This window comes from Somniosus microcephalus, unplaced genomic scaffold (genome assembly GCF_052327205.1).
Source record: "Somniosus microcephalus isolate GS21.2 unplaced genomic scaffold, FLI_Smic_1.0 scaffold764, whole genome shotgun sequence".
NCBI lineage: Eukaryota > Metazoa > Chordata > Chondrichthyes > Squaliformes > Somniosidae > Somniosus > Somniosus microcephalus.
In genome coordinates, this window is record NW_028225951.1 from 26,278 (window position 1) to 95,609 (window position 69,332).

The 69,332-nt window shown below is 53.9% G+C and overlaps 5 non-coding genes across 5 annotated transcripts; all 5 read left to right on the forward strand.

The window, feature by feature from the left end:
• Window positions 1–1,819: 1,819 nt before the first annotated feature.
• Window positions 1,820–1,892, forward strand: trnat-cgu (transfer RNA threonine (anticodon CGU)). Its single transcript has one exon. It is a non-coding gene; the product is annotated as a tRNA-Thr (tRNA).
• A 4,895-nt stretch (window positions 1,893–6,787) lies between these two features.
• Window positions 6,788–6,860, forward strand: trnat-cgu (transfer RNA threonine (anticodon CGU)). The gene has a single exon. It is a non-coding gene; the product is annotated as a tRNA-Thr (tRNA).
• Window positions 6,861–24,175: 17,315 nt separating this feature from the next.
• trnat-cgu (transfer RNA threonine (anticodon CGU)) lies at window positions 24,176–24,248 on the forward strand. The gene has a single exon. It is a non-coding gene; the product is annotated as a tRNA-Thr (tRNA).
• A 15,155-nt stretch (window positions 24,249–39,403) lies between these two features.
• trnat-cgu (transfer RNA threonine (anticodon CGU)) lies at window positions 39,404–39,476 on the forward strand. Its single transcript has one exon. It is a non-coding gene; the product is annotated as a tRNA-Thr (tRNA).
• A 17,315-nt stretch (window positions 39,477–56,791) lies between these two features.
• Window positions 56,792–56,864, forward strand: trnat-cgu (transfer RNA threonine (anticodon CGU)). Its single transcript has one exon. It is a non-coding gene; the product is annotated as a tRNA-Thr (tRNA).
• The last annotated feature ends 12,468 nt before the right edge of the window (window positions 56,865–69,332 follow it).

Sequence of the window (69,332 nt, forward strand, 5' to 3'; positions counted from 1 at the left end):
CTGAGGTTTTGCCTGAAAGAGAGTGGTGGGTGTTTTGGTGCATTGCTGCTCAAAGGCACTCCCTGCTGGTGTGCAGATGCAACTGCTCAAGCAATGGAGGTGTCCTGTGCCTCAGCAGCAACATGTAAACTAGCGTCAAGTTAAGAGCACTGCCTTGAGCTAAAAGCTCCTTACCGCTCACTTACTGCACAAGAACGCCCGCTCCTTCAAGCCGGAGTCGAACCAGCGACCTAACGACGACTTTGCTTTGCTTTTTTTCCACTGCAGTCCTCCGCTCTACCACCTGAAAATCGAAGGGAAGCGGCAAAGGTGTCTCGCTTTGGTGATTGTCCGCCGTGCGCCTTTTGACGCTCGCGGCCTGGTGTACCTGCTGATGCCGCAGTGTTGTGGGACTGTGAGTTGCCCGCTGCTCTGGAGAGGCTGTGCCAGTGGCGCAATGGATAACGCGTCTCACTACGGATCAGAAGATTGTAGGTTCGACTCCTACCTGGCTTAATCTTTTTTACGCACTTTGCATTATGGCTCTAGATGCCTCGCAAGCGCACCTACTTGGTCATGCTGCCCAGCAGTTTGCACGGCCAGTGCCTTCTTAGCGCAGTAGGCAGCGCGTCAGTCTCATAATCTAAAGATCCTGAGTTCAATCCTCAGAGAAGGCATTGATACTTGCAAAGCTTTTTTATCCCTCATCTCAGCTTTCCATTTTGGCTGCACAAGACTTGCTGCTACGGCACACCAAAGGATTTGATGTCCCTTGGCCCCTCTGTCCCTCAGCGTGTGGAGACCCTTCGGAAGTACACAGGTTCACCGACAGCTGACACCACTGTTGCGTTTGAGCCATTGCCCCGAGCCAAAAGAGGAGTGGAGAATGCAGGCATCGATCCCGCTACCTCTCACATGCAAAGCGAGCGCTCTACCATTTGAGCTAATTCCCCAGCTGCGTCTTACAATTGCACCAAGTTTGCTTCTCAGTAGCTCCTTAGCACTCGCCTCTGAGTTGCTGCGCCACCAGCAGGGATCTCCTGCTTTGGGTTAGCCCGCTCCCTGATCTCTTTCAACGCTTTGCTCCAATCGGCGTTACCGAGCAACGGCAGGGCGGGAAGTCAGAGAAATGGGGAAAGAAGCCGAGAAAGAGCCCGAGCCGACGGAAGGGAAGCGAGGTGACCGGAAAGTAGCAGCCGCCACGAGCGTGAGGGAGCAGCCGAGAGCCCTGTCTGACTGATAGATGAATTCTTTTGCCTGAGGTTTTGCCTGAAAGAGAGTGGTGGGTGTTTTGGTGCATTGCTGCTCAAAGGCACTCCCTGCTGGTGTGCAGATGCAACTGCTCAAGCAATGGAGGTGTCCTGTGCCTCAGCAGCAACATGTAAACTAGCGTCAAGTTAAGAGCACTGCCTTGAGCTGAAAGCTCCTTACCGCTCACTTACTGCACAAGAACGCCCGCTCCTTCAAGCCGGAGTCGAACCAGCGACCTAACGACGACTTTGCTTTGCTTTTTTTCCACTGCAGTCCTCCGCTCTACCACCTGAAAATCGAAGGGAAGTGGCAAAGGTGTCTCGCTTTGGTGATTGTCCGCCGTGCGCCTTTTGACGCTCCCGGCCTGGTGTACCTGCTGATGCCGCAGTGTTGTGGGACTGTGAGTTGCCAGCTGCTCTGTACAGGCTGGGCCTGTGGCGCAATGGATAACGCGTCTGACTACGGATCAGAAGATTGTAGGTTCGACTCCTACCTGGCTCGAACTTTTTTACGCACTTTGCATTATGGCGCTAGATGCCTCGCAAGCGCACCTACTTGGTCATGCTGCCCAGCAGTTTGCATGGCAAGTGCCTTCTTAGCGCAGTAGGCAGCGCGTCAGTCTCGTAATCTGAAGGTCCTGAGTTCGATCCTCAGAGAAGGCATTGATACTTGCAAAGCATTTTTATCCCTCATCTCAGCTTTCCATTTTTGCTGCACAAGACTATCGACAAGACTTGCTGCTACGGCACACCAAAGGATTTGATGTCCCTTGGCCCCTCTGTACCTCAGCGTGTGGAGACCCTTCGGAAGTACACGGGTTCACCGACAGCTGACACCACTGTTGCGTTTGAGCCATTGCCCCGAGCCAAAAGAGGAGTGGAGAATGCAGGCATCGATCCCGCTACCTCTCACATGCAAAGCGAGCGCTCTACCATTTGAGCTAATTCCCAAGCTGCGTCTTACAATTGCACCAAGTTTGCTTCTCAGTAGCTCCTTAGCACTCGCCTCTGAGTTGCTGCGCCACCAGCAGGGATCTCCTGCTTTGGGTTAGCCCGCTCCCTGATCTCTTTCAACGTTTTGCTCCAATCGGCGTTACCGAGCAACGGCAGGGCGGGAAGTCAGAGAAATGGGGAAAGAAGCCGAGAAAGAGCCCGAGCCGACGGAAGGGAAGCGAGGTGACCGGAAAGTAGCAGCCGCCACGAGCGTGAGGGAGCAGCCGAGAGCCCTGTCTGACTGATAGATGAATTCTTTTGCCTGAGGTTTTGCCTGAAAGAGAGTGGTGGGTGTTTTGGTGCATTGCTGCTCAAAGGCACTCCCTGCTGGTGTGCAGATGCAACTGCTCAAGCAATGGAGGTGTCCTGTGCCTCAGCAGCAACATGTAAACTAGCGTCAAGTTAAGAGCACTGCCTTGAGCTAAAAGCTCCTTACCGCTCACTTACTGCACAAGAACGCCCGCTCCTTCAAGCCGGAGTCGAACCAGCGACCTAACGACGACTTTGCTTTGCTTTTTTTCCACTGCAGTCCTCCGCTCTACCACCTGAAAATCGAAGGGAAGCGGCAAAGGTGTCTCGCTTTGGTGATTGTCCGCCGTGCGCCTTTTGACGCTCGCGGCCTGGTGTACCTGCTGATGCCGCAGTGTTGTGGGACTGTGAGTTGCCCGCTGCTCTGGAGAGGCTGTGCCAGTGGCGCAATGGATAACGCGTCTCACTACGGATCAGAAGATTGTAGGTTCGACTCCTACCTGGCTTAATCTTTTTTACGCACTTTGCATTATGGCTCTAGATGCCTCGCAAGCGCACCTACTTGGTCATGCTGCCCAGCAGTTTGCACGGCCAGTGCCTTCTTAGCGCAGTAGGCAGCGCGTCAGTCTCATAATCTAAAGATCCTGAGTTCAATCCTCAGAGAAGGCATTGATACTTGCAAAGCTTTTTTATCCCTCATCTCAGCTTTCCATTTTGGCTGCACAAGACTTGCTGCTACGGCACACCAAAGGATTTGATGTCCCTTGGCCCCTCTGTCCCTCAGCGTGTGGAGACCCTTCGGAAGTACACAGGTTCACCGACAGCTGACACCACTGTTGCGTTTGAGCCATTGCCCCGAGCCAAAAGAGGAGTGGAGAATGCAGGCATCGATCCCGCTACCTCTCACATGCAAAGCGAGCGCTCTACCATTTGAGCTAATTCCCCAGCTGCGTCTTACAATTGCACCAAGTTTGCTTCTCAGTAGCTCCTTAGCACTCGCCTCTGAGTTGCTGCGCCACCAGCAGGGATCTCCTGCTTTGGGTTAGCCCGCTCCCTGATCTCTTTCAACGCTTTGCTCCAATCGGCGTTACCGAGCAACGGCAGGGCGGGAAGTCAGAGAAATGGGGAAAGAAGCCGAGAAAGAGCCCGAGCCGACGGAAGGGAAGCGAGGTGACCGGAAAGTAGCAGCCGCCACGAGCGTGAGGGAGCAGCCGAGAGCCCTGTCTGACTGATAGATGAATTCTTTTGCCTGAGGTTTTGCCTGAAAGAGAGTGGTGGGTGTTTTGGTGCATTGCTGCTCAAAGGCACTCCCTGCTGGTGTGCAGATGCAACTGCTCAAGCAATGGAGGTGTCCTGTGCCTCAGCAGCAACATGTAAACTAGCGTCAAGTTAAGAGCACTGCCTTGAGCTGAAAGCTCCTTACCGCTCACTTACTGCACAAGAACGCCCGCTCCTTCAAGCCGGAGTCGAACCAGCGACCTAACGACGACTTTGCTTTGCTTTTTTTCCACTGCAGTCCTCCGCTCTACCACCTGAAAATCGAAGGGAAGCGGCAAAGGTGTCTCGCTTTGGTGATTGTCCGCCGTGCGCCTTTTGACGCTCCCGGCCTGGTGTACCTGCTGATGCCGCAGTGTTGTGGGACTGTGAGTTGCCAGCTGCTCTGTACAGGCTGGGCCTGTGGCGCAATGGATAACGCGTCTGACTACGGATCAGAAGATTGTAGGTTCGACTCCTACCTGGCTCGAACTTTTTTACGCACTTTGCATTATGGCGCTAGATGCCTCGCAAGCGCACCTACTTGGTCATGCTGCCCAGCAGTTTGCATGGCAAGTGCCTTCTTAGCGCAGTAGGCAGCGCGTCAGTCTCATAATCTGAAGGTCCTGAGTTCGATCCTCAGAGAAGGCATTGATACTTGCAAAGCATTTTTATCCCTCATCTCAGCTTTCCATTTTTGCTGCACAAGACTATCGACAAGACTTGCTGCTACGGCACACCAAAGGATTTGATGTCCCTTGGCCCCTCTGTACCTCAGCGTGTGGAGACCCTTCGGAAGTACACGGGTTCACCGACAGCTGACACCACTGTTGCGTTTGAGCCATTGCCCCGAGCCAAAAGAGGAGTGGAGAATGCAGGCATCGATCCCGCTACCTCTCACATGCAAAGCGAGCGCTCTACCATTTGAGCTAATTCCCAAGCTGCGTCTTACAATTGCACCAAGTTTGCTTCTCAGTAGCTCCTTAGCACTCGCCTCTGAGTTGCTGCGCCACCAGCAGGGATCTCCTGCTTTGGGTTAGCCCGCTCCCTGATCTCTTTCAACGCTTTGCTCCAATCGGCGTTACCGAGCAACGGCAGGGCGGGAAGTCAGAGAAATGGGGAAAGAAGCCGAGAAAGAGCCCGAGCCGACGGAAGGGAAGCGAGGTGACCGGAAAGTAGCAGCCGCCACGAGCGTGAGGGAGCAGCCGAGAGCCCTGTCTGACTGATAGATGAATTCTTTTGCCTGAGGTTTTGCCTGAAAGAGAGTGGTGGGTGTTTTGGTGCATTGCTGCTCAAAGGCACTCCCTGCTGGTGTGCAGATGCAACTGCTCAAGCAATGGAGGTGTCCTGTGCCTCAGCAGCAACATGTAAACTAGCGTCAAGTTAAGAGCACTGCCTTGAGCTAAAAGCTCCTTACCGCTCACTTACTGCACAAGAACGCCCGCTCCTTCAAGCCGGAGTCGAACCAGCGACCTAACGACGACTTTGCTTTGCTTTTTTTCCACTGCAGTCCTCCGCTCTACCACCTGAAAATCGAAGGGAAGCGGCAAAGGTGTCTCGCTTTGGTGATTGTCCGCCGTGCGCCTTTTGACGCTCGCGGCCTGGTGTACCTGCTGATGCCGCAGTGTTGTGGGACTGTGAGTTGCCCGCTGCTCTGGAGAGGCTGTGCCAGTGGCGCAATGGATAACGCGTCTCACTACGGATCAGAAGATTGTAGGTTCGACTCCTACCTGGCTTAATCTTTTTTACGCACTTTGCATTATGGCTCTAGATGCCTCGCAAGCGCACCTACTTGGTCATGCTGCCCAGCAGTTTGCACGGCCAGTGCCTTCTTAGCGCAGTAGGCAGCGCGTCAGTCTCATAATCTAAAGATCCTGAGTTCAATCCTCAGAGAAGGCATTGATACTTGCAAAGCTTTTTTATCCCTCATCTCAGCTTTCCATTTTGGCTGCACAAGACTTGCTGCTACGGCACACCAAAGGATTTGATGTCCCTTGGCCCCTCTGTCCCTCAGCGTGTGGAGACCCTTCGGAAGTACACAGGTTCACCGACAGCTGACACCACTGTTGCGTTTGAGCCATTGCCCCGAGCCAAAAGAGGAGTGGAGAATGCAGGCATCGATCCCGCTACCTCTCACATGCAAAGCGAGCGCTCTACCATTTGAGCTAATTCCCCAGCTGCGTCTTACAATTGCACCAAGTTTGCTTCTCAGTAGCTCCTTAGCACTCGCCTCTGAGTTGCTGCGCCACCAGCAGGGATCTCCTGCTTTGGGTTAGCCCGCTCCCTGATCTCTTTCAACGCTTTGCTCCAATCGGCGTTACCGAGCAACGGCAGGGCGGGAAGTCAGAGAAATGGGGAAAGAAGCCGAGAAAGAGCCCGAGCCGACGGAAGGGAAGCGAGGTGACCGGAAAGTAGCAGCCGCCACGAGCGTGAGGGAGCAGCCGAGAGCCCTGTCTGACTGATAGATGAATTCTTTTGCCTGAGGTTTTGCCTGAAAGAGAGTGGTGGGTGTTTTGGTGCATTGCTGCTCAAAGGCACTCCCTGCTGGTGTGCAGATGCAACTGCTCAAGCAATGGAGGTGTCCTGTGCCTCAGCAGCAACATGTAAACTAGCGTCAAGTTAAGAGCACTGCCTTGAGCTGAAAGCTCCTTACCGCTCACTTACTGCACAAGAACGCCCGCTCCTTCAAGCCGGAGTCGAACCAGCGACCTAACGACGACTTTGCTTTGCTTTTTTTCCACTGCAGTCCTCCGCTCTACCACCTGAAAATCGAAGGGAAGTGGCAAAGGTGTCTCGCTTTGGTGATTGTCCGCCGTGCGCCTTTTGACGCTCCCGGCCTGGTGTACCTGCTGATGCCGCAGTGTTGTGGGACTGTGAGTTGCCAGCTGCTCTGTACAGGCTGGGCCTGTGGCGCAATGGATAACGCGTCTGACTACGGATCAGAAGATTGTAGGTTCGACTCCTACCTGGCTCGAACTTTTTTACGCACTTTGCATTATGGCGCTAGATGCCTCGCAAGCGCACCTACTTGGTCATGCTGCCCAGCAGTTTGCATGGCAAGTGCCTTCTTAGCGCAGTAGGCAGCGCGTCAGTCTCGTAATCTGAAGGTCCTGAGTTCGATCCTCAGAGAAGGCATTGATACTTGCAAAGCATTTTTATCCCTCATCTCAGCTTTCCATTTTTGCTGCACAAGACTATCGACAAGACTTGCTGCTACGGCACACCAAAGGATTTGATGTCCCTTGGCCCCTCTGTACCTCAGCGTGTGGAGACCCTTCGGAAGTACACGGGTTCACCGACAGCTGACACCACTGTTGCGTTTGAGCCATTGCCCCGAGCCAAAAGAGGAGTGGAGAATGCAGGCATCGATCCCGCTACCTCTCACATGCAAAGCGAGCGCTCTACCATTTGAGCTAATTCCCAAGCTGCGTCTTACAATTGCACCAAGTTTGCTTCTCAGTAGCTCCTTAGCACTCGCCTCTGAGTTGCTGCGCCACCAGCAGGGATCTCCTGCTTTGGGTTAGCCCGCTCCCTGATCTCTTTCAACGTTTTGCTCCAATCGGCGTTACCGAGCAACGGCAGGGCGGGAAGTCAGAGAAATGGGGAAAGAAGCCGAGAAAGAGCCCGAGCCGACGGAAGGGAAGCGAGGTGACCGGAAAGTAGCAGCCGCCACGAGCGTGAGGGAGCAGCCGAGAGCCCTGTCTGACTGATAGATGAATTCTTTTGCCTGAGGTTTTGCCTGAAAGAGAGTGGTGGGTGTTTTGGTGCATTGCTGCTCAAAGGCACTCCCTGCTGGTGTGCAGATGCAACTGCTCAAGCAATGGAGGTGTCCTGTGCCTCAGCAGCAACATGTAAACTAGCGTCAAGTTAAGAGCACTGCCTTGAGCTAAAAGCTCCTTACCGCTCACTTACTGCACAAGAACGCCCGCTCCTTCAAGCCGGAGTCGAACCAGCGACCTAACGACGACTTTGCTTTGCTTTTTTTCCACTGCAGTCCTCCGCTCTACCACCTGAAAATCGAAGGGAAGCGGCAAAGGTGTCTCGCTTTGGTGATTGTCCGCCGTGCGCCTTTTGACGCTCGCGGCCTGGTGTACCTGCTGATGCCGCAGTGTTGTGGGACTGTGAGTTGCCCGCTGCTCTGGAGAGGCTGTGCCAGTGGCGCAATGGATAACGCGTCTCACTACGGATCAGAAGATTGTAGGTTCGACTCCTACCTGGCTTAATCTTTTTTACGCACTTTGCATTATGGCTCTAGATGCCTCGCAAGCGCACCTACTTGGTCATGCTGCCCAGCAGTTTGCACGGCCAGTGCCTTCTTAGCGCAGTAGGCAGCGCGTCAGTCTCATAATCTAAAGATCCTGAGTTCAATCCTCAGAGAAGGCATTGATACTTGCAAAGCTTTTTTATCCCTCATCTCAGCTTTCCATTTTGGCTGCACAAGACTTGCTGCTACGGCACACCAAAGGATTTGATGTCCCTTGGCCCCTCTGTCCCTCAGCGTGTGGAGACCCTTCGGAAGTACACAGGTTCACCGACAGCTGACACCACTGTTGCGTTTGAGCCATTGCCCCGAGCCAAAAGAGGAGTGGAGAATGCAGGCATCGATCCCGCTACCTCTCACATGCAAAGCGAGCGCTCTACCATTTGAGCTAATTCCCCAGCTGCGTCTTACAATTGCACCAAGTTTGCTTCTCAGTAGCTCCTTAGCACTCGCCTCTGAGTTGCTGCGCCACCAGCAGGGATCTCCTGCTTTGGGTTAGCCCGCTCCCTGATCTCTTTCAACGCTTTGCTCCAATCGGCGTTACCGAGCAACGGCAGGGCGGGAAGTCAGAGAAATGGGGAAAGAAGCCGAGAAAGAGCCCGAGCCGACGGAAGGGAAGCGAGGTGACCGGAAAGTAGCAGCCGCCACGAGCGTGAGGGAGCAGCCGAGAGCCCTGTCTGACTGATAGATGAATTCTTTTGCCTGAGGTTTTGCCTGAAAGAGAGTGGTGGGTGTTTTGGTGCATTGCTGCTCAAAGGCACTCCCTGCTGGTGTGCAGATGCAACTGCTCAAGCAATGGAGGTGTCCTGTGCCTCAGCAGCAACATGTAAACTAGCGTCAAGTTAAGAGCACTGCCTTGAGCTGAAAGCTCCTTACCGCTCACTTACTGCACAAGAACGCCCGCTCCTTCAAGCCGGAGTCGAACCAGCGACCTAACGACGACTTTGCTTTGCTTTTTTTCCACTGCAGTCCTCCGCTCTACCACCTGAAAATCGAAGGGAAGTGGCAAAGGTGTCTCGCTTTGGTGATTGTCCGCCGTGCGCCTTTTGACGCTCCCGGCCTGGTGTACCTGCTGATGCCGCAGTGTTGTGGGACTGTGAGTTGCCAGCTGCTCTGTACAGGCTGGGCCTGTGGCGCAATGGATAACGCGTCTGACTACGGATCAGAAGATTGTAGGTTCGACTCCTACCTGGCTCGAACTTTTTTACGCACTTTGCATTATGGCGCTAGATGCCTCGCAAGCGCACCTACTTGGTCATGCTGCCCAGCAGTTTGCATGGCAAGTGCCTTCTTAGCGCAGTAGGCAGCGCGTCAGTCTCATAATCTGAAGGTCCTGAGTTCGATCCTCAGAGAAGGCATTGATACTTGCAAAGCATTTTTATCCCTCATCTCAGCTTTCCATTTTTGCTGCACAAGACTATCGACAAGACTTGCTGCTACGGCACACCAAAGGATTTGATGTCCCTTGGCCCCTCTGTACCTCAGCGTGTGGAGACCCTTCGGAAGTACACGGGTTCACCGACAGCTGACACCACTGTTGCGTTTGAGCCATTGCCCCGAGCCAAAAGAGGAGTGGAGAATGCAGGCATCTATCCCGCTACCTCTCACATGCAAAGCGAGCGCTCTACCATTTGAGCTAATTCCCAAGCTGCGTCTTACAATTGCACCAAGTTTGCTTCTCAGTAGCTCCTTAGCACTCGCCTCTGAGTTGCTGCGCCACCAGCAGGGATCTCCTGCTTTGGGTTAGCCCGCTCCCTGATCTCTTTCAACGCTTTGCTCCAATCGGCGTTACCGAGCAACGGCAGGGCGGGAAGTCAGAGAAATGGGGAAAGAAGCCGAGAAAGAGCCCGAGCCGACGGAAGGGAAGCGAGGTGACCGGAAAGTAGCAGCCGCCACGAGCGTGAGGGAGCAGCCGAGAGCCCTGTCTGACTGATAGATGAATTCTTTTGCCTGAGGTTTTGCCTGAAAGAGAGTGGTGGGTGTTTTGGTGCATTGCTGCTCAAAGGCACTCCCTGCTGGTGTGCAGATGCAACTGCTCAAGCAATGGAGGTGTCCTGTGCCTCAGCAGCAACATGTAAACTAGCGTCAAGTTAAGAGCACTGCCTTGAGCTAAAAGCTCCTTACCGCTCACTTACTGCACAAGAACGCCCGCTCCTTCAAGCCGGAGTCGAACCAGCGACCTAACGACGACTTTGCTTTGCTTTTTTTCCACTGCAGTCCTCCGCTCTACCACCTGAAAATCGAAGGGAAGCGGCAAAGGTGTCTCGCTTTGGTGATTGTCCGCCGTGCGCCTTTTGACGCTCGCGGCCTGGTGTACCTGCTGATGCCGCAGTGTTGTGGGACTGTGAGTTGCCCGCTGCTCTGGAGAGGCTGTGCCAGTGGCGCAATGGATAACGCGTCTCACTACGGATCAGAAGATTGTAGGTTCGACTCCTACCTGGCTTAATCTTTTTTACGCACTTTGCATTATGGCTCTAGATGCCTCGCAAGCGCACCTACTTGGTCATGCTGCCCAGCAGTTTGCACGGCCAGTGCCTTCTTAGCGCAGTAGGCAGCGCGTCAGTCTCATAATCTAAAGATCCTGAGTTCAATCCTCAGAGAAGGCATTGATACTTGCAAAGCTTTTTTATCCCTCATCTCAGCTTTCCATTTTGGCTGCACAAGACTTGCTGCTACGGCACACCAAAGGATTTGATGTCCCTTGGCCCCTCTGTCCCTCAGCGTGTGGAGACCCTTCGGAAGTACACAGGTTCACCGACAGCTGACACCACTGTTGCGTTTGAGCCATTGCCCCGAGCCAAAAGAGGAGTGGAGAATGCAGGCATCGATCCCGCTACCTCTCACATGCAAAGCGAGCGCTCTACCATTTGAGCTAATTCCCCAGCTGCGTCTTACAATTGCACCAAGTTTGCTTCTCAGTAGCTCCTTAGCACTCGCCTCTGAGTTGCTGCGCCACCAGCAGGGATCTCCTGCTTTGGGTTAGCCCGCTCCCTGATCTCTTTCAACGCTTTGCTCCAATCGGCGTTACCGAGCAACGGCAGGGCGGGAAGTCAGAGAAATGGGGAAAGAAGCCGAGAAAGAGCCCGAGCCGACGGAAGGGAAGCGAGGTGACCGGAAAGTAGCAGCCGCCACGAGCGTGAGGGAGCAGCCGAGAGCCCTGTCTGACTGATAGATGAATTCTTTTGCCTGAGGTTTTGCCTGAAAGAGAGTGGTGGGTGTTTTGGTGCATTGCTGCTCAAAGGCACTCCCTGCTGGTGTGCAGATGCAACTGCTCAAGCAATGGAGGTGTCCTGTGCCTCAGCAGCAACATGTAAACTAGCGTCAAGTTAAGAGCACTGCCTTGAGCTGAAAGCTCCTTACCGCTCACTTACTGCACAAGAACGCCCGCTCCTTCAAGCCGGAGTCGAACCAGCGACCTAACGACGACTTTGCTTTGCTTTTTTTCCACTGCAGTCCTCCGCTCTACCACCTGAAAATCGAAGGGAAGTGGCAAAGGTGTCTCGCTTTGGTGATTGTCCGCCGTGCGCCTTTTGACGCTCCCGGCCTGGTGTACCTGCTGATGCCGCAGTGTTGTGGGACTGTGAGTTGCCAGCTGCTCTGTACAGGCTGGGCCTGTGGCGCAATGGATAACGCGTCTGACTACGGATCAGAAGATTGTAGGTTCGACTCCTACCTGGCTCGAACTTTTTTACGCACTTTGCATTATGGCGCTAGATGCCTCGCAAGCGCACCTACTTGGTCATGCTGCCCAGCAGTTTGCATGGCAAGTGCCTTCTTAGCGCAGTAGGCAGCGCGTCAGTCTCATAATCTGAAGGTCCTGAGTTCGATCCTCAGAGAAGGCATTGATACTTGCAAAGCATTTTTATCCCTCATCTCAGCTTTCCATTTTTGCTGCACAAGACTATCGACAAGACTTGCTGCTACGGCACACCAAAGGATTTGATGTCCCTTGGCCCCTCTGTACCTCAGCGTGTGGAGACCCTTCGGAAGTACACGGGTTCACCGACAGCTGACACCACTGTTGCGTTTGAGCCATTGCCCCGAGCCAAAAGAGGAGTGGAGAATGCAGGCATCGATCCCGCTACCTCTCACATGCAAAGCGAGCGCTCTACCATTTGAGCTAATTCCCAAGCTGCGTCTTACAATTGCACCAAGTTTGCTTCTCAGTAGCTCCTTAGCACTCGCCTCTGAGTTGCTGCGCCACCAGCAGGGATCTCCTGCTTTGGGTTAGCCCGCTCCCTGATCTCTTTCAACGCTTTGCTCCAATCGGCGTTACCGAGCAACGGCAGGGCGGGAAGTCAGAGAAATGGGGAAAGAAGCCGAGAAAGAGCCCGAGCCGACGGAAGGGAAGCGAGGTGACCGGAAAGTAGCAGCCGCCACGAGCGTGAGGGAGCAGCCGAGAGCCCTGTCTGACTGATAGATGAATTCTTTTGCCTGAGGTTTTGCCTGAAAGAGAGTGGTGGGTGTTTTGGTGCATTGCTGCTCAAAGGCACTCCCTGCTGGTGTGCAGATGCAACTGCTCAAGCAATGGAGGTGTCCTGTGCCTCAGCAGCAACATGTAAACTAGCGTCAAGTTAAGAGCACTGCCTTGAGCTAAAAGCTCCTTACCGCTCACTTACTGCACAAGAACGCCCGCTCCTTCAAGCCGGAGTCGAACCAGCGACCTAACGACGACTTTGCTTTGCTTTTTTTCCACTGCAGTCCTCCGCTCTACCACCTGAAAATCGAAGGGAAGCGGCAAAGGTGTCTCGCTTTGGTGATTGTCCGCCGTGCGCCTTTTGACGCTCGCGGCCTGGTGTACCTGCTGATGCCGCAGTGTTGTGGGACTGTGAGTTGCCCGCTGCTCTGGAGAGGCTGTGCCAGTGGCGCAATGGATAACGCGTCTCACTACGGATCAGAAGATTGTAGGTTCGACTCCTACCTGGCTTAATCTTTTTTACGCACTTTGCATTATGGCTCTAGATGCCTCGCAAGCGCACCTACTTGGTCATGCTGCCCAGCAGTTTGCACGGCCAGTGCCTTCTTAGCGCAGTAGGCAGCGCGTCAGTCTCATAATCTAAAGATCCTGAGTTCAATCCTCAGAGAAGGCATTGATACTTGCAAAGCTTTTTTATCCCTCATCTCAGCTTTCCATTTTGGCTGCACAAGACTTGCTGCTACGGCACACCAAAGGATTTGATGTCCCTTGGCCCCTCTGTCCCTCAGCGTGTGGAGACCCTTCGGAAGTACACAGGTTCACCGACAGCTGACACCACTGTTGCGTTTGAGCCATTGCCCCGAGCCAAAAGAGGAGTGGAGAATGCAGGCATCGATCCCGCTACCTCTCACATGCAAAGCGAGCGCTCTACCATTTGAGCTAATTCCCCAGCTGCGTCTTACAATTGCACCAAGTTTGCTTCTCAGTAGCTCCTTAGCACTCGCCTCTGAGTTGCTGCGCCACCAGCAGGGATCTCCTGCTTTGGGTTAGCCCGCTCCCTGATCTCTTTCAACGCTTTGCTCCAATCGGCGTTACCGAGCAACGGCAGGGCGGGAAGTCAGAGAAATGGGGAAAGAAGCCGAGAAAGAGCCCGAGCCGACGGAAGGGAAGCGAGGTGACCGGAAAGTAGCAGCCGCCACGAGCGTGAGGGAGCAGCCGAGAGCCCTGTCTGACTGATAGATGAATTCTTTTGCCTGAGGTTTTGCCTGAAAGAGAGTGGTGGGTGTTTTGGTGCATTGCTGCTCAAAGGCACTCCCTGCTGGTGTGCAGATGCAACTGCTCAAGCAATGGAGGTGTCCTGTGCCTCAGCAGCAACATGTAAACTAGCGTCAAGTTAAGAGCACTGCCTTGAGCTGAAAGCTCCTTACCGCTCACTTACTGCACAAGAACGCCCGCTCCTTCAAGCCGGAGTCGAACCAGCGACCTAACGACGACTTTGCTTTGCTTTTTTTCCACTGCAGTCCTCCGCTCTACCACCTGAAAATCGAAGGGAAGTGGCAAAGGTGTCTCGCTTTGGTGATTGTCCGCCGTGCGCCTTTTGACGCTCCCGGCCTGGTGTACCTGCTGATGCCGCAGTGTTGTGGGACTGTGAGTTGCCAGCTGCTCTGTACAGGCTGGGCCTGTGGCGCAATGGATAACGCGTCTGACTACGGATCAGAAGATTGTAGGTTCGACTCCTACCTGGCTCGAACTTTTTTACGCACTTTGCATTATGGCGCTAGATGCCTCGCAAGCGCACCTACTTGGTCATGCTGCCCAGCAGTTTGCATGGCAAGTGCCTTCTTAGCGCAGTAGGCAGCGCGTCAGTCTCATAATCTGAAGGTCCTGAGTTCGATCCTCAGAGAAGGCATTGATACTTGCAAAGCATTTTTATCCCTCATCTCAGCTTTCCATTTTTGCTGCACAAGACTATCGACAAGACTTGCTGCTACGGCACACCAAAGGATTTGATGTCCCTTGGCCCCTCTGTACCTCAGCGTGTGGAGACCCTTCGGAAGTACACGGGTTCACCGACAGCTGACACCACTGTTGCGTTTGAGCCATTGCCCCGAGCCAAAAGAGGAGTGGAGAATGCAGGCATCTATCCCGCTACCTCTCACATGCAAAGCGAGCGCTCTACCATTTGAGCTAATTCCCAAGCTGCGTCTTACAATTGCACCAAGTTTGCTTCTCAGTAGCTCCTTAGCACTCGCCTCTGAGTTGCTGCGCCACCAGCAGGGATCTCCTGCTTTGGGTTAGCCCGCTCCCTGATCTCTTTCAACGCTTTGCTCCAATCGGCGTTACCGAGCAACGGCAGGGCGGGAAGTCAGAGAAATGGGGAAAGAAGCCGAGAAAGAGCCCGAGCCGACGGAAGGGAAGCGAGGTGACCGGAAAGTAGCAGCCGCCACGAGCGTGAGGGAGCAGCCGAGAGCCCTGTCTGACTGATAGATGAATTCTTTTGCCTGAGGTTTTGCCTGAAAGAGAGTGGTGGGTGTTTTGGTGCATTGCTGCTCAAAGGCACTCCCTGCTGGTGTGCAGATGCAACTGCTCAAGCAATGGAGGTGTCCTGTGCCTCAGCAGCAACATGTAAACTAGCGTCAAGTTAAGAGCACTGCCTTGAGCTAAAAGCTCCTTACCGCTCACTTACTGCACAAGAACGCCCGCTCCTTCAAGCCGGAGTCGAACCAGCGACCTAACGACGACTTTGCTTTGCTTTTTTTCCACTGCAGTCCTCCGCTCTACCACCTGAAAATCGAAGGGAAGCGGCAAAGGTGTCTCGCTTTGGTGATTGTCCGCCGTGCGCCTTTTGACGCTCGCGGCCTGGTGTACCTGCTGATGCCGCAGTGTTGTGGGACTGTGAGTTGCCCGCTGCTCTGGAGAGGCTGTGCCAGTGGCGCAATGGATAACGCGTCTCACTACGGATCAGAAGATTGTAGGTTCGACTCCTACCTGGCTTAATCTTTTTTACGCACTTTGCATTATGGCTCTAGATGCCTCGCAAGCGCACCTACTTGGTCATGCTGCCCAGCAGTTTGCACGGCCAGTGCCTTCTTAGCGCAGTAGGCAGCGCGTCAGTCTCATAATCTAAAGATCCTGAGTTCAATCCTCAGAGAAGGCATTGATACTTGCAAAGCTTTTTTATCCCTCATCTCAGCTTTCCATTTTGGCTGCACAAGACTTGCTGCTACGGCACACCAAAGGATTTGATGTCCCTTGGCCCCTCTGTCCCTCAGCGTGTGGAGACCCTTCGGAAGTACACAGGTTCACCGACAGCTGACACCACTGTTGCGTTTGAGCCATTGCCCCGAGCCAAAAGAGGAGTGGAGAATGCAGGCATCGATCCCGCTACCTCTCACATGCAAAGCGAGCGCTCTACCATTTGAGCTAATTCCCCAGCTGCGTCTTACAATTGCACCAAGTTTGCTTCTCAGTAGCTCCTTAGCACTCGCCTCTGAGTTGCTGCGCCACCAGCAGGGATCTCCTGCTTTGGGTTAGCCCGCTCCCTGATCTCTTTCAACGCTTTGCTCCAATCGGCGTTACCGAGCAACGGCAGGGCGGGAAGTCAGAGAAATGGGGAAAGAAGCCGAGAAAGAGCCCGAGCCGACGGAAGGGAAGCGAGGTGACCGGAAAGTAGCAGCCGCCACGAGCGTGAGGGAGCAGCCGAGAGCCCTGTCTGACTGATAGATGAATTCTTTTGCCTGAGGTTTTGCCTGAAAGAGAGTGGTGGGTGTTTTGGTGCATTGCTGCTCAAAGGCACTCCCTGCTGGTGTGCAGATGCAACTGCTCAAGCAATGGAGGTGTCCTGTGCCTCAGCAGCAACATGTAAACTAGCGTCAAGTTAAGAGCACTGCCTTGAGCTGAAAGCTCCTTACCGCTCACTTACTGCACAAGAACGCCCGCTCCTTCAAGCCGGAGTCGAACCAGCGACCTAACGACGACTTTGCTTTGCTTTTTTTCCACTGCAGTCCTCCGCTCTACCACCTGAAAATCGAAGGGAAGTGGCAAAGGTGTCTCGCTTTGGTGATTGTCCGCCGTGCGCCTTTTGACGCTCCCGGCCTGGTGTACCTGCTGATGCCGCAGTGTTGTGGGACTGTGAGTTGCCAGCTGCTCTGTACAGGCTGGGCCTGTGGCGCAATGGATAACGCGTCTGACTACGGATCAGAAGATTGTAGGTTCGACTCCTACCTGGCTCGAACTTTTTTACGCACTTTGCATTATGGCGCTAGATGCCTCGCAAGCGCACCTACTTGGTCATGCTGCCCAGCAGTTTGCATGGCAAGTGCCTTCTTAGCGCAGTAGGCAGCGCGTCAGTCTCATAATCTGAAGGTCCTGAGTTCGATCCTCAGAGAAGGCATTGATACTTGCAAAGCATTTTTATCCCTCATCTCAGCTTTCCATTTTTGCTGCACAAGACTATCGACAAGACTTGCTGCTACGGCACACCAAAGGATTTGATGTCCCTTGGCCCCTCTGTACCTCAGCGTGTGGAGACCCTTCGGAAGTACACGGGTTCACCGACAGCTGACACCACTGTTGCGTTTGAGCCATTGCCCCGAGCCAAAAGAGGAGTGGAGAATGCAGGCATCGATCCCGCTACCTCTCACATGCAAAGCGAGCGCTCTACCATTTGAGCTAATTCCCAAGCTGCGTCTTACAATTGCACCAAGTTTGCTTCTCAGTAGCTCCTTAGCACTCGCCTCTGAGTTGCTGCGCCACCAGCAGGGATCTCCTGCTTTGGGTTAGCCCGCTCCCTGATCTCTTTCAACGCTTTGCTCCAATCGGCGTTACCGAGCAACGGCAGGGCGGGAAGTCAGAGAAATGGGGAAAGAAGCCGAGAAAGAGCCCGAGCCGACGGAAGGGAAGCGAGGTGACCGGAAAGTAGCAGCCGCCACGAGCGTGAGGGAGCAGCCGAGAGCCCTGTCTGACTGATAGATGAATTCTTTTGCCTGAGGTTTTGCCTGAAAGAGAGTGGTGGGTGTTTTGGTGCATTGCTGCTCAAAGGCACTCCCTGCTGGTGTGCAGATGCAACTGCTCAAGCAATGGAGGTGTCCTGTGCCTCAGCAGCAACATGTAAACTAGCGTCAAGTTAAGAGCACTGCCTTGAGCTAAAAGCTCCTTACCGCTCACTTACTGCACAAGAACGCCCGCTCCTTCAAGCCGGAGTCGAACCAGCGACCTAACGACGACTTTGCTTTGCTTTTTTTCCACTGCAGTCCTCCGCTCTACCACCTGAAAATCGAAGGGAAGCGGCAAAGGTGTCTCGCTTTGGTGATTGTCCGCCGTGCGCCTTTTGACGCTCGCGGCCTGGTGTACCTGCTGATGCCGCAGTGTTGTGGGACTGTGAGTTGCCCGCTGCTCTGGAGAGGCTGTGCCAGTGGCGCAATGGATAACGCGTCTCACTACGGATCAGAAGATTGTAGGTTCGACTCCTACCTGGCTTAATCTTTTTTACGCACTTTGCATTATGGCTCTAGATGCCTCGCAAGCGCACCTACTTGGTCATGCTGCCCAGCAGTTTGCACGGCCAGTGCCTTCTTAGCGCAGTAGGCAGCGCGTCAGTCTCATAATCTAAAGATCCTGAGTTCAATCCTCAGAGAAGGCATTGATACTTGCAAAGCTTTTTTATCCCTCATCTCAGCTTTCCATTTTGGCTGCACAAGACTTGCTGCTACGGCACACCAAAGGATTTGATGTCCCTTGGCCCCTCTGTCCCTCAGCGTGTGGAGACCCTTCGGAAGTACACAGGTTCACCGACAGCTGACACCACTGTTGCGTTTGAGCCATTGCCCCGAGCCAAAAGAGGAGTGGAGAATGCAGGCATCGATCCCGCTACCTCTCACATGCAAAGCGAGCGCTCTACCATTTGAGCTAATTCCCCAGCTGCGTCTTACAATTGCACCAAGTTTGCTTCTCAGTAGCTCCTTAGCACTCGCCTCTGAGTTGCTGCGCCACCAGCAGGGATCTCCTGCTTTGGGTTAGCCCGCTCCCTGATCTCTTTCAACGCTTTGCTCCAATCGGCGTTACCGAGCAACGGCAGGGCGGGAAGTCAGAGAAATGGGGAAAGAAGCCGAGAAAGAGCCCGAGCCGACGGAAGGGAAGCGAGGTGACCGGAAAGTAGCAGCCGCCACGAGCGTGAGGGAGCAGCCGAGAGCCCTGTCTGACTGATAGATGAATTCTTTTGCCTGAGGTTTTGCCTGAAAGAGAGTGGTGGGTGTTTTGGTGCATTGCTGCTCAAAGGCACTCCCTGCTGGTGTGCAGATGCAACTGCTCAAGCAATGGAGGTGTCCTGTGCCTCAGCAGCAACATGTAAACTAGCGTCAAGTTAAGAGCACTGCCTTGAGCTGAAAGCTCCTTACCGCTCACTTACTGCACAAGAACGCCCGCTCCTTCAAGCCGGAGTCGAACCAGCGACCTAACGACGACTTTGCTTTGCTTTTTTTCCACTGCAGTCCTCCGCTCTACCACCTGAAAATCGAAGGGAAGTGGCAAAGGTGTCTCGCTTTGGTGATTGTCCGCCGTGCGCCTTTTGACGCTCCCGGCCTGGTGTACCTGCTGATGCCGCAGTGTTGTGGGACTGTGAGTTGCCAGCTGCTCTGTACAGGCTGGGCCTGTGGCGCAATGGATAACGCGTCTGACTACGGATCAGAAGATTGTAGGTTCGACTCCTACCTGGCTCGAACTTTTTTACGCACTTTGCATTATGGCGCTAGATGCCTCGCAAGCGCACCTACTTGGTCATGCTGCCCAGCAGTTTGCATGGCAAGTGCCTTCTTAGCGCAGTAGGCAGCGCGTCAGTCTCATAATCTGAAGGTCCTGAGTTCGATCCTCAGAGAAGGCATTGATACTTGCAAAGCATTTTTATCCCTCATCTCAGCTTTCCATTTTTGCTGCACAAGACTATCGACAAGACTTGCTGCTACGGCACACCAAAGGATTTGATGTCCCTTGGCCCCTCTGTACCTCAGCGTGTGGAGACCCTTCGGAAGTACACGGGTTCACCGACAGCTGACACCACTGTTGCGTTTGAGCCATTGCCCCGAGCCAAAAGAGGAGTGGAGAATGCAGGCATCGATCCCGCTACCTCTCACATGCAAAGCGAGCGCTCTACCATTTGAGCTAATTCCCAAGCTGCGTCTTACAATTGCACCAAGTTTGCTTCTCAGTAGCTCCTTAGCACTCGCCTCTGAGTTGCTGCGCCACCAGCAGGGATCTCCTGCTTTGGGTTAGCCCGCTCCCTGATCTCTTTCAACGCTTTGCTCCAATCGGCGTTACCGAGCAACGGCAGGGCGGGAAGTCAGAGAAATGGGGAAAGAAGCCGAGAAAGAGCCCGAGCCGACGGAAGGGAAGCGAGGTGACCGGAAAGTAGCAGCCGCCACGAGCGTGAGGGAGCAGCCGAGAGCCCTGTCTGACTGATAGATGAATTCTTTTGCCTGAGGTTTTGCCTGAAAGAGAGTGGTGGGTGTTTTGGTGCATTGCTGCTCAAAGGCACTCCCTGCTGGTGTGCAGATGCAACTGCTCAAGCAATGGAGGTGTCCTGTGCCTCAGCAGCAACATGTAAACTAGCGTCAAGTTAAGAGCACTGCCTTGAGCTAAAAGCTCCTTACCGCTCACTTACTGCACAAGAACGCCCGCTCCTTCAAGCCGGAGTCGAACCAGCGACCTAACGACGACTTTGCTTTGCTTTTTTTCCACTGCAGTCCTCCGCTCTACCACCTGAAAATCGAAGGGAAGCGGCAAAGGTGTCTCGCTTTGGTGATTGTCCGCCGTGCGCCTTTTGACGCTCGCGGCCTGGTGTACCTGCTGATGCCGCAGTGTTGTGGGACTGTGAGTTGCCCGCTGCTCTGGAGAGGCTGTGCCAGTGGCGCAATGGATAACGCGTCTCACTACGGATCAGAAGATTGTAGGTTCGACTCCTACCTGGCTTAATCTTTTTTACGCACTTTGCATTATGGCTCTAGATGCCTCGCAAGCGCACCTACTTGGTCATGCTGCCCAGCAGTTTGCACGGCCAGTGCCTTCTTAGCGCAGTAGGCAGCGCGTCAGTCTCATAATCTAAAGATCCTGAGTTCAATCCTCAGAGAAGGCATTGATACTTGCAAAGCTTTTTTATCCCTCATCTCAGCTTTCCATTTTGGCTGCACAAGACTTGCTGCTACGGCACACCAAAGGATTTGATGTCCCTTGGCCCCTCTGTCCCTCAGCGTGTGGAGACCCTTCGGAAGTACACAGGTTCACCGACAGCTGACACCACTGTTGCGTTTGAGCCATTGCCCCGAGCCAAAAGAGGAGTGGAGAATGCAGGCATCGATCCCGCTACCTCTCACATGCAAAGCGAGCGCTCTACCATTTGAGCTAATTCCCCAGCTGCGTCTTACAATTGCACCAAGTTTGCTTCTCAGTAGCTCCTTAGCACTCGCCTCTGAGTTGCTGCGCCACCAGCAGGGATCTCCTGCTTTGGGTTAGCCCGCTCCCTGATCTCTTTCAACGCTTTGCTCCAATCGGCGTTACCGAGCAACGGCAGGGCGGGAAGTCAGAGAAATGGGGAAAGAAGCCGAGAAAGAGCCCGAGCCGACGGAAGGGAAGCGAGGTGACCGGAAAGTAGCAGCCGCCACGAGCGTGAGGGAGCAGCCGAGAGCCCTGTCTGACTGATAGATGAATTCTTTTGCCTGAGGTTTTGCCTGAAAGAGAGTGGTGGGTGTTTTGGTGCATTGCTGCTCAAAGGCACTCCCTGCTGGTGTGCAGATGCAACTGCTCAAGCAATGGAGGTGTCCTGTGCCTCAGCAGCAACATGTAAACTAGCGTCAAGTTAAGAGCACTGCCTTGAGCTGAAAGCTCCTTACCGCTCACTTACTGCACAAGAACGCCCGCTCCTTCAAGCCGGAGTCGAACCAGCGACCTAACGACGACTTTGCTTTGCTTTTTTTCCACTGCAGTCCTCCGCTCTACCACCTGAAAATCGAAGGGAAGTGGCAAAGGTGTCTCGCTTTGGTGATTGTCCGCCGTGCGCCTTTTGACGCTCCCAGCCTGGTGTACCTGCTGATGCCGCAGTGTTGTGGGACTGTGAGTTGCCAGCTGCTCTGTACAGGCTGGGCCTGTGGCGCAATGGATAACGCGTCTGACTACGGATCAGAAGATTGTAGGTTCGACTCCTACCTGGCTCGAACTTTTTTACGCACTTTGCATTATGGCGCTAGATGCCTCGCAAGCGCACCTACTTGGTCATGCTGCCCAGCAGTTTGCATGGCAAGTGCCTTCTTAGCGCAGTAGGCAGCGCGTCAGTCTCATAATCTGAAGGTCCTGAGTTCGATCCTCAGAGAAGGCATTGATACTTGCAAAGCATTTTTATCCCTCATCTCAGCTTTCCATTTTTGCTGCACAAGACTATCGACAAGACTTGCTGCTACGGCACACCAAAGGATTTGATGTCCCTTGGCCCCTCTGTACCTCAGCGTGTGGAGACCCTTCGGAAGTACACGGGTTCACCGACAGCTGACACCACTGTTGCGTTTGAGCCATTGCCCCGAGCCAAAAGAGGAGTGGAGAATGCAGGCATCGATCCCGCTACCTCTCACATGCAAAGCGAGCGCTCTACCATTTGAGCTAATTCCCAAGCTGCGTCTTACAATTGCACCAAGTTTGCTTCTCAGTAGCTCCTTAGCACTCGCCTCTGAGTTGCTGCGCCACCAGCAGGGATCTCCTGCTTTGGGTTAGCCCGCTCCCTGATCTCTTTCAACGCTTTGCTCCAATCGGCGTTACCGAGCAACGGCAGGGCGGGAAGTCAGAGAAATGGGGAAAGAAGCCGAGAAAGAGCCCGAGCCGACGGAAGGGAAGCGAGGTGACCGGAAAGTAGCAGCCGCCACGAGCGTGAGGGAGCAGCCGAGAGCCCTGTCTGACTGATAGATGAATTCTTTTGCCTGAGGTTTTGCCTGAAAGAGAGTGGTGGGTGTTTTGGTGCATTGCTGCTCAAAGGCACTCCCTGCTGGTGTGCAGATGCAACTGCTCAAGCAATGGAGGTGTCCTGTGCCTCAGCAGCAACATGTAAACTAGCGTCAAGTTAAGAGCACTGCCTTGAGCTAAAAGCTCCTTACCGCTCACTTACTGCACAAGAACGCCCGCTCCTTCAAGCCGGAGTCGAACCAGCGACCTAACGACGACTTTGCTTTGCTTTTTTTCCACTGCAGTCCTCCGCTCTACCACCTGAAAATCGAAGGGAAGCGGCAAAGGTGTCTCGCTTTGGTGATTGTCCGCCGTGCGCCTTTTGACGCTCGCGGCCTGGTGTACCTGCTGATGCCGCAGTGTTGTGGGACTGTGAGTTGCCCGCTGCTCTGGAGAGGCTGTGCCAGTGGCGCAATGGATAACGCGTCTCACTACGGATCAGAAGATTGTAGGTTCGACTCCTACCTGGCTTAATCTTTTTTACGCACTTTGCATTATGGCTCTAGATGCCTCGCAAGCGCACCTACTTGGTCATGCTGCCCAGCAGTTTGCACGGCCAGTGCCTTCTTAGCGCAGTAGGCAGCGCGTCAGTCTCATAATCTAAAGATCCTGAGTTCAATCCTCAGAGAAGGCATTGATACTTGCAAAGCTTTTTTATCCCTCATCTCAGCTTTCCATTTTGGCTGCACAAGACTTGCTGCTACGGCACACCAAAGGATTTGATGTCCCTTGGCCCCTCTGTCCCTCAGCGTGTGGAGACCCTTCGGAAGTACACAGGTTCACCGACAGCTGACACCACTGTTGCGTTTGAGCCATTGCCCCGAGCCAAAAGAGGAGTGGAGAATGCAGGCATCGATCCCGCTACCTCTCACATGCAAAGCGAGCGCTCTACCATTTGAGCTAATTCCCCAGCTGCGTCTTACAATTGCACCAAGTTTGCTTCTCAGTAGCTCCTTAGCACTCGCCTCTGAGTTGCTGCGCCACCAGCAGGGATCTCCTGCTTTGGGTTAGCCCGCTCCCTGATCTCTTTCAACGCTTTGCTCCAATCGGCGTTACCGAGCAACGGCAGGGCGGGAAGTCAGAGAAATGGGGAAAGAAGCCGAGAAAGAGCCCGAGCCGACGGAAGGGAAGCGAGGTGACCGGAAAGTAGCAGCCGCCACGAGCGTGAGGGAGCAGCCGAGAGCCCTGTCTGACTGATAGATGAATTCTTTTGCCTGAGGTTTTGCCTGAAAGAGAGTGGTGGGTGTTTTGGTGCATTGCTGCTCAAAGGCACTCCCTGCTGGTGTGCAGATGCAACTGCTCAAGCAATGGAGGTGTCCTGTGCCTCAGCAGCAACATGTAAACTAGCGTCAAGTTAAGAGCACTGCCTTGAGCTGAAAGCTCCTTACCGCTCACTTACTGCACAAGAACGCCCGCTCCTTCAAGCCGGAGTCGAACCAGCGACCTAACGACGACTTTGCTTTGCTTTTTTTCCACTGCAGTCCTCCGCTCTACCACCTGAAAATCGAAGGGAAGTGGCAAAGGTGTCTCGCTTTGGTGATTGTCCGCCGTGCGCCTTTTGACGCTCCCGGCCTGGTGTACCTGCTGATGCCGCAGTGTTGTGGGACTGTGAGTTGCCAGCTGCTCTGTACAGGCTGGGCCTGTGGCGCAATGGATAACGCGTCTGACTACGGATCAGAAGATTGTAGGTTCGACTCCTACCTGGCTCGAACTTTTTTACGCACTTTGCATTATGGCGCTAGATGCCTCGCAAGCGCACCTACTTGGTCATGCTGCCCAGCAGTTTGCATGGCAAGTGCCTTCTTAGCGCAGTAGGCAGCGCGTCAGTCTCGTAATCTGAAGGTCCTGAGTTCGATCCTCAGAGAAGGCATTGATACTTGCAAAGCATTTTTATCCCTCATCTCAGCTTTCCATTTTTGCTGCACAAGACTATCGACAAGACTTGCTGCTACGGCACACCAAAGGATTTGATGTCCCTTGGCCCCTCTGTACCTCAGCGTGTGGAGACCCTTCGGAAGTACACGGGTTCACCGACAGCTGACACCACTGTTGCGTTTGAGCCATTGCCCCGAGCCAAAAGAGGAGTGGAGAATGCAGGCATCGATCCCGCTACCTCTCACATGCAAAGCGAGCGCTCTACCATTTGAGCTAATTCCCAAGCTGCGTCTTACAATTGCACCAAGTTTGCTTCTCAGTAGCTCCTTAGCACTCGCCTCTGAGTTGCTGCGCCACCAGCAGGGATCTCCTGCTTTGGGTTAGCCCGCTCCCTGATCTCTTTCAACGCTTTGCTCCAATCGGCGTTACCGAGCAACGGCAGGGCGGGAAGTCAGAGTGCCTCACAGCGCCAGGGACCCGGGTTCGAATCCGGCCTCAGGTGACTGTCTGTGTGGAGTTTGCACATTCTCCCCGTGTTTGCGTGGGTTTCCTCCGGGTGCTCCGGTTTCCTCCCACAGTCCAAAGATGTGCGGGTTAGGTTGATTGGCTGTGATAAATTGACCCTTAGTGTTAGGGGGATTAAATACGTGGGGTTACGTGTTGGTGTAGGGGTTACGGGGATCGGGTGGGATATGTGTCGGTGCAGGCTCGATGGGCCGAAATGGCCTCTATCTGCACTGTGGGGTTTCTGTGATTCTGTGATTCTGTGAAATGGGGAAAGAAGCCGAGAAAGAGCCCGAGCCGACGGAAGGGAAGCGAGGTGACCGGAAAGTAGCAGCCGCCACGAGCGTGAGGGAGCAGCCGAGAGCCCTGTCTGACTGATAGATGAATTCTTTTGCCTGAGGTTTTGCCTGAAAGAGAGTGGTGGGTGTTTTGGTGCATTGCTGCTCAAAGGCACTCCCTGCTGGTGTGCAGATGCAACTGCTCAAGCAATGGAGGTGTCCTGTGCCTCAGCAGCAACATGTAAACTAGCGTCAAGTTAAGAGCACTGCCTTGAGCTAAAAGCTCCTTACCGCTCACTTACTGCACAAGAACGCCCGCTCCTTCAAGCCGGAGTCGAACCAGCGACCTAACGACGACTTTGCTTTGCTTTTTTTCCACTGCAGTCCTCCGCTCTACCACCTGAAAATCGAAGGGAAGCGGCAAAGGTGTCTCGCTTTGGTGATTGTCCGCCGTGCGCCTTTTGACGCTCGCGGCCTGGTGTACCTGCTGATGCCGCAGTGTTGTGGGACTGTGAGTTGCCCGCTGCTCTGGAGAGGCTGTGCCAGTGGCGCAATGGATAACGCGTCTCACTACGGATCAGAAGATTGTAGGTTCGACTCCTACCTGGCTTAATCTTTTTTACGCACTTTGCATTATGGCTCTAGATGCCTCGCAAGCGCACCTACTTGGTCATGCTGCCCAGCAGTTTGCACGGCCAGTGCCTTCTTAGCGCAGTAGGCAGCGCGTCAGTCTCATAATCTGAAGGTCCTGAGTTCGATCCTCAGAGAAGGCATTGATACTTGCAAAGCATTTTTATCCCTCATCTCAGCTTTCCATTTTTGCTGCACAAGACTATCGACAAGACTTGCTGCTACGGCACACCAAAGGATTTGATGTCCCTTGGCCCCTCTGTACCTCAGCGTGTGGAGACCCTTCGGAAGTACACGGGTTCACCGACAGCTGACACCACTGTTGCGTTTGAGCCATTGCCCCGAGCCAAAAGAGGAGTGGAGAATGCAGGCATCGATCCCGCTACCTCTCACATGCAAAGCGAGCGCTCTACCATTTGAGCTAATTCCCCAGCTGCGTCTTACAATTGCACCAAGTTTGCTTCTCAGTAGCTCCTTAGCACTCGCCTCTGAGTTGCTGCGCCACCAGCAGGGATCTCCTGCTTTGGGTTAGCCCGCTCCCTGATCTCTTTCAACGCTTTGCTCCAATCGGCGTTACCGAGCAACGGCAGGGCGGGAAGTCAGAGAAATGGGGAAAGAAGCCGAGAAAGAGCCCGAGCCGACGGAAGGGAAGCGAGGTGACCGGAAAGTAGCAGCCGCCACGAGCGTGAGGGAGCAGCCGAGAGCCCTGTCTGACTGATAGATGAATTCTTTTGCCTGAGGTTTTGCCTGAAAGAGAGTGGTGGGTGTTTTGGTGCATTGCTGCTCAAAGGCACTCCCTGCTGGTGTGCAGATGCAACTGCTCAAGCAATGGAGGTGTCCTGTGCCTCAGCAGCAACATGTAAACTAGCGTCAAGTTAAGAGCACTGCCTTGAGCTGAAAGCTCCTTACCGCTCACTTACTGCACAAGAACGCCCGCTCCTTCAAGCCGGAGTCGAACCAGCGACCTAACGACGACTTTGCTTTGCTTTTTTTCCACTGCAGTCCTCCGCTCTACCACCTGAAAATCGAAGGGAAGTGGCAAAGGTGTCTCGCTTTGGTGATTGTCCGCCGTGCGCCTTTTGACGCTCCCGGCCTGGTGTACCTGCTGATGCCGCAGTGTTGTGGGACTGTGAGTTGCCAGCTGCTCTGTACAGGCTGGGCCTGTGGCGCAATGGATAACGCGTCTGACTACGGATCAGAAGATTGTAGGTTCGACTCCTACCTGGCTCGAACTTTTTTACGCACTTTGCATTATGGCGCTAGATGCCTCGCAAGCGCACCTACTTGGTCATGCTGCCCAGCAGTTTGCATGGCAAGTGCCTTCTTAGCGCAGTAGGCAGCGCGTCAGTCTCATAATCTGAAGGTCCTGAGTTCGATCCTCAGAGAAGGCATTGATACTTGCAAAGCATTTTTATCCCTCATCTCAGCTTTCCATTTTTGCTGCACAAGACTATCGACAAGACTTGCTGCTACGGCACACCAAAGGATTTGATGTCCCTTGGCCCCTCTGTACCTCAGCGTGTGGAGACCCTTCGGAAGTACACGGGTTCACCGACAGCTGACACCACTGTTGCGTTTGAGCCATTGCCCCGAGCCAAAAGAGGAGTGGAGAATGCAGGCATCGATCCCGCTACCTCTCACATGCAAAGCGAGCGCTCTACCATTTGAGCTAATTCCCAAGCTGCGTCTTACAATTGCACCAAGTTTGCTTCTCAGTAGCTCCTTAGCACTCGCCTCTGAGTTGCTGCGCCACCAGCAGGGATCTCCTGCTTTGGGTTAGCCCGCTCCCTGATCTCTTTCAACGCTTTGCTCCAATCGGCGTTACCGAGCAACGGCAGGGCGGGAAGTCAGAGAAATGGGGAAAGAAGCCGAGAAAGAGCCCGAGCCGACGGAAGGGAAGCGAGGTGACCGGAAAGTAGCAGCCGCCACGAGCGTGAGGGAGCAGCCGAGAGCCCTGTCTGACTGATAGATGAATTCTTTTGCCTGAGGTTTTGCCTGAAAGAGAGTGGTGGGTGTTTTGGTGCATTGCTGCTCAAAGGCACTCCCTGCTGGTGTGCAGATGCAACTGCTCAAGCAATGGAGGTGTCCTGTGCCTCAGCAGCAACATGTAAACTAGCGTCAAGTTAAGAGCACTGCCTTGAGCTAAAAGCTCCTTACCGCTCACTTACTGCACAAGAACGCCCGCTCCTTCAAGCCGGAGTCGAACCAGCGACCTAACGACGACTTTGCTTTGCTTTTTTTCCACTGCAGTCCTCCGCTCTACCACCTGAAAATCGAAGGGAAGCGGCAAAGGTGTCTCGCTTTGGTGATTGTCCGCCGTGCGCCTTTTGACGCTCGCGGCCTGGTGTACCTGCTGATGCCGCAGTGTTGTGGGACTGTGAGTTGCCCGCTGCTCTGGAGAGGCTGTGCCAGTGGCGCAATGGATAACGCGTCTCACTACGGATCAGAAGATTGTAGGTTCGACTCCTACCTGGCTTAATCTTTTTTACGCACTTTGCATTATGGCTCTAGATGCCTCGCAAGCGCACCTACTTGGTCATGCTGCCCAGCAGTTTGCACGGCCAGTGCCTTCTTAGCGCAGTAGGCAGCGCGTCAGTCTCATAATCTAAAGATCCTGAGTTCAATCCTCAGAGAAGGCATTGATACTTGCAAAGCTTTTTTATCCCTCATCTCAGCTTTCCATTTTGGCTGCACAAGACTTGCTGCTACGGCACACCAAAGGATTTGATGTCCCTTGGCCCCTCTGTCCCTCAGCGTGTGGAGACCCTTCGGAAGTACACAGGTTCACCGACAGCTGACACCACTGTTGCGTTTGAGCCATTGCCCCGAGCCAAAAGAGGAGTGGAGAATGCAGGCATCGATCCCGCTACCTCTCACATGCAAAGCGAGCGCTCTACCATTTGAGCTAATTCCCCAGCTGCGTCTTACAATTGCACCAAGTTTGCTTCTCAGTAGCTCCTTAGCACTCGCCTCTGAGTTGCTGCGCCACCAGCAGGGATCTCCTGCTTTGGGTTAGCCCGCTCCCTGATCTCTTTCAACGCTTTGCTCCAATCGGCGTTACCGAGCAACGGCAGGGCGGGAAGTCAGAGAAATGGGGAAAGAAGCCGAGAAAGAGCCCGAGCCGACGGAAGGGAAGCGAGGTGACCGGAAAGTAGCAGCCGCCACGAGCGTGAGGGAGCAGCCGAGAGCCCTGTCTGACTGATAGATGAATTCTTTTGCCTGAGGTTTTGCCTGAAAGAGAGTGGTGGGTGTTTTGGTGCATTGCTGCTCAAAGGCACTCCCTGCTGGTGTGCAGATGCAACTGCTCAAGCAATGGAGGTGTCCTGTGCCTCAGCAGCAACATGTAAACTAGCGTCAAGTTAAGAGCACTGCCTTGAGCTGAAAGCTCCTTACCGCTCACTTACTGCACAAGAACGCCCGCTCCTTCAAGCCGGAGTCGAACCAGCGACCTAACGACGACTTTGCTTTGCTTTTTTTCCACTGCAGTCCTCCGCTCTACCACCTGAAAATCGAAGGGAAGTGGCAAAGGTGTCTCGCTTTGGTGATTGTCCGCCGTGCGCCTTTTGACGCTCCCGGCCTGGTGTACCTGCTGATGCCGCAGTGTTGTGGGACTGTGAGTTGCCAGCTGCTCTGTACAGGCTGGGCCTGTGGCGCAATGGATAACGCGTCTGACTACGGATCAGAAGATTGTAGGTTCGACTCCTACCTGGCTCGAACTTTTTTACGCACTTTGCATTATGGCGCTAGATGCCTCGCAAGCGCACCTACTTGGTCATGCTGCCCAGCAGTTTGCATGGCAAGTGCCTTCTTAGCGCAGTAGGCAGCGCGTCAGTCTCATAATCTGAAGGTCCTGAGTTCGATCCTCAGAGAAGGCATTGATACTTGCAAAGCATTTTTATCCCTCATCTCAGCTTTCCATTTTTGCTGCACAAGACTATCGACAAGACTTGCTGCTACGGCACACCAAAGGATTTGATGTCCCTTGGCCCCTCTGTACCTCAGCGTGTGGAGACCCTTCGGAAGTACACGGGTTCACCGACAGCTGACACCACTGTTGCGTTTGAGCCATTGCCCCGAGCCAAAAGAGGAGTGGAGAATGCAGGCATCGATCCCGCTACCTCTCACATGCAAAGCGAGCGCTCTACCATTTGAGCTAATTCCCAAGCTGCGTCTTACAATTGCACCAAGTTTGCTTCTCAGTAGCTCCTTAGCACTCGCCTCTGAGTTGCTGCGCCACCAGCAGGGATCTCCTGCTTTGGGTTAGCCCGCTCCCTGATCTCTTTCAACGCTTTGCTCCAATCGGCGTTACCGAGCAACGGCAGGGCGGGAAGTCAGAGAAATGGGGAAAGAAGCCGAGAAAGAGCCCGAGCCGACGGAAGGGAAGCGAGGTGACCGGAAAGTAGCAGCCGCCACGAGCGTGAGGGAGCAGCCGAGAGCCCTGTCTGACTGATAGATGAATTCTTTTGCCTGAGGTTTTGCCTGAAAGAGAGTGGTGGGTGTTTTGGTGCATTGCTGCTCAAAGGCACTCCCTGCTGGTGTGCAGATGCAACTGCTCAAGCAATGGAGGTGTCCTGTGCCTCAGCAGCAACATGTAAACTAGCGTCAAGTTAAGAGCACTGCCTTGAGCTAAAAGCTCCTTACCGCTCACTTACTGCACAAGAACGCCCGCTCCTTCAAGCCGGAGTCGAACCAGCGACCTAACGACGACTTTGCTTTGCTTTTTTTCCACTGCAGTCCTCCGCTCTACCACCTGAAAATCGAAGGGAAGCGGCAAAGGTGTCTCGCTTTGGTGATTGTCCGCCGTGCGCCTTTTGACGCTCGCGGCCTGGTGTACCTGCTGATGCCGCAGTGTTGTGGGACTGTGAGTTGCCCGCTGCTCTGGAGAGGCTGTGCCAGTGGCGCAATGGATAACGCGTCTCACTACGGATCAGAAGATTGTAGGTTCGACTCCTACCTGGCTTAATCTTTTTTACGCACTTTGCATTATGGCTCTAGATGCCTCGCAAGCGCACCTACTTGGTCATGCTGCCCAGCAGTTTGCACGGCCAGTGCCTTCTTAGCGCAGTAGGCAGCGCGTCAGTCTCATAATCTAAAGATCCTGAGTTCAATCCTCAGAGAAGGCATTGATACTTGCAAAGCTTTTTTATCCCTCATCTCAGCTTTCCATTTTGGCTGCACAAGACTTGCTGCTACGGCACACCAAAGGATTTGATGTCCCTTGGCCCCTCTGTCCCTCAGCGTGTGGAGACCCTTCGGAAGTACACAGGTTCACCGACAGCTGACACCACTGTTGCGTTTGAGCCATTGCCCCGAGCCAAAAGAGGAGTGGAGAATGCAGGCATCGATCCCGCTACCTCTCACATGCAAAGCGAGCGCTCTACCATTTGAGCTAATTCCCCAGCTGCGTCTTACAATTGCACCAAGTTTGCTTCTCAGTAGCTCCTTAGCACTCGCCTCTGAGTTGCTGCGCCACCAGCAGGGATCTCCTGCTTTGGGTTAGCCCGCTCCCTGATCTCTTTCAACGCTTTGCTCCAATCGGCGTTACCGAGCAACGGCAGGGCGGGAAGTCAGAGAAATGGGGAAAGAAGCCGAGAAAGAGCCCGAGCCGACGGAAGGGAAGCGAGGTGACCGGAAAGTAGCAGCCGCCACGAGCGTGAGGGAGCAGCCGAGAGCCCTGTCTGACTGATAGATGAATTCTTTTGCCTGAGGTTTTGCCTGAAAGAGAGTGGTGGGTGTTTTGGTGCATTGCTGCTCAAAGGCACTCCCTGCTGGTGTGCAGATGCAACTGCTCAAGCAATGGAGGTGTCCTGTGCCTCAGCAGCAACATGTAAACTAGCGTCAAGTTAAGAGCACTGCCTTGAGCTGAAAGCTCCTTACCGCTCACTTACTGCACAAGAACGCCCGCTCCTTCAAGCCGGAGTCGAACCAGCGACCTAACGACGACTTTGCTTTGCTTTTTTTCCACTGCAGTCCTCCGCTCTACCACCTGAAAATCGAAGGGAAGTGGCAAAGGTGTCTCGCTTTGGTGATTGTCCGCCGTGCGCCTTTTGACGCTCCCGGCCTGGTGTACCTGCTGATGCCGCAGTGTTGTGGGACTGTGAGTTGCCAGCTGCTCTGTACAGGCTGGGCCTGTGGCGCAATGGATAACGCGTCTGACTACGGATCAGAAGATTGTAGGTTCGACTCCTACCTGGCTCGAACTTTTTTACGCACTTTGCATTATGGCGCTAGATGCCTCGCAAGCGCACCTACTTGGTCATGCTGCCCAGCAGTTTGCATGGCAAGTGCCTTCTTAGCGCAGTAGGCAGCGCGTCAGTCTCATAATCTGAAGGTCCTGAGTTCGATCCTCAGAGAAGGCATTGATACTTGCAAAGCATTTTTATCCCTCATCTCAGCTTTCCATTTTTGCTGCACAAGACTATCGACAAGACTTGCTGCTACGGCACACCAAAGGATTTGATGTCCCTTGGCCCCTCTGTACCTCAGCGTGTGGAGACCCTTCGGAAGTACACGGGTTCACCGACAGCTGACACCACTGTTGCGTTTGAGCCATTGCCCCGAGCCAAAAGAGGAGTGGAGAATGCAGGCATCGATCCCGCTACCTCTCACATGCAAAGCGAGCGCTCTACCATTTGAGCTAATTCCCAAGCTGCGTCTTACAATTGCACCAAGTTTGCTTCTCAGTAGCTCCTTAGCACTCGCCTCTGAGTTGCTGCGCCACCAGCAGGGATCTCCTGCTTTGGGTTAGCCCGCTCCCTGATCTCTTTCAACGCTTTGCTCCAATCGGCGTTACCGAGCAACGGCAGGGCGGGAAGTCAGAGAAATGGGGAAAGAAGCCGAGAAAGAGCCCGAGCCGACGGAAGGGAAGCGAGGTGACCGGAAAGTAGCAGCCGCCACGAGCGTGAGGGAGCAGCCGAGAGCCCTGTCTGACTGATAGATGAATTCTTTTGCCTGAGGTTTTGCCTGAAAGAGAGTGGTGGGTGTTTTGGTGCATTGCTGCTCAAAGGCACTCCCTGCTGGTGTGCAGATGCAACTGCTCAAGCAATGGAGGTGTCCTGTGCCTCAGCAGCAACATGTAAACTAGCGTCAAGTTAAGAGCACTGCCTTGAGCTAAAAGCTCCTTACCGCTCACTTACTGCACAAGAACGCCCGCTCCTTCAAGCCGGAGTCGAACCAGCGACCTAACGACGACTTTGCTTTGCTTTTTTTCCACTGCAGTCCTCCGCTCTACCACCTGAAAATCGAAGGGAAGCGGCAAAGGTGTCTCGCTTTGGTGATTGTCCGCCGTGCGCCTTTTGACGCTCGCGGCCTGGTGTACCTGCTGATGCCGCAGTGTTGTGGGACTGTGAGTTGCCCGCTGCTCTGGAGAGGCTGTGCCAGTGGCGCAATGGATAATGCGTCTCACTACGGATCAGAAGATTGTAGGTTCGACTCCTACCTGGCTTAATCTTTTTTACGCACTTTGCATTATGGCTCTAGATGCCTCGCAAGCGCACCTACTTGGTCATGCTGCCCAGCAGTTTGCACGGCCAGTGCCTTCTTAGCGCAGTAGGCAGCGCGTCAGTCTCATAATCTAAAGATCCTGAGTTCAATCCTCAGAGAAGGCATTGATACTTGCAAAGCTTTTTTATCCCTCATCTCAGCTTTCCATTTTGGCTGCACAAGACTTGCTGCTACGGCACACCAAAGGATTTGATGTCCCTTGGCCCCTCTGTCCCTCAGCGTGTGGAGACCCTTCGGAAGTACACAGGTTCACCGACAGCTGACACCACTGTTGCGTTTGAGCCATTGCCCCGAGCCAAAAGAGGAGTGGAGAATGCAGGCATCGATCCCGCTACCTCTCACATGCAAAGCGAGCGCTCTACCATTTGAGCTAATTCCCCAGCTGCGTCTTACAATTGCACCAAGTTTGCTTCTCAGTAGCTCCTTAGCACTCGCCTCTGAGTTGCTGCGCCACCAGCAGGGATCTCCTGCTTTGGGTTAGCCCGCTCCCTGATCTCTTTCAACGCTTTGCTCCAATCGGCGTTACCGAGCAACGGCAGGGCGGGAAGTCAGAGAAATGGGGAAAGAAGCCGAGAAAGAGCCCGAGCCGACGGAAGGGAAGCGAGGTGACCGGAAAGTAGCAGCCGCCACGAGCGTGAGGGAGCAGCCGAGAGCCCTGTCTGACTGATAGATGAATTCTTTTGCCTGAGGTTTTGCCTGAAAGAGAGTGGTGGGTGTTTTGGTGCATTGCTGCTCAAAGGCACTCCCTGCTGGTGTGCAGATGCAACTGCTCAAGCAATGGAGGTGTCCTGTGCCTCAGCAGCAACATGTAAACTAGCGTCAAGTTAAGAGCACTGCCTTGAGCTGAAAGCTCCTTACCGCTCACTTACTGCACAAGAACGCCCGCTCCTTCAAGCCGGAGTCGAACCAGCGACCTAACGACGACTTTGCTTTGCTTTTTTTCCACTGCAGTCCTCCGCTCTACCACCTGAAAATCGAAGGGAAGTGGCAAAGGTGTCTCGCTTTGGTGATTGTCCGCCGTGCGCCTTTTGACGCTCCCGGCCTGGTGTACCTGCTGATGCCGCAGTGTTGTGGGACTGTGAGTTGCCAGCTGCTCTGTACAGGCTGGGCCTGTGGCGCAATGGATAACGCGTCTGACTACGGATCAGAAGATTGTAGGTTCGACTCCTACCTGGCTCGAACTTTTTTACGCACTTTGCATTATGGCGCTAGATGCCTCGCAAGCGCACCTACTTGGTCATGCTGCCCAGCAGTTTGCATGGCAAGTGCCTTCTTAGCGCAGTAGGCAGCGCGTCAGTCTCATAATCTGAAGGTCCTGAGTTCGATCCTCAGAGAAGGCATTGATACTTGCAAAGCATTTTTATCCCTCATCTCAGCTTTCCATTTTTGCTGCACAAGACTATCGACAAGACTTGCTGCTACGGCACACCAAAGGATTTGATGTCCCTTGGCCCCTCTGTACCTCAGCGTGTGGAGACCCTTCGGAAGTACACGGGTTCACCGACAGCTGACACCACTGTTGCGTTTGAGCCATTGCCCCGAGCCAAAAGAGGAGTGGAGAATGCAGGCATCGATCCCGCTACCTCTCACATGCAAAGCGAGCGCTCTACCATTTGAGCTAATTCCCAAGCTGCGTCTTACAATTGCACCAAGTTTGCTTCTCAGTAGCTCCTTAGCACTCGCCTCTGAGTTGCTGCGCCACCAGCAGGGATCTCCTGCTTTGGGTTAGCCCGCTCCCTGATCTCTTTCAACGCTTTGCTCCAATCGGCGTTACCGAGCAACGGCAGGGCGGGAAGTCAGAGAAATGGGGAAAGAAGCCGAGAAAGAGCCCGAGCCGACGGAAGGGAAGCGAGGTGACCGGAAAGTAGCAGCCGCCACGAGCGTGAGGGAGCAGCCGAGAGCCCTGTCTGACTGATAGATGAATTCTTTTGCCTGAGGTTTTGCCTGAAAGAGAGTGGTGGGTGTTTTGGTGCATTGCTGCTCAAAGGCACTCCCTGCTGGTGTGCAGATGCAACTGCTCAAGCAATGGAGGTGTCCTGTGCCTCAGCAGCAACATGTAAACTAGCGTCAAGTTAAGAGCACTGCCTTGAGCTAAAAGCTCCTTACCGCTCACTTACTGCACAAGAACGCCCGCTCCTTCAAGCCGGAGTCGAACCAGCGACCTAACGACGACTTTGCTTTGCTTTTTTTCCACTGCAGTCCTCCGCTCTACCACCTGAAAATCGAAGGGAAGCGGCAAAGGTGTCTCGCTTTGGTGATTGTCCGCCGTGCGCCTTTTGACGCTCGCGGCCTGGTGTACCTGCTGATGCCGCAGTGTTGTGGGACTGTGAGTTGCCCGCTGCTCTGGAGAGGCTGTGCCAGTGGCGCAATGGATAACGCGTCTCACTACGGATCAGAAGATTGTAGGTTCGACTCCTACCTGGCTTAATCTTTTTTACGCACTTTGCATTATGGCTCTAGATGCCTCGCAAGCGCACCTACTTGGTCATGCTGCCCAGCAGTTTGCACGGCCAGTGCCTTCTTAGCGCAGTAGGCAGCGCGTCAGTCTCATAATCTAAAGATCCTGAGTTCAATCCTCAGAGAAGGCATTGATACTTGCAAAGCTTTTTTATCCCTCATCTCAGCTTTCCATTTTGGCTGCACAAGACTTGCTGCTACGGCACACCAAAGGATTTGATGTCCCTTGGCCCCTCTGTCCCTCAGCGTGTGGAGACCCTTCGGAAGTACACAGGTTCACCGACAGCTGACACCACTGTTGCGTTTGAGCCATTGCCCCGAGCCAAAAGAGGAGTGGAGAATGCAGGCATCGATCCCGCTACCTCTCACATGCAAAGCGAGCGCTCTACCATTTGAGCTAATTCCCCAGCTGCGTCTTACAATTGCACCAAGTTTGCTTCTCAGTAGCTCCTTAGCACTCGCCTCTGAGTTGCTGCGCCACCAGCAGGGATCTCCTGCTTTGGGTTAGCCCGCTCCCTGATCTCTTTCAACGCTTTGCTCCAATCGGCGTTACCGAGCAACGGCAGGGCGGGAAGTCAGAGAAATGGGGAAAGAAGCCGAGAAAGAGCCCGAGCCGACGGAAGGGAAGCGAGGTGACCGGAAAGTAGCAGCCGCCACGAGCGTGAGGGAGCAGCCGAGAGCCCTGTCTGACTGATAGATGAATTCTTTTGCCTGAGGTTTTGCCTGAAAGAGAGTGGTGGGTGTTTTGGTGCATTGCTGCTCAAAGGCACTCCCTGCTGGTGTGCAGATGCAACTGCTCAAGCAATGGAGGTGTCCTGTGCCTCAGCAGCAACATGTAAACTAGCGTCAAGTTAAGAGCACTGCCTTGAGCTGAAAGCTCCTTACCGCTCACTTACTGCACAAGAACGCCCGCTCCTTCAAGCCGGAGTCGAACCAGCGACCTAACGACGACTTTGCTTTGCTTTTTTTCCACTGCAGTCCTCCGCTCTACCACCTGAAAATCGAAGGGAAGTGGCAAAGGTGTCTCGCTTTGGTGATTGTCCGCCGTGCGCCTTTTGACGCTCCCAGCCTGGTGTACCTGCTGATGCCGCAGTGTTGTGGGACTGTGAGTTGCCAGCTGCTCTGTACAGGCTGGGCCTGTGGCGCAATGGATAACGCGTCTGACTACGGATCAGAAGATTGTAGGTTCGACTCCTACCTGGCTCGAACTTTTTTACGCACTTTGCATTATGGCGCTAGATGCCTCGCAAGCGCACCTACTTGGTCATGCTGCCCAGCAGTTTGCATGGCAAGTGCCTTCTTAGCGCAGTAGGCAGCGCGTCAGTCTCATAATCTGAAGGTCCTGAGTTCGATCCTCAGAGAAGGCATTGATACTTGCAAAGCATTTTTATCCCTCATCTCAGCTTTCCATTTTTGCTGCACAAGACTATCGACAAGACTTGCTGCTACGGCACACCAAAGGATTTGATGTCCCTTGGCCCCTCTGTACCTCAGCGTGTGGAGACCCTTCGGAAGTACACGGGTTCACCGACAGCTGACACCACTGTTGCGTTTGAGCCATTGCCCCGAGCCAAAAGAGGAGTGGAGAATGCAGGCATCGATCCCGCTACCTCTCACATGCAAAGCGAGCGCTCTACCATTTGAGCTAATTCCCAAGCTGCGTCTTACAATTGCACCAAGTTTGCTTCTCAGTAGCTCCTTAGCACTCGCCTCTGAGTTGCTGCGCCACCAGCAGGGATCTCCTGCTTTGGGTTAGCCCGCTCCCTGATCTCTTTCAACGCTTTGCTCCAATCGGCGTTACCGAGCAACGGCAGGGCGGGAAGTCAGAGAAATGGGGAAAGAAGCCGAGAAAGAGCCCGAGCCGACGGAAGGGAAGCGAGGTGACCGGAAAGTAGCAGCCGCCACGAGCGTGAGGGAGCAGCCGAGAGCCCTGTCTGACTGATAGATGAATTCTTTTGCCTGAGGTTTTGCCTGAAAGAGAGTGGTGGGTGTTTTGGTGCATTGCTGCTCAAAGGCACTCCCTGCTGGTGTGCAGATGCAACTGCTCAAGCAATGGAGGTGTCCTGTGCCTCAGCAGCAACATGTAAACTAGCGTCAAGTTAAGAGCACTGCCTTGAGCTAAAAGCTCCTTACCGCTCACTTACTGCACAAGAACGCCCGCTCCTTCAAGCCGGAGTCGAACCAGCGACCTAACGACGACTTTGCTTTGCTTTTTTTCCACTGCAGTCCTCCGCTCTACCACCTGAAAATCGAAGGGAAGCGGCAAAGGTGTCTCGCTTTGGTGATTGTCCGCCGTGCGCCTTTTGACGCTCGCGGCCTGGTGTACCTGCTGATGCCGCAGTGTTGTGGGACTGTGAGTTGCCCGCTGCTCTGGAGAGGCTGTGCCAGTGGCGCAATGGATAACGCGTCTCACTACGGATCAGAAGATTGTAGGTTCGACTCCTACCTGGCTTAATCTTTTTTACGCACTTTGCATTATGGCTCTAGATGCCTCGCAAGCGCACCTACTTGGTCATGCTGCCCAGCAGTTTGCACGGCCAGTGCCTTCTTAGCGCAGTAGGCAGCGCGTCAGTCTCATAATCTAAAGATCCTGAGTTCAATCCTCAGAGAAGGCATTGATACTTGCAAAGCTTTTTTATCCCTCATCTCAGCTTTCCATTTTGGCTGCACAAGACTTGCTGCTACGGCACACCAAAGGATTTGATGTCCCTTGGCCCCTCTGTCCCTCAGCGTGTGGAGACCCTTCGGAAGTACACAGGTTCACCGACAGCTGACACCACTGTTGCGTTTGAGCCATTGCCCCGAGCCAAAAGAGGAGTGGAGAATGCAGGCATCGATCCCGCTACCTCTCACATGCAAAGCGAGCGCTCTACCATTTGAGCTAATTCCCCAGCTGCGTCTTACAATTGCACCAAGTTTGCTTCTCAGTAGCTCCTTAGCACTCGCCTCTGAGTTGCTGCGCCACCAGCAGGGATCTCCTGCTTTGGGTTAGCCCGCTCCCTGATCTCTTTCAACGCTTTGCTCCAATCGGCGTTACCGAGCAACGGCAGGGCGGGAAGTCAGAGAAATGGGGAAAGAAGCCGAGAAAGAGCCCGAGCCGACGGAAGGGAAGCGAGGTGACCGGAAAGTAGCAGCCGCCACGAGCGTGAGGGAGCAGCCGAGAGCCCTGTCTGACTGATAGATGAATTCTTTTGCCTGAGGTTTTGCCTGAAAGAGAGTGGTGGGTGTTTTGGTGCATTGCTGCTCAAAGGCACTCCCTGCTGGTGTGCAGATGCAACTGCTCAAGCAATGGAGGTGTCCTGTGCCTCAGCAGCAACATGTAAACTAGCGTCAAGTTAAGAGCACTGCCTTGAGCTGAAAGCTCCTTACCGCTCACTTACTGCACAAGAACGCCCGCTCCTTCAAGCCGGAGTCGAACCAGCGACCTAACGACGACTTTGCTTTGCTTTTTTTCCACTGCAGTCCTCCGCTCTACCACCTGAAAATCGAAGGGAAGTGGCAAAGGTGTCTCGCTTTGGTGATTGTCCGCCGTGCGCCTTTTGACGCTCCCGGCCTGGTGTACCTGCTGATGCCGCAGTGTTGTGGGACTGTGAGTTGCCAGCTGCTCTGTACAGGCTGGGCCTGTGGCGCAATGGATAACGCGTCTGACTACGGATCAGAAGATTGTAGGTTCGACTCCTACCTGGCTCGAACTTTTTTACGCACTTTGCATTATGGCGCTAGATGCCTCGCAAGCGCACCTACTTGGTCATGCTGCCCAGCAGTTTGCATGGCAAGTGCCTTCTTAGCGCAGTAGGCAGCGCGTCAGTCTCGTAATCTGAAGGTCCTGAGTTCGATCCTCAGAGAAGGCATTGATACTTGCAAAGCATTTTTATCCCTCATCTCAGCTTTCCATTTTTGCTGCACAAGACTATCGACAAGACTTGCTGCTACGGCACACCAAAGGATTTGATGTCCCTTGGCCCCTCTGTACCTCAGCGTGTGGAGACCCTTCGGAAGTACACGGGTTCACCGACAGCTGACACCACTGTTGCGTTTGAGCCATTGCCCCGAGCCAAAAGAGGAGTGGAGAATGCAGGCATCGATCCCGCTACCTCTCACATGCAAAGCGAGCGCTCTACCATTTGAGCTAATTCCCAAGCTGCGTCTTACAATTGCACCAAGTTTGCTTCTCAGTAGCTCCTTAGCACTCGCCTCTGAGTTGCTGCGCCACCAGCAGGGATCTCCTGCTTTGGGTTAGCCCGCTCCCTGATCTCTTTCAACGTTTTGCTCCAATCGGCGTTACCGAGCAACGGCAGGGCGGGAAGTCAGAGAAATGGGGAAAGAAGCCGAGAAAGAGCCCGAGCCGACGGAAGGGAAGCGAGGTGACCGGAAAGTAGCAGCCGCCACGAGCGTGAGGGAGCAGCCGAGAGCCCTGTCTGACTGATAGATGAATTCTTTTGCCTGAGGTTTTGCCTGAAAGAGAGTGGTGGGTGTTTTGGTGCATTGCTGCTCAAAGGCACTCCCTGCTGGTGTGCAGATGCAACTGCTCAAGCAATGGAGGTGTCCTGTGCCTCAGCAGCAACATGTAAACTAGCGTCAAGTTAAGAGCACTGCCTTGAGCTAAAAGCTCCTTACCGCTCACTTACTGCACAAGAACGCCCGCTCCTTCAAGCCGGAGTCGAACCAGCGACCTAACGACGACTTTGCTTTGCTTTTTTTCCACTGCAGTCCTCCGCTCTACCACCTGAAAATCGAAGGGAAGCGGCAAAGGTGTCTCGCTTTGGTGATTGTCCGCCGTGCGCCTTTTGACGCTCGCGGCCTGGTGTACCTGCTGATGCCGCAGTGTTGTGGGACTGTGAGTTGCCCGCTGCTCTGGAGAGGCTGTGCCAGTGGCGCAATGGATAACGCGTCTCACTACGGATCAGAAGATTGTAGGTTCGACTCCTACCTGGCTTAATCTTTTTTACGCACTTTGCATTATGGCTCTAGATGCCTCGCAAGCGCACCTACTTGGTCATGCTGCCCAGCAGTTTGCACGGCCAGTGCCTTCTTAGCGCAGTAGGCAGCGCGTCAGTCTCATAATCTAAAGATCCTGAGTTCAATCCTCAGAGAAGGCATTGATACTTGCAAAGCTTTTTTATCCCTCATCTCAGCTTTCCATTTTGGCTGCACAAGACTTGCTGCTACGGCACACCAAAGGATTTGATGTCCCTTGGCCCCTCTGTCCCTCAGCGTGTGGAGACCCTTCGGAAGTACACAGGTTCACCGACAGCTGACACCACTGTTGCGTTTGAGCCATTGCCCCGAGCCAAAAGAGGAGTGGAGAATGCAGGCATCGATCCCGCTACCTCTCACATGCAAAGCGAGCGCTCTACCATTTGAGCTAATTCCCCAGCTGCGTCTTACAATTGCACCAAGTTTGCTTCTCAGTAGCTCCTTAGCACTCGCCTCTGAGTTGCTGCGCCACCAGCAGGGATCTCCTGCTTTGGGTTAGCCCGCTCCCTGATCTCTTTCAACGCTTTGCTCCAATCGGCGTTACCGAGCAACGGCAGGGCGGGAAGTCAGAGAAATGGGGAAAGAAGCCGAGAAAGAGCCCGAGCCGACGGAAGGGAAGCGAGGTGACCGGAAAGTAGCAGCCGCCACGAGCGTGAGGGAGCAGCCGAGAGCCCTGTCTGACTGATAGATGAATTCTTTTGCCTGAGGTTTTGCCTGAAAGAGAGTGGTGGGTGTTTTGGTGCATTGCTGCTCAAAGGCACTCCCTGCTGGTGTGCAGATGCAACTGCTCAAGCAATGGAGGTGTCCTGTGCCTCAGCAGCAACATGTAAACTAGCGTCAAGTTAAGAGCACTGCCTTGAGCTGAAAGCTCCTTACCGCTCACTTACTGCACAAGAACGCCCGCTCCTTCAAGCCGGAGTCGAACCAGCGACCTAACGACGACTTTGCTTTGCTTTTTTTCCACTGCAGTCCTCCGCTCTACCACCTGAAAATCGAAGGGAAGTGGCAAAGGTGTCTCGCTTTGGTGATTGTCCGCCGTGCGCCTTTTGACGCTCCCGGCCTGGTGTACCTGCTGATGCCGCAGTGTTGTGGGACTGTGAGTTGCCAGCTGCTCTGTACAGGCTGGGCCTGTGGCGCAATGGATAACGCGTCTGACTACGGATCAGAAGATTGTAGGTTCGACTCCTACCTGGCTCGAACTTTTTTACGCACTTTGCATTATGGCGCTAGATGCCTCGCAAGCGCACCTACTTGGTCATGCTGCCCAGCAGTTTGCATGGCAAGTGCCTTCTTAGCGCAGTAGGCAGCGCGTCAGTCTCATAATCTGAAGGTCCTGAGTTCGATCCTCAGAGAAGGCATTGATACTTGCAAAGCATTTTTATCCCTCATCTCAGCTTTCCATTTTTGCTGCACAAGACTATCGACAAGACTTGCTGCTACGGCACACCAAAGGATTTGATGTCCCTTGGCCCCTCTGTACCTCAGCGTGTGGAGACCCTTCGGAAGTACACGGGTTCACCGACAGCTGACACCACTGTTGCGTTTGAGCCATTGCCCCGAGCCAAAAGAGGAGTGGAGAATGCAGGCATCTATCCCGCTACCTCTCACATGCAAAGCGAGCGCTCTACCATTTGAGCTAATTCCCAAGCTGCGTCTTACAATTGCACCAAGTTTGCTTCTCAGTAGCTCCTTAGCACTCGCCTCTGAGTTGCTGCGCCACCAGCAGGGATCTCCTGCTTTGGGTTAGCCCGCTCCCTGATCTCTTTCAACGCTTTGCTCCAATCGGCGTTACCGAGCAACGGCAGGGCGGGAAGTCAGAGAAATGGGGAAAGAAGCCGAGAAAGAGCCCGAGCCGACGGAAGGGAAGCGAGGTGACCGGAAAGTAGCAGCCGCCACGAGCGTGAGGGAGCAGCCGAGAGCCCTGTCTGACTGATAGATGAATTCTTTTGCCTGAGGTTTTGCCTGAAAGAGAGTGGTGGGTGTTTTGGTGCATTGCTGCTCAAAGGCACTCCCTGCTGGTGTGCAGATGCAACTGCTCAAGCAATGGAGGTGTCCTGTGCCTCAGCAGCAACATGTAAACTAGCGTCAAGTTAAGAGCACTGCCTTGAGCTAAAAGCTCCTTACCGCTCACTTACTGCACAAGAACGCCCGCTCCTTCAAGCCGGAGTCGAACCAGCGACCTAACGACGACTTTGCTTTGCTTTTTTTCCACTGCAGTCCTCCGCTCTACCACCTGAAAATCGAAGGGAAGCGGCAAAGGTGTCTCGCTTTGGTGATTGTCCGCCGTGCGCCTTTTGACGCTCGCGGCCTGGTGTACCTGCTGATGCCGCAGTGTTGTGGGACTGTGAGTTGCCCGCTGCTCTGGAGAGGCTGTGCCAGTGGCGCAATGGATAACGCGTCTCACTACGGATCAGAAGATTGTAGGTTCGACTCCTACCTGGCTTAATCTTTTTTACGCACTTTGCATTATGGCTCTAGATGCCTCGCAAGCGCACCTACTTGGTCATGCTGCCCAGCAGTTTGCACGGCCAGTGCCTTCTTAGCGCAGTAGGCAGCGCGTCAGTCTCATAATCTAAAGATCCTGAGTTCAATCCTCAGAGAAGGCATTGATACTTGCAAAGCTTTTTTATCCCTCATCTCAGCTTTCCATTTTGGCTGCACAAGACTTGCTGCTACGGCACACCAAAGGATTTGATGTCCCTTGGCCCCTCTGTCCCTCAGCGTGTGGAGACCCTTCGGAAGTACACAGGTTCACCGACAGCTGACACCACTGTTGCGTTTGAGCCATTGCCCCGAGCCAAAAGAGGAGTGGAGAATGCAGGCATCGATCCCGCTACCTCTCACATGCAAAGCGAGCGCTCTACCATTTGAGCTAATTCCCCAGCTGCGTCTTACAATTGCACCAAGTTTGCTTCTCAGTAGCTCCTTAGCACTCGCCTCTGAGTTGCTGCGCCACCAGCAGGGATCTCCTGCTTTGGGTTAGCCCGCTCCCTGATCTCTTTCAACGCTTTGCTCCAATCGGCGTTACCGAGCAACGGCAGGGCGGGAAGTCAGAGAAATGGGGAAAGAAGCCGAGAAAGAGCCCGAGCCGACGGAAGGGAAGCGAGGTGACCGGAAAGTAGCAGCCGCCACGAGCGTGAGGGAGCAGCCGAGAGCCCTGTCTGACTGATAGATGAATTCTTTTGCCTGAGGTTTTGCCTGAAAGAGAGTGGTGGGTGTTTTGGTGCATTGCTGCTCAAAGGCACTCCCTGCTGGTGTGCAGATGCAACTGCTCAAGCAATGGAGGTGTCCTGTGCCTCAGCAGCAACATGTAAACTAGCGTCAAGTTAAGAGCACTGCCTTGAGCTGAAAGCTCCTTACCGCTCACTTACTGCACAAGAACGCCCGCTCCTTCAAGCCGGAGTCGAACCAGCGACCTAACGACGACTTTGCTTTGCTTTTTTTCCACTGCAGTCCTCCGCTCTACCACCTGAAAATCGAAGGGAAGTGGCAAAGGTGTCTCGCTTTGGTGATTGTCCGCCGTGCGCCTTTTGACGCTCCCGGCCTGGTGTACCTGCTGATGCCGCAGTGTTGTGGGACTGTGAGTTGCCAGCTGCTCTGTACAGGCTGGGCCTGTGGCGCAATGGATAACGCGTCTGACTACGGATCAGAAGATTGTAGGTTCGACTCCTACCTGGCTCGAACTTTTTTACGCACTTTGCATTATGGCGCTAGATGCCTCGCAAGCGCACCTACTTGGTCATGCTGCCCAGCAGTTTGCATGGCAAGTGCCTTCTTAGCGCAGTAGGCAGCGCGTCAGTCTCATAATCTGAAGGTCCTGAGTTCGATCCTCAGAGAAGGCATTGATACTTGCAAAGCATTTTTATCCCTCATCTCAGCTTTCCATTTTTGCTGCACAAGACTATCGACAAGACTTGCTGCTACGGCACACCAAAGGATTTGATGTCCCTTGGCCCCTCTGTACCTCAGCGTGTGGAGACCCTTCGGAAGTACACGGGTTCACCGACAGCTGACACCACTGTTGCGTTTGAGCCATTGCCCCGAGCCAAAAGAGGAGTGGAGAATGCAGGCATCGATCCCGCTACCTCTCACATGCAAAGCGAGCGCTCTACCATTTGAGCTAATTCCCAAGCTGCGTCTTACAATTGCACCAAGTTTGCTTCTCAGTAGCTCCTTAGCACTCGCCTCTGAGTTGCTGCGCCACCAGCAGGGATCTCCTGCTTTGGGTTAGCCCGCTCCCTGATCTCTTTCAACGCTTTGCTCCAATCGGCGTTACCGAGCAACGGCAGGGCGGGAAGTCAGAGAAATGGGGAAAGAAGCCGAGAAAGAGCCCGAGCCGACGGAAGGGAAGCGAGGTGACCGGAAAGTAGCAGCCGCCACGAGCGTGAGGGAGCAGCCGAGAGCCCTGTCTGACTGATAGATGAATTCTTTTGCCTGAGGTTTTGCCTGAAAGAGAGTGGTGGGTGTTTTGGTGCATTGCTGCTCAAAGGCACTCCCTGCTGGTGTGCAGATGCAACTGCTCAAGCAATGGAGGTGTCCTGTGCCTCAGCAGCAACATGTAAACTAGCGTCAAGTTAAGAGCACTGCCTTGAGCTAAAAGCTCCTTACCGCTCACTTACTGCACAAGAACGCCCGCTCCTTCAAGCCGGAGTCGAACCAGCGACCTAACGACGACTTTGCTTTGCTTTTTTTCCACTGCAGTCCTCCGCTCTACCACCTGAAAATCGAAGGGAAGCGGCAAAGGTGTCTCGCTTTGGTGATTGTCCGCCGTGCGCCTTTTGACGCTCGCGGCCTGGTGTACCTGCTGATGCCGCAGTGTTGTGGGACTGTGAGTTGCCCGCTGCTCTGGAGAGGCTGTGCCAGTGGCGCAATGGATAACGCGTCTCACTACGGATCAGAAGATTGTAGGTTCGACTCCTACCTGGCTTAATCTTTTTTACGCACTTTGCATTATGGCTCTAGATGCCTCGCAAGCGCACCTACTTGGTCATGCTGCCCAGCAGTTTGCACGGCCAGTGCCTTCTTAGCGCAGTAGGCAGCGCGTCAGTCTCATAATCTAAAGATCCTGAGTTCAATCCTCAGAGAAGGCATTGATACTTGCAAAGCTTTTTTATCCCTCATCTCAGCTTTCCATTTTGGCTGCACAAGACTTGCTGCTACGGCACACCAAAGGATTTGATGTCCCTTGGCCCCTCTGTCCCTCAGCGTGTGGAGACCCTTCGGAAGTACACAGGTTCACCGACAGCTGACACCACTGTTGCGTTTGAGCCATTGCCCCGAGCCAAAAGAGGAGTGGAGAATGCAGGCATCGATCCCGCTACCTCTCACATGCAAAGCGAGCGCTCTACCATTTGAGCTAATTCCCCAGCTGCGTCTTACAATTGCACCAAGTTTGCTTCTCAGTAGCTCCTTAGCACTCGCCTCTGAGTTGCTGCGCCACCAGCAGGGATCTCCTGCTTTGGGTTAGCCCGCTCCCTGATCTCTTTCAACGCTTTGCTCCAATCGGCGTTACCGAGCAACGGCAGGGCGGGAAGTCAGAGAAATGGGGAAAGAAGCCGAGAAAGAGCCCGAGCCGACGGAAGGGAAGCGAGGTGACCGGAAAGTAGCAGCCGCCACGAGCGTGAGGGAGCAGCCGAGAGCCCTGTCTGACTGATAGATGAATTCTTTTGCCTGAGGTTTTGCCTGAAAGAGAGTGGTGGGTGTTTTGGTGCATTGCTGCTCAAAGGCACTCCCTGCTGGTGTGCAGATGCAACTGCTCAAGCAATGGAGGTGTCCTGTGCCTCAGCAGCAACATGTAAACTAGCGTCAAGTTAAGAGCACTGCCTTGAGCTGAAAGCTCCTTACCGCTCACTTACTGCACAAGAACGCCCGCTCCTTCAAGCCGGAGTCGAACCAGCGACCTAACGACGACTTTGCTTTGCTTTTTTTCCACTGCAGTCCTCCGCTCTACCACCTGAAAATCGAAGGGAAGTGGCAAAGGTGTCTCGCTTTGGTGATTGTCCGCCGTGCGCCTTTTGACGCTCCCGGCCTGGTGTACCTGCTGATGCCGCAGTGTTGTGGGACTGTGAGTTGCCAGCTGCTCTGTACAGGCTGGGCCTGTGGCGCAATGGATAACGCGTCTGACTACGGATCAGAAGATTGTAGGTTCGACTCCTACCTGGCTCGAACTTTTTTACGCACTTTGCATTATGGCGCTAGATGCCTCGCAAGCGCACCTACTTGGTCATGCTGCCCAGCAGTTTGCATGGCAAGTGCCTTCTTAGCGCAGTAGGCAGCGCGTCAGTCTCATAATCTGAAGGTCCTGAGTTCGATCCTCAGAGAAGGCATTGATACTTGCAAAGCATTTTTATCCCTCATCTCAGCTTTCCATTTTTGCTGCACAAGACTATCGACAAGACTTGCTGCTACGGCACACCAAAGGATTTGATGTCCCTTGGCCCCTCTGTACCTCAGCGTGTGGAGACCCTTCGGAAGTACACGGGTTCACCGACAGCTGACACCACTGTTGCGTTTGAGCCATTGCCCCGAGCCAAAAGAGGAGTGGAGAATGCAGGCATCTATCCCGCTACCTCTCACATGCAAAGCGAGCGCTCTACCATTTGAGCTAATTCCCAAGCTGCGTCTTACAATTGCACCAAGTTTGCTTCTCAGTAGCTCCTTAGCACTCGCCTCTGAGTTGCTGCGCCACCAGCAGGGATCTCCTGCTTTGGGTTAGCCCGCTCCCTGATCTCTTTCAACGCTTTGCTCCAATCGGCGTTACCGAGCAACGGCAGGGCGGGAAGTCAGAGAAATGGGGAAAGAAGCCGAGAAAGAGCCCGAGCCGACGGAAGGGAAGCGAGGTGACCGGAAAGTAGCAGCCGCCACGAGCGTGAGGGAGCAGCCGAGAGCCCTGTCTGACTGATAGATGAATTCTTTTGCCTGAGGTTTTGCCTGAAAGAGAGTGGTGGGTGTTTTGGTGCATTGCTGCTCAAAGGCACTCCCTGCTGGTGTGCAGATGCAACTGCTCAAGCAATGGAGGTGTCCTGTGCCTCAGCAGCAACATGTAAACTAGCGTCAAGTTAAGAGCACTGCCTTGAGCTAAAAGCTCCTTACCGCTCACTTACTGCACAAGAACGCCCGCTCCTTCAAGCCGGAGTCGAACCAGCGACCTAACGACGACTTTGCTTTGCTTTTTTTCCACTGCAGTCCTCCGCTCTACCACCTGAAAATCGAAGGGAAGCGGCAAAGGTGTCTCGCTTTGGTGATTGTCCGCCGTGCGCCTTTTGACGCTCGCGGCCTGGTGTACCTGCTGATGCCGCAGTGTTGTGGGACTGTGAGTTGCCCGCTGCTCTGGAGAGGCTGTGCCAGTGGCGCAATGGATAACGCGTCTCACTACGGATCAGAAGATTGTAGGTTCGACTCCTACCTGGCTTAATCTTTTTTACGCACTTTGCATTATGGCTCTAGATGCCTCGCAAGCGCACCTACTTGGTCATGCTGCCCAGCAGTTTGCACGGCCAGTGCCTTCTTAGCGCAGTAGGCAGCGCGTCAGTCTCATAATCTAAAGATCCTGAGTTCAATCCTCAGAGAAGGCATTGATACTTGCAAAGCTTTTTTATCCCTCATCTCAGCTTTCCATTTTGGCTGCACAAGACTTGCTGCTACGGCACACCAAAGGATTTGATGTCCCTTGGCCCCTCTGTCCCTCAGCGTGTGGAGACCCTTCGGAAGTACACAGGTTCACCGACAGCTGACACCACTGTTGCGTTTGAGCCATTGCCCCGAGCCAAAAGAGGAGTGGAGAATGCAGGCATCGATCCCGCTACCTCTCACATGCAAAGCGAGCGCTCTACCATTTGAGCTAATTCCCCAGCTGCGTCTTACAATTGCACCAAGTTTGCTTCTCAGTAGCTCCTTAGCACTCGCCTCTGAGTTGCTGCGCCACCAGCAGGGATCTCCTGCTTTGGGTTAGCCCGCTCCCTGATCTCTTTCAACGCTTTGCTCCAATCGGCGTTACCGAGCAACGGCAGGGCGGGAAGTCAGAGAAATGGGGAAAGAAGCCGAGAAAGAGCCCGAGCCGACGGAAGGGAAGCGAGGTGACCGGAAAGTAGCAGCCGCCACGAGCGTGAGGGAGCAGCCGAGAGCCCTGTCTGACTGATAGATGAATTCTTTTGCCTGAGGTTTTGCCTGAAAGAGAGTGGTGGGTGTTTTGGTGCATTGCTGCTCAAAGGCACTCCCTGCTGGTGTGCAGATGCAACTGCTCAAGCAATGGAGGTGTCCTGTGCCTCAGCAGCAACATGTAAACTAGCGTCAAGTTAAGAGCACTGCCTTGAGCTGAAAGCTCCTTACCGCTCACTTACTGCACAAGAACGCCCGCTCCTTCAAGCCGGAGTCGAACCAGCGACCTAACGACGACTTTGCTTTGCTTTTTTTCCACTGCAGTCCTCCGCTCTACCACCTGAAAATCGAAGGGAAGTGGCAAAGGTGTCTCGCTTTGGTGATTGTCCGCCGTGCGCCTTTTGACGCTCCCGGCCTGGTGTACCTGCTGATGCCGCAGTGTTGTGGGACTGTGAGTTGCCAGCTGCTCTGTACAGGCTGGGCCTGTGGCGCAATGGATAACGCGTCTGACTACGGATCAGAAGATTGTAGGTTCGACTCCTACCTGGCTCGAACTTTTTTACGCACTTTGCATTATGGCGCTAGATGCCTCGCAAGCGCACCTACTTGGTCATGCTGCCCAGCAGTTTGCATGGCAAGTGCCTTCTTAGCGCAGTAGGCAGCGCGTCAGTCTCATAATCTGAAGGTCCTGAGTTCGATCCTCAGAGAAGGCATTGATACTTGCAAAGCATTTTTATCCCTCATCTCAGCTTTCCATTTTTGCTGCACAAGACTATCGACAAGACTTGCTGCTACGGCACACCAAAGGATTTGATGTCCCTTGGCCCCTCTGTACCTCAGCGTGTGGAGACCCTTCGGAAGTACACGGGTTCACCGACAGCTGACACCACTGTTGCGTTTGAGCCATTGCCCCGAGCCAAAAGAGGAGTGGAGAATGCAGGCATCGATCCCGCTACCTCTCACATGCAAAGCGAGCGCTCTACCATTTGAGCTAATTCCCAAGCTGCGTCTTACAATTGCACCAAGTTTGCTTCTCAGTAGCTCCTTAGCACTCGCCTCTGAGTTGCTGCGCCACCAGCAGGGATCTCCTGCTTTGGGTTAGCCCGCTCCCTGATCTCTTTCAACGCTTTGCTCCAATCGGCGTTACCGAGCAACGGCAGGGCGGGAAGTCAGAGAAATGGGGAAAGAAGCCGAGAAAGAGCCCGAGCCGACGGAAGGGAAGCGAGGTGACCGGAAAGTAGCAGCCGCCACGAGCGTGAGGGAGCAGCCGAGAGCCCTGTCTGACTGATAGATGAATTCTTTTGCCTGAGGTTTTGCCTGAAAGAGAGTGGTGGGTGTTTTGGTGCATTGCTGCTCAAAGGCACTCCCTGCTGGTGTGCAGATGCAACTGCTCAAGCAATGGAGGTGTCCTGTGCCTCAGCAGCAACATGTAAACTAGCGTCAAGTTAAGAGCACTGCCTTGAGCTAAAAGCTCCTTACCGCTCACTTACTGCACAAGAACGCCCGCTCCTTCAAGCCGGAGTCGAACCAGCGACCTAACGACGACTTTGCTTTGCTTTTTTTCCACTGCAGTCCTCCGCTCTACCACCTGAAAATCGAAGGGAAGCGGCAAAGGTGTCTCGCTTTGGTGATTGTCCGCCGTGCGCCTTTTGACGCTCGCGGCCTGGTGTACCTGCTGATGCCGCAGTGTTGTGGGACTGTGAGTTGCCCGCTGCTCTGGAGAGGCTGTGCCAGTGGCGCAATGGATAACGCGTCTCACTACGGATCAGAAGATTGTAGGTTCGACTCCTACCTGGCTTAATCTTTTTTACGCACTTTGCATTATGGCTCTAGATGCCTCGCAAGCGCACCTACTTGGTCATGCTGCCCAGCAGTTTGCACGGCCAGTGCCTTCTTAGCGCAGTAGGCAGCGCGTCAGTCTCATAATCTAAAGATCCTGAGTTCAATCCTCAGAGAAGGCATTGATACTTGCAAAGCTTTTTTATCCCTCATCTCAGCTTTCCATTTTGGCTGCACAAGACTTGCTGCTACGGCACACCAAAGGATTTGATGTCCCTTGGCCCCTCTGTCCCTCAGCGTGTGGAGACCCTTCGGAAGTACACAGGTTCACCGACAGCTGACACCACTGTTGCGTTTGAGCCATTGCCCCGAGCCAAAAGAGGAGTGGAGAATGCAGGCATCGATCCCGCTACCTCTCACATGCAAAGCGAGCGCTCTACCATTTGAGCTAATTCCCCAGCTGCGTCTTACAATTGCACCAAGTTTGCTTCTCAGTAGCTCCTTAGCACTCGCCTCTGAGTTGCTGCGCCACCAGCAGGGATCTCCTGCTTTGGGTTAGCCCGCTCCCTGATCTCTTTCAACGCTTTGCTCCAATCGGCGTTACCGAGCAACGGCAGGGCGGGAAGTCAGAGAAATGGGGAAAGAAGCCGAGAAAGAGCCCGAGCCGACGGAAGGGAAGCGAGGTGACCGGAAAGTAGCAGCCGCCACGAGCGTGAGGGAGCAGCCGAGAGCCCTGTCTGACTGATAGATGAATTCTTTTGCCTGAGGTTTTGCCTGAAAGAGAGTGGTGGGTGTTTTGGTGCATTGCTGCTCAAAGGCACTCCCTGCTGGTGTGCAGATGCAACTGCTCAAGCAATGGAGGTGTCCTGTGCCTCAGCAGCAACATGTAAACTAGCGTCAAGTTAAGAGCACTGCCTTGAGCTGAAAGCTCCTTACCGCTCACTTACTGCACAAGAACGCCCGCTCCTTCAAGCCGGAGTCGAACCAGCGACCTAACGACGACTTTGCTTTGCTTTTTTTCCACTGCAGTCCTCCGCTCTACCACCTGAAAATCGAAGGGAAGTGGCAAAGGTGTCTCGCTTTGGTGATTGTCCGCCGTGCGCCTTTTGACGCTCCCGGCCTGGTGTACCTGCTGATGCCGCAGTGTTGTGGGACTGTGAGTTGCCAGCTGCTCTGTACAGGCTGGGCCTGTGGCGCAATGGATAACGCGTCTGACTACGGATCAGAAGATTGTAGGTTCGACTCCTACCTGGCTCGAACTTTTTTACGCACTTTGCATTATGGCGCTAGATGCCTCGCAAGCGCACCTACTTGGTCATGCTGCCCAGCAGTTTGCATGGCAAGTGCCTTCTTAGCGCAGTAGGCAGCGCGTCAGTCTCATAATCTGAAGGTCCTGAGTTCGATCCTCAGAGAAGGCATTGATACTTGCAAAGCATTTTTATCCCTCATCTCAGCTTTCCATTTTTGCTGCACAAGACTATCGACAAGACTTGCTGCTACGGCACACCAAAGGATTTGATGTCCCTTGGCCCCTCTGTACCTCAGCGTGTGGAGACCCTTCGGAAGTACACGGGTTCACCGACAGCTGACACCACTGTTGCGTTTGAGCCATTGCCCCGAGCCAAAAGAGGAGTGGAGAATGCAGGCATCGATCCCGCTACCTCTCACATGCAAAGCGAGCGCTCTACCATTTGAGCTAATTCCCAAGCTGCGTCTTACAATTGCACCAAGTTTGCTTCTCAGTAGCTCCTTAGCACTCGCCTCTGAGTTGCTGCGCCACCAGCAGGGATCTCCTGCTTTGGGTTAGCCCGCTCCCTGATCTCTTTCAACGCTTTGCTCCAATCGGCGTTACCGAGCAACGGCAGGGCGGGAAGTCAGAGAAATGGGGAAAGAAGCCGAGAAAGAGCCCGAGCCGACGGAAGGGAAGCGAGGTGACCGGAAAGTAGCAGCCGCCACGAGCGTGAGGGAGCAGCCGAGAGCCCTGTCTGACTGATAGATGAATTCTTTTGCCTGAGGTTTTGCCTGAAAGAGAGTGGTGGGTGTTTTGGTGCATTGCTGCTCAAAGGCACTCCCTGCTGGTGTGCAGATGCAACTGCTCAAGCAATGGAGGTGTCCTGTGCCTCAGCAGCAACATGTAAACTAGCGTCAAGTTAAGAGCACTGCCTTGAGCTAAAAGCTCCTTACCGCTCACTTACTGCACAAGAACGCCCGCTCCTTCAAGCCGGAGTCGAACCAGCGACCTAACGACGACTTTGCTTTGCTTTTTTTCCACTGCAGTCCTCCGCTCTACCACCTGAAAATCGAAGGGAAGCGGCAAAGGTGTCTCGCTTTGGTGATTGTCCGCCGTGCGCCTTTTGACGCTCGCGGCCTGGTGTACCTGCTGATGCCGCAGTGTTGTGGGACTGTGAGTTGCCCGCTGCTCTGGAGAGGCTGTGCCAGTGGCGCAATGGATAACGCGTCTCACTACGGATCAGAAGATTGTAGGTTCGACTCCTACCTGGCTTAATCTTTTTTACGCACTTTGCATTATGGCTCTAGATGCCTCGCAAGCGCACCTACTTGGTCATGCTGCCCAGCAGTTTGCACGGCCAGTGCCTTCTTAGCGCAGTAGGCAGCGCGTCAGTCTCATAATCTAAAGATCCTGAGTTCAATCCTCAGAGAAGGCATTGATACTTGCAAAGCTTTTTTATCCCTCATCTCAGCTTTCCATTTTGGCTGCACAAGACTTGCTGCTACGGCACACCAAAGGATTTGATGTCCCTTGGCCCCTCTGTCCCTCAGCGTGTGGAGACCCTTCGGAAGTACACAGGTTCACCGACAGCTGACACCACTGTTGCGTTTGAGCCATTGCCCCGAGCCAAAAGAGGAGTGGAGAATGCAGGCATCGATCCCGCTACCTCTCACATGCAAAGCGAGCGCTCTACCATTTGAGCTAATTCCCCAGCTGCGTCTTACAATTGCACCAAGTTTGCTTCTCAGTAGCTCCTTAGCACTCGCCTCTGAGTTGCTGCGCCACCAGCAGGGATCTCCTGCTTTGGGTTAGCCCGCTCCCTGATCTCTTTCAACGCTTTGCTCCAATCGGCGTTACCGAGCAACGGCAGGGCGGGAAGTCAGAGAAATGGGGAAAGAAGCCGAGAAAGAGCCCGAGCCGACGGAAGGGAAGCGAGGTGACCGGAAAGTAGCAGCCGCCACGAGCGTGAGGGAGCAGCCGAGAGCCCTGTCTGACTGATAGATGAATTCTTTTGCCTGAGGTTTTGCCTGAAAGAGAGTGGTGGGTGTTTTGGTGCATTGCTGCTCAAAGGCACTCCCTGCTGGTGTGCAGATGCAACTGCTCAAGCAATGGAGGTGTCCTGTGCCTCAGCAGCAACATGTAAACTAGCGTCAAGTTAAGAGCACTGCCTTGAGCTGAAAGCTCCTTACCGCTCACTTACTGCACAAGAACGCCCGCTCCTTCAAGCCGGAGTCGAACCAGCGACCTAACGACGACTTTGCTTTGCTTTTTTTCCACTGCAGTCCTCCGCTCTACCACCTGAAAATCGAAGGGAAGTGGCAAAGGTGTCTCGCTTTGGTGATTGTCCGCCGTGCGCCTTTTGACGCTCCCAGCCTGGTGTACCTGCTGATGCCGCAGTGTTGTGGGACTGTGAGTTGCCAGCTGCTCTGTACAGGCTGGGCCTGTGGCGCAATGGATAACGCGTCTGACTACGGATCAGAAGATTGTAGGTTCGACTCCTACCTGGCTCGAACTTTTTTACGCACTTTGCATTATGGCGCTAGATGCCTCGCAAGCGCACCTACTTGGTCATGCTGCCCAGCAGTTTGCATGGCAAGTGCCTTCTTAGCGCAGTAGGCAGCGCGTCAGTCTCATAATCTGAAGGTCCTGAGTTCGATCCTCAGAGAAGGCATTGATACTTGCAAAGCATTTTTATCCCTCATCTCAGCTTTCCATTTTTGCTGCACAAGACTATCGACAAGACTTGCTGCTACGGCACACCAAAGGATTTGATGTCCCTTGGCCCCTCTGTACCTCAGCGTGTGGAGACCCTTCGGAAGTACACGGGTTCACCGACAGCTGACACCACTGTTGCGTTTGAGCCATTGCCCCGAGCCAAAAGAGGAGTGGAGAATGCAGGCATCGATCCCGCTACCTCTCACATGCAAAGCGAGCGCTCTACCATTTGAGCTAATTCCCAAGCTGCGTCTTACAATTGCACCAAGTTTGCTTCTCAGTAGCTCCTTAGCACTCGCCTCTGAGTTGCTGCGCCACCAGCAGGGATCTCCTGCTTTGGGTTAGCCCGCTCCCTGATCTCTTTCAACGCTTTGCTCCAATCGGCGTTACCGAGCAACGGCAGGGCGGGAAGTCAGAGAAATGGGGAAAGAAGCCGAGAAAGAGCCCGAGCCGACGGAAGGGAAGCGAGGTGACCGGAAAGTAGCAGCCGCCACGAGCGTGAGGGAGCAGCCGAGAGCCCTGTCTGACTGATAGATGAATTCTTTTGCCTGAGGTTTTGCCTGAAAGAGAGTGGTGGGTGTTTTGGTGCATTGCTGCTCAAAGGCACTCCCTGCTGGTGTGCAGATGCAACTGCTCAAGCAATGGAGGTGTCCTGTGCCTCAGCAGCAACATGTAAACTAGCGTCAAGTTAAGAGCACTGCCTTGAGCTAAAAGCTCCTTACCGCTCACTTACTGCACAAGAACGCCCGCTCCTTCAAGCCGGAGTCGAACCAGCGACCTAACGACGACTTTGCTTTGCTTTTTTTCCACTGCAGTCCTCCGCTCTACCACCTGAAAATCGAAGGGAAGCGGCAAAGGTGTCTCGCTTTGGTGATTGTCCGCCGTGCGCCTTTTGACGCTCGCGGCCTGGTGTACCTGCTGATGCCGCAGTGTTGTGGGACTGTGAGTTGCCCGCTGCTCTGGAGAGGCTGTGCCAGTGGCGCAATGGATAACGCGTCTCACTACGGATCAGAAGATTGTAGGTTCGACTCCTACCTGGCTTAATCTTTTTTACGCACTTTGCATTATGGCTCTAGATGCCTCGCAAGCGCACCTACTTGGTCATGCTGCCCAGCAGTTTGCACGGCCAGTGCCTTCTTAGCGCAGTAGGCAGCGCGTCAGTCTCATAATCTAAAGATCCTGAGTTCAATCCTCAGAGAAGGCATTGATACTTGCAAAGCTTTTTTATCCCTCATCTCAGCTTTCCATTTTGGCTGCACAAGACTTGCTGCTACGGCACACCAAAGGATTTGATGTCCCTTGGCCCCTCTGTCCCTCAGCGTGTGGAGACCCTTCGGAAGTACACAGGTTCACCGACAGCTGACACCACTGTTGCGTTTGAGCCATTGCCCCGAGCCAAAAGAGGAGTGGAGAATGCAGGCATCGATCCCGCTACCTCTCACATGCAAAGCGAGCGCTCTACCATTTGAGCTAATTCCCCAGCTGCGTCTTACAATTGCACCAAGTTTGCTTCTCAGTAGCTCCTTAGCACTCGCCTCTGAGTTGCTGCGCCACCAGCAGGGATCTCCTGCTTTGGGTTAGCCCGCTCCCTGATCTCTTTCAACGCTTTGCTCCAATCGGCGTTACCGAGCAACGGCAGGGCGGGAAGTCAGAGAAATGGGGAAAGAAGCCGAGAAAGAGCCCGAGCCGACGGAAGGGAAGCGAGGTGACCGGAAAGTAGCAGCCGCCACGAGCGTGAGGGAGCAGCCGAGAGCCCTGTCTGACTGATAGATGAATTCTTTTGCCTGAGGTTTTGCCTGAAAGAGAGTGGTGGGTGTTTTGGTGCATTGCTGCTCAAAGGCACTCCCTGCTGGTGTGCAGATGCAACTGCTCAAGCAATGGAGGTGTCCTGTGCCTCAGCAGCAACATGTAAACTAGCGTCAAGTTAAGAGCACTGCCTTGAGCTGAAAGCTCCTTACCGCTCACTTACTGCACAAGAACGCCCGCTCCTTCAAGCCGGAGTCGAACCAGCGACCTAACGACGACTTTGCTTTGCTTTTTTTCCACTGCAGTCCTCCGCTCTACCACCTGAAAATCGAAGGGAAGTGGCAAAGGTGTCTCGCTTTGGTGATTGTCCGCCGTGCGCCTTTTGACGCTCCCGGCCTGGTGTACCTGCTGATGCCGCAGTGTTGTGGGACTGTGAGTTGCCAGCTGCTCTGTACAGGCTGGGCCTGTGGCGCAATGGATAACGCGTCTGACTACGGATCAGAAGATTGTAGGTTCGACTCCTACCTGGCTCGAACTTTTTTACGCACTTTGCATTATGGCGCTAGATGCCTCGCAAGCGCACCTACTTGGTCATGCTGCCCAGCAGTTTGCATGGCAAGTGCCTTCTTAGCGCAGTAGGCAGCGCGTCAGTCTCGTAATCTGAAGGTCCTGAGTTCGATCCTCAGAGAAGGCATTGATACTTGCAAAGCATTTTTATCCCTCATCTCAGCTTTCCATTTTTGCTGCACAAGACTATCGACAAGACTTGCTGCTACGGCACACCAAAGGATTTGATGTCCCTTGGCCCCTCTGTACCTCAGCGTGTGGAGACCCTTCGGAAGTACACGGGTTCACCGACAGCTGACACCACTGTTGCGTTTGAGCCATTGCCCCGAGCCAAAAGAGGAGTGGAGAATGCAGGCATCGATCCCGCTACCTCTCACATGCAAAGCGAGCGCTCTACCATTTGAGCTAATTCCCAAGCTGCGTCTTACAATTGCACCAAGTTTGCTTCTCAGTAGCTCCTTAGCACTCGCCTCTGAGTTGCTGCGCCACCAGCAGGGATCTCCTGCTTTGGGTTAGCCCGCTCCCTGATCTCTTTCAACGCTTTGCTCCAATCGGCGTTACCGAGCAACGGCAGGGCGGGAAGTCAGAGTGCCTCACAGCGCCAGGGACCCGGGTTCGAATCCGGCCTCAGGTGACTGTCTGTGTGGAGTTTGCACATTCTCCCCGTGTTTGCGTGGGTTTCCTCCGGGTGCTCCGGTTTCCTCCCACAGTCCAAAGATGTGCGGGTTAGGTTGATTGGCTGTGATAAATTGACCCTTAGTGTTAGGGGGATTAAATACGTGGGGTTACGTGTTGGTGTAGGGGTTACGGGGATCGGGTGGGATATGTGTCGGTGCAGGCTCGATGGGCCGAAATGGCCTCTATCTGCACTGTGGGGTTTCTGTGATTCTGTGATTCTGTGAAATGGGGAAAGAAGCCGAGAAAGAGCCCGAGCCGACGGAAGGGAAGCGAGGTGACCGGAAAGTAGCAGCCGCCACGAGCGTGAGGGAGCAGCCGAGAGCCCTGTCTGACTGATAGATGAATTCTTTTGCCTGAGGTTTTGCCTGAAAGAGAGTGGTGGGTGTTTTGGTGCATTGCTGCTCAAAGGCACTCCCTGCTGGTGTGCAGATGCAACTGCTCAAGCAATGGAGGTGTCCTGTGCCTCAGCAGCAACATGTAAACTAGCGTCAAGTTAAGAGCACTGCCTTGAGCTAAAAGCTCCTTACCGCTCACTTACTGCACAAGAACGCCCGCTCCTTCAAGCCGGAGTCGAACCAGCGACCTAACGACGACTTTGCTTTGCTTTTTTTCCACTGCAGTCCTCCGCTCTACCACCTGAAAATCGAAGGGAAGCGGCAAAGGTGTCTCGCTTTGGTGATTGTCCGCCGTGCGCCTTTTGACGCTCGCGGCCTGGTGTACCTGCTGATGCCGCAGTGTTGTGGGACTGTGAGTTGCCCGCTGCTCTGGAGAGGCTGTGCCAGTGGCGCAATGGATAACGCGTCTCACTACGGATCAGAAGATTGTAGGTTCGACTCCTACCTGGCTTAATCTTTTTTACGCACTTTGCATTATGGCTCTAGATGCCTCGCAAGCGCACCTACTTGGTCATGCTGCCCAGCAGTTTGCACGGCCAGTGCCTTCTTAGCGCAGTAGGCAGCGCGTCAGTCTCATAATCTGAAGGTCCTGAGTTCGATCCTCAGAGAAGGCATTGATACTTGCAAAGCATTTTTATCCCTCATCTCAGCTTTCCATTTTTGCTGCACAAGACTATCGACAAGACTTGCTGCTACGGCACACCAAAGGATTTGATGTCCCTTGGCCCCTCTGTACCTCAGCGTGTGGAGACCCTTCGGAAGTACACGGGTTCACCGACAGCTGACACCACTGTTGCGTTTGAGCCATTGCCCCGAGCCAAAAGAGGAGTGGAGAATGCAGGCATCGATCCCGCTACCTCTCACATGCAAAGCGAGCGCTCTACCATTTGAGCTAATTCCCCAGCTGCGTCTTACAATTGCACCAAGTTTGCTTCTCAGTAGCTCCTTAGCACTCGCCTCTGAGTTGCTGCGCCACCAGCAGGGATCTCCTGCTTTGGGTTAGCCCGCTCCCTGATCTCTTTCAACGCTTTGCTCCAATCGGCGTTACCGAGCAACGGCAGGGCGGGAAGTCAGAGAAATGGGGAAAGAAGCCGAGAAAGAGCCCGAGCCGACGGAAGGGAAGCGAGGTGACCGGAAAGTAGCAGCCGCCACGAGCGTGAGGGAGCAGCCGAGAGCCCTGTCTGACTGATAGATGAATTCTTTTGCCTGAGGTTTTGCCTGAAAGAGAGTGGTGGGTGTTTTGGTGCATTGCTGCTCAAAGGCACTCCCTGCTGGTGTGCAGATGCAACTGCTCAAGCAATGGAGGTGTCCTGTGCCTCAGCAGCAACATGTAAACTAGCGTCAAGTTAAGAGCACTGCCTTGAGCTGAAAGCTCCTTACCGCTCACTTACTGCACAAGAACGCCCGCTCCTTCAAGCCGGAGTCGAACCAGCGACCTAACGACGACTTTGCTTTGCTTTTTTTCCACTGCAGTCCTCCGCTCTACCACCTGAAAATCGAAGGGAAGTGGCAAAGGTGTCTCGCTTTGGTGATTGTCCGCCGTGCGCCTTTTGACGCTCCCGGCCTGGTGTACCTGCTGATGCCGCAGTGTTGTGGGACTGTGAGTTGCCAGCTGCTCTGTACAGGCTGGGCCTGTGGCGCAATGGATAACGCGTCTGACTACGGATCAGAAGATTGTAGGTTCGACTCCTACCTGGCTCGAACTTTTTTACGCACTTTGCATTATGGCGCTAGATGCCTCGCAAGCGCACCTACTTGGTCATGCTGCCCAGCAGTTTGCATGGCAAGTGCCTTCTTAGCGCAGTAGGCAGCGCGTCAGTCTCATAATCTGAAGGTCCTGAGTTCGATCCTCAGAGAAGGCATTGATACTTGCAAAGCATTTTTATCCCTCATCTCAGCTTTCCATTTTTGCTGCACAAGACTATCGACAAGACTTGCTGCTACGGCACACCAAAGGATTTGATGTCCCTTGGCCCCTCTGTACCTCAGCGTGTGGAGACCCTTCGGAAGTACACGGGTTCACCGACAGCTGACACCACTGTTGCGTTTGAGCCATTGCCCCGAGCCAAAAGAGGAGTGGAGAATGCAGGCATCGATCCCGCTACCTCTCACATGCAAAGCGAGCGCTCTACCATTTGAGCTAATTCCCAAGCTGCGTCTTACAATTGCACCAAGTTTGCTTCTCAGTAGCTCCTTAGCACTCGCCTCTGAGTTGCTGCGCCACCAGCAGGGATCTCCTGCTTTGGGTTAGCCCGCTCCCTGATCTCTTTCAACGCTTTGCTCCAATCGGCGTTACCGAGCAACGGCAGGGCGGGAAGTCAGAGAAATGGGGAAAGAAGCCGAGAAAGAGCCCGAGCCGACGGAAGGGAAGCGAGGTGACCGGAAAGTAGCAGCCGCCACGAGCGTGAGGGAGCAGCCGAGAGCCCTGTCTGACTGATAGATGAATTCTTTTGCCTGAGGTTTTGCCTGAAAGAGAGTGGTGGGTGTTTTGGTGCATTGCTGCTCAAAGGCACTCCCTGCTGGTGTGCAGATGCAACTGCTCAAGCAATGGAGGTGTCCTGTGCCTCAGCAGCAACATGTAAACTAGCGTCAAGTTAAGAGCACTGCCTTGAGCTAAAAGCTCCTTACCGCTCACTTACTGCACAAGAACGCCCGCTCCTTCAAGCCGGAGTCGAACCAGCGACCTAACGACGACTTTGCTTTGCTTTTTTTCCACTGCAGTCCTCCGCTCTACCACCTGAAAATCGAAGGGAAGCGGCAAAGGTGTCTCGCTTTGGTGATTGTCCGCCGTGCGCCTTTTGACGCTCGCGGCCTGGTGTACCTGCTGATGCCGCAGTGTTGTGGGACTGTGAGTTGCCCGCTGCTCTGGAGAGGCTGTGCCAGTGGCGCAATGGATAACGCGTCTCACTACGGATCAGAAGATTGTAGGTTCGACTCCTACCTGGCTTAATCTTTTTTACGCACTTTGCATTATGGCTCTAGATGCCTCGCAAGCGCACCTACTTGGTCATGCTGCCCAGCAGTTTGCACGGCCAGTGCCTTCTTAGCGCAGTAGGCAGCGCGTCAGTCTCATAATCTAAAGATCCTGAGTTCAATCCTCAGAGAAGGCATTGATACTTGCAAAGCTTTTTTATCCCTCATCTCAGCTTTCCATTTTGGCTGCACAAGACTTGCTGCTACGGCACACCAAAGGATTTGATGTCCCTTGGCCCCTCTGTCCCTCAGCGTGTGGAGACCCTTCGGAAGTACACAGGTTCACCGACAGCTGACACCACTGTTGCGTTTGAGCCATTGCCCCGAGCCAAAAGAGGAGTGGAGAATGCAGGCATCGATCCCGCTACCTCTCACATGCAAAGCGAGCGCTCTACCATTTGAGCTAATTCCCCAGCTGCGTCTTACAATTGCACCAAGTTTGCTTCTCAGTAGCTCCTTAGCACTCGCCTCTGAGTTGCTGCGCCACCAGCAGGGATCTCCTGCTTTGGGTTAGCCCGCTCCCTGATCTCTTTCAACGCTTTGCTCCAATCGGCGTTACCGAGCAACGGCAGGGCGGGAAGTCAGAGAAATGGGGAAAGAAGCCGAGAAAGAGCCCGAGCCGACGGAAGGGAAGCGAGGTGACCGGAAAGTAGCAGCCGCCACGAGCGTGAGGGAGCAGCCGAGAGCCCTGTCTGACTGATAGATGAATTCTTTTGCCTGAGGTTTTGCCTGAAAGAGAGTGGTGGGTGTTTTGGTGCATTGCTGCTCAAAGGCACTCCCTGCTGGTGTGCAGATGCAACTGCTCAAGCAATGGAGGTGTCCTGTGCCTCAGCAGCAACATGTAAACTAGCGTCAAGTTAAGAGCACTGCCTTGAGCTGAAAGCTCCTTACCGCTCACTTACTGCACAAGAACGCCCGCTCCTTCAAGCCGGAGTCGAACCAGCGACCTAACGACGACTTTGCTTTGCTTTTTTTCCACTGCAGTCCTCCGCTCTACCACCTGAAAATCGAAGGGAAGTGGCAAAGGTGTCTCGCTTTGGTGATTGTCCGCCGTGCGCCTTTTGACGCTCCCGGCCTGGTGTACCTGCTGATGCCGCAGTGTTGTGGGACTGTGAGTTGCCAGCTGCTCTGTACAGGCTGGGCCTGTGGCGCAATGGATAACGCGTCTGACTACGGATCAGAAGATTGTAGGTTCGACTCCTACCTGGCTCGAACTTTTTTACGCACTTTGCATTATGGCGCTAGATGCCTCGCAAGCGCACCTACTTGGTCATGCTGCCCAGCAGTTTGCATGGCAAGTGCCTTCTTAGCGCAGTAGGCAGCGCGTCAGTCTCATAATCTGAAGGTCCTGAGTTCGATCCTCAGAGAAGGCATTGATACTTGCAAAGCATTTTTATCCCTCATCTCAGCTTTCCATTTTTGCTGCACAAGACTATCGACAAGACTTGCTGCTACGGCACACCAAAGGATTTGATGTCCCTTGGCCCCTCTGTACCTCAGCGTGTGGAGACCCTTCGGAAGTACACGGGTTCACCGACAGCTGACACCACTGTTGCGTTTGAGCCATTGCCCCGAGCCAAAAGAGGAGTGGAGAATGCAGGCATCGATCCCGCTACCTCTCACATGCAAAGCGAGCGCTCTACCATTTGAGCTAATTCCCAAGCTGCGTCTTACAATTGCACCAAGTTTGCTTCTCAGTAGCTCCTTAGCACTCGCCTCTGAGTTGCTGCGCCACCAGCAGGGATCTCCTGCTTTGGGTTAGCCCGCTCCCTGATCTCTTTCAACGCTTTGCTCCAATCGGCGTTACCGAGCAACGGCAGGGCGGGAAGTCAGAGAAATGGGGAAAGAAGCCGAGAAAGAGCCCGAGCCGACGGAAGGGAAGCGAGGTGACCGGAAAGTAGCAGCCGCCACGAGCGTGAGGGAGCAGCCGAGAGCCCTGTCTGACTGATAGATGAATTCTTTTGCCTGAGGTTTTGCCTGAAAGAGAGTGGTGGGTGTTTTGGTGCATTGCTGCTCAAAGGCACTCCCTGCTGGTGTGCAGATGCAACTGCTCAAGCAATGGAGGTGTCCTGTGCCTCAGCAGCAACATGTAAACTAGCGTCAAGTTAAGAGCACTGCCTTGAGCTAAAAGCTCCTTACCGCTCACTTACTGCACAAGAACGCCCGCTCCTTCAAGCCGGAGTCGAACCAGCGACCTAACGACGACTTTGCTTTGCTTTTTTTCCACTGCAGTCCTCCGCTCTACCACCTGAAAATCGAAGGGAAGCGGCAAAGGTGTCTCGCTTTGGTGATTGTCCGCCGTGCGCCTTTTGACGCTCGCGGCCTGGTGTACCTGCTGATGCCGCAGTGTTGTGGGACTGTGAGTTGCCCGCTGCTCTGGAGAGGCTGTGCCAGTGGCGCAATGGATAACGCGTCTCACTACGGATCAGAAGATTGTAGGTTCGACTCCTACCTGGCTTAATCTTTTTTACGCACTTTGCATTATGGCTCTAGATGCCTCGCAAGCGCACCTACTTGGTCATGCTGCCCAGCAGTTTGCACGGCCAGTGCCTTCTTAGCGCAGTAGGCAGCGCGTCAGTCTCATAATCTAAAGATCCTGAGTTCAATCCTCAGAGAAGGCATTGATACTTGCAAAGCTTTTTTATCCCTCATCTCAGCTTTCCATTTTGGCTGCACAAGACTTGCTGCTACGGCACACCAAAGGATTTGATGTCCCTTGGCCCCTCTGTCCCTCAGCGTGTGGAGACCCTTCGGAAGTACACAGGTTCACCGACAGCTGACACCACTGTTGCGTTTGAGCCATTGCCCCGAGCCAAAAGAGGAGTGGAGAATGCAGGCATCGATCCCGCTACCTCTCACATGCAAAGCGAGCGCTCTACCATTTGAGCTAATTCCCCAGCTGCGTCTTACAATTGCACCAAGTTTGCTTCTCAGTAGCTCCTTAGCACTCGCCTCTGAGTTGCTGCGCCACCAGCAGGGATCTCCTGCTTTGGGTTAGCCCGCTCCCTGATCTCTTTCAACGCTTTGCTCCAATCGGCGTTACCGAGCAACGGCAGGGCGGGAAGTCAGAGAAATGGGGAAAGAAGCCGAGAAAGAGCCCGAGCCGACGGAAGGGAAGCGAGGTGACCGGAAAGTAGCAGCCGCCACGAGCGTGAGGGAGCAGCCGAGAGCCCTGTCTGACTGATAGATGAATTCTTTTGCCTGAGGTTTTGCCTGAAAGAGAGTGGTGGGTGTTTTGGTGCATTGCTGCTCAAAGGCACTCCCTGCTGGTGTGCAGATGCAACTGCTCAAGCAATGGAGGTGTCCTGTGCCTCAGCAGCAACATGTAAACTAGCGTCAAGTTAAGAGCACTGCCTTGAGCTGAAAGCTCCTTACCGCTCACTTACTGCACAAGAACGCCCGCTCCTTCAAGCCGGAGTCGAACCAGCGACCTAACGACGACTTTGCTTTGCTTTTTTTCCACTGCAGTCCTCCGCTCTACCACCTGAAAATCGAAGGGAAGTGGCAAAGGTGTCTCGCTTTGGTGATTGTCCGCCGTGCGCCTTTTGACGCTCCCGGCCTGGTGTACCTGCTGATGCCGCAGTGTTGTGGGACTGTGAGTTGCCAGCTGCTCTGTACAGGCTGGGCCTGTGGCGCAATGGATAACGCGTCTGACTACGGATCAGAAGATTGTAGGTTCGACTCCTACCTGGCTCGAACTTTTTTACGCACTTTGCATTATGGCGCTAGATGCCTCGCAAGCGCACCTACTTGGTCATGCTGCCCAGCAGTTTGCATGGCAAGTGCCTTCTTAGCGCAGTAGGCAGCGCGTCAGTCTCATAATCTGAAGGTCCTGAGTTCGATCCTCAGAGAAGGCATTGATACTTGCAAAGCATTTTTATCCCTCATCTCAGCTTTCCATTTTTGCTGCACAAGACTATCGACAAGACTTGCTGCTACGGCACACCAAAGGATTTGATGTCCCTTGGCCCCTCTGTACCTCAGCGTGTGGAGACCCTTCGGAAGTACACGGGTTCACCGACAGCTGACACCACTGTTGCGTTTGAGCCATTGCCCCGAGCCAAAAGAGGAGTGGAGAATGCAGGCATCGATCCCGCTACCTCTCACATGCAAAGCGAGCGCTCTACCATTTGAGCTAATTCCCAAGCTGCGTCTTACAATTGCACCAAGTTTGCTTCTCAGTAGCTCCTTAGCACTCGCCTCTGAGTTGCTGCGCCACCAGCAGGGATCTCCTGCTTTGGGTTAGCCCGCTCCCTGATCTCTTTCAACGCTTTGCTCCAATCGGCGTTACCGAGCAACGGCAGGGCGGGAAGTCAGAGAAATGGGGAAAGAAGCCGAGAAAGAGCCCGAGCCGACGGAAGGGAAGCGAGGTGACCGGAAAGTAGCAGCCGCCACGAGCGTGAGGGAGCAGCCGAGAGCCCTGTCTGACTGATAGATGAATTCTTTTGCCTGAGGTTTTGCCTGAAAGAGAGTGGTGGGTGTTTTGGTGCATTGCTGCTCAAAGGCACTCCCTGCTGGTGTGCAGATGCAACTGCTCAAGCAATGGAGGTGTCCTGTGCCTCAGCAGCAACATGTAAACTAGCGTCAAGTTAAGAGCACTGCCTTGAGCTAAAAGCTCCTTACCGCTCACTTACTGCACAAGAACGCCCGCTCCTTCAAGCCGGAGTCGAACCAGCGACCTAACGACGACTTTGCTTTGCTTTTTTTCCACTGCAGTCCTCCGCTCTACCACCTGAAAATCGAAGGGAAGCGGCAAAGGTGTCTCGCTTTGGTGATTGTCCGCCGTGCGCCTTTTGACGCTCGCGGCCTGGTGTACCTGCTGATGCCGCAGTGTTGTGGGACTGTGAGTTGCCCGCTGCTCTGGAGAGGCTGTGCCAGTGGCGCAATGGATAATGCGTCTCACTACGGATCAGAAGATTGTAGGTTCGACTCCTACCTGGCTTAATCTTTTTTACGCACTTTGCATTATGGCTCTAGATGCCTCGCAAGCGCACCTACTTGGTCATGCTGCCCAGCAGTTTGCACGGCCAGTGCCTTCTTAGCGCAGTAGGCAGCGCGTCAGTCTCATAATCTAAAGATCCTGAGTTCAATCCTCAGAGAAGGCATTGATACTTGCAAAGCTTTTTTATCCCTCATCTCAGCTTTCCATTTTGGCTGCACAAGACTTGCTGCTACGGCACACCAAAGGATTTGATGTCCCTTGGCCCCTCTGTCCCTCAGCGTGTGGAGACCCTTCGGAAGTACACAGGTTCACCGACAGCTGACACCACTGTTGCGTTTGAGCCATTGCCCCGAGCCAAAAGAGGAGTGGAGAATGCAGGCATCGATCCCGCTACCTCTCACATGCAAAGCGAGCGCTCTACCATTTGAGCTAATTCCCCAGCTGCGTCTTACAATTGCACCAAGTTTGCTTCTCAGTAGCTCCTTAGCACTCGCCTCTGAGTTGCTGCGCCACCAGCAGGGATCTCCTGCTTTGGGTTAGCCCGCTCCCTGATCTCTTTCAACGCTTTGCTCCAATCGGCGTTACCGAGCAACGGCAGGGCGGGAAGTCAGAGAAATGGGGAAAGAAGCCGAGAAAGAGCCCGAGCCGACGGAAGGGAAGCGAGGTGACCGGAAAGTAGCAGCCGCCACGAGCGTGAGGGAGCAGCCGAGAGCCCTGTCTGACTGATAGATGAATTCTTTTGCCTGAGGTTTTGCCTGAAAGAGAGTGGTGGGTGTTTTGGTGCATTGCTGCTCAAAGGCACTCCCTGCTGGTGTGCAGATGCAACTGCTCAAGCAATGGAGGTGTCCTGTGCCTCAGCAGCAACATGTAAACTAGCGTCAAGTTAAGAGCACTGCCTTGAGCTGAAAGCTCCTTACCGCTCACTTACTGCACAAGAACGCCCGCTCCTTCAAGCCGGAGTCGAACCAGCGACCTAACGACGACTTTGCTTTGCTTTTTTTCCACTGCAGTCCTCCGCTCTACCACCTGAAAATCGAAGGGAAGTGGCAAAGGTGTCTCGCTTTGGTGATTGTCCGCCGTGCGCCTTTTGACGCTCCCGGCCTGGTGTACCTGCTGATGCCGCAGTGTTGTGGGACTGTGAGTTGCCAGCTGCTCTGTACAGGCTGGGCCTGTGGCGCAATGGATAACGCGTCTGACTACGGATCAGAAGATTGTAGGTTCGACTCCTACCTGGCTCGAACTTTTTTACGCACTTTGCATTATGGCGCTAGATGCCTCGCAAGCGCACCTACTTGGTCATGCTGCCCAGCAGTTTGCATGGCAAGTGCCTTCTTAGCGCAGTAGGCAGCGCGTCAGTCTCATAATCTGAAGGTCCTGAGTTCGATCCTCAGAGAAGGCATTGATACTTGCAAAGCATTTTTATCCCTCATCTCAGCTTTCCATTTTTGCTGCACAAGACTATCGACAAGACTTGCTGCTACGGCACACCAAAGGATTTGATGTCCCTTGGCCCCTCTGTACCTCAGCGTGTGGAGACCCTTCGGAAGTACACGGGTTCACCGACAGCTGACACCACTGTTGCGTTTGAGCCATTGCCCCGAGCCAAAAGAGGAGTGGAGAATGCAGGCATCGATCCCGCTACCTCTCACATGCAAAGCGAGCGCTCTACCATTTGAGCTAATTCCCAAGCTGCGTCTTACAATTGCACCAAGTTTGCTTCTCAGTAGCTCCTTAGCACTCGCCTCTGAGTTGCTGCGCCACCAGCAGGGATCTCCTGCTTTGGGTTAGCCCGCTCCCTGATCTCTTTCAACGCTTTGCTCCAATCGGCGTTACCGAGCAACGGCAGGGCGGGAAGTCAGAGAAATGGGGAAAGAAGCCGAGAAAGAGCCCGAGCCGACGGAAGGGAAGCGAGGTGACCGGAAAGTAGCAGCCGCCACGAGCGTGAGGGAGCAGCCGAGAGCCCTGTCTGACTGATAGATGAATTCTTTTGCCTGAGGTTTTGCCTGAAAGAGAGTGGTGGGTGTTTTGGTGCATTGCTGCTCAAAGGCACTCCCTGCTGGTGTGCAGATGCAACTGCTCAAGCAATGGAGGTGTCCTGTGCCTCAGCAGCAACATGTAAACTAGCGTCAAGTTAAGAGCACTGCCTTGAGCTAAAAGCTCCTTACCGCTCACTTACTGCACAAGAACGCCCGCTCCTTCAAGCCGGAGTCGAACCAGCGACCTAACGACGACTTTGCTTTGCTTTTTTTCCACTGCAGTCCTCCGCTCTACCACCTGAAAATCGAAGGGAAGCGGCAAAGGTGTCTCGCTTTGGTGATTGTCCGCCGTGCGCCTTTTGACGCTCGCGGCCTGGTGTACCTGCTGATGCCGCAGTGTTGTGGGACTGTGAGTTGCCCGCTGCTCTGGAGAGGCTGTGCCAGTGGCGCAATGGATAACGCGTCTCACTACGGATCAGAAGATTGTAGGTTCGACTCCTACCTGGCTTAATCTTTTTTACGCACTTTGCATTATGGCTCTAGATGCCTCGCAAGCGCACCTACTTGGTCATGCTGCCCAGCAGTTTGCACGGCCAGTGCCTTCTTAGCGCAGTAGGCAGCGCGTCAGTCTCATAATCTAAAGATCCTGAGTTCAATCCTCAGAGAAGGCATTGATACTTGCAAAGCTTTTTTATCCCTCATCTCAGCTTTCCATTTTGGCTGCACAAGACTTGCTGCTACGGCACACCAAAGGATTTGATGTCCCTTGGCCCCTCTGTCCCTCAGCGTGTGGAGACCCTTCGGAAGTACACAGGTTCACCGACAGCTGACACCACTGTTGCGTTTGAGCCATTGCCCCGAGCCAAAAGAGGAGTGGAGAATGCAGGCATCGATCCCGCTACCTCTCACATGCAAAGCGAGCGCTCTACCATTTGAGCTAATTCCCCAGCTGCGTCTTACAATTGCACCAAGTTTGCTTCTCAGTAGCTCCTTAGCACTCGCCTCTGAGTTGCTGCGCCACCAGCAGGGATCTCCTGCTTTGGGTTAGCCCGCTCCCTGATCTCTTTCAACGCTTTGCTCCAATCGGCGTTACCGAGCAACGGCAGGGCGGGAAGTCAGAGAAATGGGGAAAGAAGCCGAGAAAGAGCCCGAGCCGACGGAAGGGAAGCGAGGTGACCGGAAAGTAGCAGCCGCCACGAGCGTGAGGGAGCAGCCGAGAGCCCTGTCTGACTGATAGATGAATTCTTTTGCCTGAGGTTTTGCCTGAAAGAGAGTGGTGGGTGTTTTGGTGCATTGCTGCTCAAAGGCACTCCCTGCTGGTGTGCAGATGCAACTGCTCAAGCAATGGAGGTGTCCTGTGCCTCAGCAGCAACATGTAAACTAGCGTCAAGTTAAGAGCACTGCCTTGAGCTGAAAGCTCCTTACCGCTCACTTACTGCACAAGAACGCCCGCTCCTTCAAGCCGGAGTCGAACCAGCGACCTAACGACGACTTTGCTTTGCTTTTTTTCCACTGCAGTCCTCCGCTCTACCACCTGAAAATCGAAGGGAAGTGGCAAAGGTGTCTCGCTTTGGTGATTGTCCGCCGTGCGCCTTTTGACGCTCCCAGCCTGGTGTACCTGCTGATGCCGC